The sequence below is a fragment of the Lolium perenne genome, chromosome 4 (genome assembly GCF_019359855.2).
Source record: "Lolium perenne isolate Kyuss_39 chromosome 4, Kyuss_2.0, whole genome shotgun sequence".
Lineage (NCBI taxonomy): Eukaryota > Viridiplantae > Streptophyta > Magnoliopsida > Poales > Poaceae > Lolium > Lolium perenne.
The window spans coordinates 228,465,081-228,536,683 of NC_067247.2; the positions used below are offsets into that span (position 1 = coordinate 228,465,081).

A 71,603-nucleotide genomic window follows, 5' to 3' on the forward strand; every position below is an offset into this window, starting at 1 on the left:
TCGCCACCACACCCTACTGGACATGCTAGAGCAAGCCCTGGTCGAGGAGGAGCTCGACAGCTGCCGGAACACGCGCGCCCAGTGGTGGCCACGCCATGCCGAGGACGTCGCGAGTGAGCGCCGCAGACGCGCCCTGGACACGCGCCGTCCCACGCAATCACGCAAGCCCTGGACCCCCTGTGAGCAGGTTGAGCACCACCGTGCCACAGCGGATGCACCAGACACGCTCGCCAAGCCAACCCGTGCCCGCCGTCGCCGGAGAAGGAAACCCTGACCCGCCGCAGACGCGCTCGACACGGAAGCAACGCGACCAATCCAGCCACCGCCCGACCGCGCTGTCTCCGCCAAACGCTTCGCCAGGAACCGCAGAATAGTGCCGCGCCCTTGCCTAGCTCGCTAGCTCGCCAGAACCGCCGCGCCATGGTCGACTTCCTCACTGCCCCGCAGCACCCTCGCGTCCCTATAAATAGAGCACTCCTCTGAGCAATCCAAGCACACCATCGCTTTCCCCTCTTCTCACTCGACCACCAGAGCCACTCCACTGCCTCGATTAGCCACCGCCGCCGCTCAATTGCTACACCACTGCCCGTGACCGCCGCCGAAGCTCGCCGTCGATTGGAGCTGCCCCAGGACAAGCCGACGGTACCAGGAGCTTCGCCGTCGTCGACATCGTCCCCGAGCACACTGCCCACCCTAGCTGGAGCCACGGTGAGCGCTCCGACCCCCTAGTACCACCGCGCCAGTGAGCTCCTCTCGCCGGCGACGACGATGAACGAGCGCCGTTGGATTAGATTCTAATCCAACGCCTCTGTTTAAAACATACCGCTTCGGTAGCGCTGAGTCGCTGACGCGCGGACCCCACCCTGTCAGCACGCTGTGCGTCTGTGGACCGTGGCTGGGCTGGACTGGGCCGTTTTAATTCAAATCTGGCCCAATTTCGTTTCCCGTCGGCCCTATTAATTCAAATGGCATTTAATCAGATCCAAATAATTTCAATACTGCCCAAACTTTGAAAATCCATAGATTCAAATTGGCTTAACCAAATTCAATGAATTTTATATGTTTGGAAATCTAGTAAAAAGATCTAAAGAATGCCACTAGTCCCATGTCAAGATTAGTTGTAGAATTACTCTGATAAAAAGAAGAAGACAGGGACTTTTCCCTATTCAAATAATTATTAAAAATCAACCAAAATAGATATTAAGTTAATTCCAACTCTAATAGCTCACAATTGACTTACACTAATTGTTTATGCAATAAAATGGTGTGGTCACTTTGCATGATCATGCCCTAGTTTAATTAATGGACAATATGGCTAGTTTATGTAGTTGATATTGTCCAAAACTATTAAGTAAATCATATGAAGTATTATACTTCATTTAAACCTTGTCTCAAATGAATTCATGTGATGTTTGGACCCCTGGCCAAACTCACTTATATGAATTACTTGGAGATTTAAATCATATGTAGCCTTATTAAATGGTATGAGGTGGTCTACCTCATTTAACTCATTTTCTCAAATGATAATGATGAATGTTTGACTTAGGTCAATATAAGTTCATATAGGATTGTTTGAGAAATTAAATCTTAAGAAGATTTCAATGAGAGGAAATTATTTCTCAAGAACCCTATGGAAACTATCATTTACATATTAAATAAAAAGAAGTAAATTCTCCTCAAGCAACACAACCCATGCACCCTAATTAGATTATTTGTGTGCATAGAATAGTTTGTGTGATTATATGTGATGTATGGAATAGCCATTGAATTAGTGAGTAATTATACTCGTATTCAAATTTAGATGCTAGCACCGGAGAGTACACGGAAGAAGAAGGTTGCTACCAGGAGGAGGAGGAGGAGAACTTTGAGAACTACCAAGGCAAGCTAATATTCTTGCAAAGTGCAAAGCCCTTTGGGGCAAGGCACCATAGTCTTATCTTTTCTTACCATAAGCCTATCCCAAGTTTATACATTACAAGTTTTTACTTGTTTTCTCAAGAGATTACTTGCATAGTTAACTTTGGTCAAAGAAAAGAGGTTTACTAGAGTAGTAAAGTTATACTTACTCAAGCAAAGCAAGATAGCACCCCTCATGATCTAGAGCTAGTGCTAATGAAATAAAACTTGACTACTCTAGATGAGAACAATGTGACTTGAACTGAATTTGAAACCTTCGAATGATGAAGCATTCCATTGAATGATTTTTGAAGGTGAATATGACCAAGAGAAGATGGTGATTTTTGATAAAAATGATATTGGTTTGGATTGGATACCTTTCCAATATTGAGTACCCCCACAATACCTGATTATGGGTAGGGCTTAACTGGAAGTTTATGTATTTTAGTATGGGTTCCCTCTGAACACACATCATAGGGGTTACGCTTGAGGCTGCCTCCGTTGTTGAGAAAAGATGTGAAATTGAGGTGAATTGTACGGCCAAGCCCTGTGCAGTTCCCAGGTTGATAGTTGGTCTTCACTGGGAGGCCAAGCTCATGGGGAGAGGTGCTCATACTAGGATTTATAAGTGAAAGGTTATGGTTGATGATCCGCGTACAATGTTACGATGATTCGGGGTAATCCCGACGGATGAAATCAAATGTTGTGGCACAAGTGTGCAACCTCTGCAGAGTGTCAATCTATTCGAATAGCCGCGTCCACGGTTACGGACGGTTGGAAAGGCCATACAGTTTCCGATGTCAAATATTTGAAATGTTGGGGAAATGACTTGTGAAGTGGTGAATTGAATTGAAATCACCACTTGAATGGTGGGAATGACACTAATGTTCCCACTTGAGTTAGTTAGCACTTGAACAAAACTTTTCTCAAATACTTGTGAACTAAAACTGGCTTTATGCAAATAAACTAGAGCTTAGCAAACCTTACTAGAATTGTCTAGCACTTACATTAGTATTAGTTTGCGAGTACTTGAAGTACTCACGGCTTTGTCCCTGGCTATTCAAATGGCCAGAGTATGAAGATGAACAAGGAGATGACCAGCAGGACGCCTACGACAACTAGGAGTCTGTCGACGTCAAGCGTTGGCCTGTGGACTAGAGAGTCCTTGTATCTTACGCTTCCGCTATGAACTTGTGTTTGTTCGTTGATCAATAGATCAACTATTCGTGTAATATGGATGATGTGATTCCACTTGTAATACCTTATGGTTTGTAATGTATGATGACTGTGATACTTAACTATTATGCCTCGCAACAACAATATTCCTGGGATTGCGATGTATGACATAATAGGCATTCGGACTTAAAAATCCGGGTGTTGACATCATCATAACATGTATGTGCATTGTCATGCCATCTTTATTTGTCAATTGCCCAACTGTAATTTGTTCACCCAACATGCTTATTCTTCTCGGAGAGACACCACTAGTGAACTGTGGACCCCGGTCCATTCTTTTACATCGAATACAATCTACTGCAATACTCGTTCTACTGTTCTCTGCAAACATCATCATCCACACTATACATCTAATCCTTTGTTACAGCAAGCCGGTGAGATTGACAACCTCACTGTCATGTTGGGGCAAAGTAATTTGGTTGTGTTGTGCAGGTTCCACGTTGGCGCCGGAATCCCTGGTGTTGCGCCGCACTACACTCCGCCGCCATCAACCTTCAACGTGCTTCTTGGCTCCTACTGGTTCGATAAACCTTGGTTTCTTACTGAGGAAAACTTGCCGCTGTACGCATCACACCTTCCTCTTGGGGTTCCCAACGGACGCGTGATGTACGCGTAACAAGCAATCAAGATTTCTGGTGCCGTTGCCGGGGATCTGAAGAAAAGTTACACCCCAGAGATTGCCAACTCCCACGGCAACAGCAAGATTTCTGGCGCCGTTGTCGGGGAGATCAAGACACGCTGCAAGGGGAGTCTCCACTTCCAATCTCTTTACTTTGTTTTTGTCTTGTTTTATTTTATTTACTACTTTGTTTGCTGCATTATATCAAAATACAAAAAAATTAGTTGCTAGCTTTACTTTATTTACTGTCTTGTTTGCAATCTCTATATTAAAAACACAAAAAATTTAGTTACTTGCATTTACTTTATCTAGTTTACTTTATTTACTATTGCTAAAATGGGTACTCCTGAAAATACTAAGTTGTGTGACTTCACAAACACAAATAATAATGATTTCTTATGCACACCTATTGCTCCACCTGCTACTACAGCAGAATTCTTTGAAATTAAACCTGCTTTACTGAATCTTGTTATGAGAGAGCAATTTTCTGGTGTTAGTTCTGATGATGCTGCTGCCCATCTTAATAATTTTGTTGAACTATGTGAAATGCAAAAGTATAAGGATGTAGATGGTGACATTATAAAATTAAAATTGTTTCCTTTCTCATTAAGAGGAAGAGCTAAAGATTGGTTGCTATCTCTGTCTAAGAATAGTATTGATTCATGGACTAAATGCAAGGATGCTTTTATTGGTAGATATTATCCTCCTGCTAAAATTATATCTTTTAGAAGTAGCATAATGAATTTTAAACAATTGGATAATGAGCATGTTGCCCAAGCATGGGAAAGAATGAAATCTTTGGTTAAAAATTGCCCAACCCATGGACTGACTACTTGGATGATCATCCAAACCTTTTATGCAGGACTGCATTTTTCTTCGCGGAACCTATTGGATTCAGCTGCTGGAGGTACTTTTATGTCCATCACTCTAGGCGACGCAACAAAGCTTCTTGATAATATGATGATTAATTACTCTGAATGGCACACGGAAAGAGCTCCACAAGGTAAGAAGGTAAATTCTGTCGAAGAAACCTCCTCCTTGAGTGATAAGATTGATGCTATTATGTCTACGCTTGTGAATGGTAGGACAAATGTTGATCCTAATAATGTTCCGTTAGCTTCATTGGTTTCTCAAGAAGAATATGTTGATGTGAACTTCATTAAAAATAATAATTTCAACAACAATGCTTATCGGAACAATTCTAGTAACAACTATAGGCCATATCCTTATAATAATGGTAACGGGTATGGTAATTCTTATGGGAATTCTTACAACAATAATAGGAATGTGCCCCCTGGACTTGAAGCCATGCTTAAATAATTTATTAGTACACAAACTGCTTTTAACAAATCTGTTGAAGAAAAGCTTGGGAAAATTGATATACTTGCTTCTAAAGTTGATAGTCTTGCTGCTGATGTTGATCTTTTGAAATCGAAAGTTATGCCTAATGAAAATAAAGATATTAAGTCATTTGCTACAGCAAAATCCATCCAAGTTAGAATTAATGAGAATATAAGATTGATGGCCGAATTGCGTGCTAGGTGGGAGAAAGAAGAAAATGCTAAAGATAACAATGTAGCTAAAGTTTGGACTATTACCACCACTAGTAATGCTAATGCTTCACATGTTGCTGCACCTCCTACTATCAATGGTAAAATAATTGGTGTTGGCAATGTTTCCACTTCTAATGCAAAGCGTGAAAAACTGCCTGAAACTGCTAAAACTGCTGAAACTGCCTGTGATAAAACTGCCGAAATTTTTTCTAATGTTGGGGACAATGATCCCATTGCTTTAGATCATAATGGTTTAGATTTTGATGATTTCCATATCTCTGAAGTCATAAACTTTTTACAAAAACTTGCTAAAAGTCCTAATGCTAGTTCTATAAATTTGGCCTTTACGAAACATATTACGAATGCTCTCATAAAAGCTAGAGAAGAGAAACTAAAACTTGAAACTTCTATTCCTAGGAAGCTAGAGGATGGTTGGGAGCCCATCATTAAGATCAAGGTCAATGACTTTGATTGTAATGCTTTATGTGATCTTGGTGCAAGTATTTCCGTTATGCCTAAGAAAATCTATAATATGCTTGACTTGCCACCATTGAAAAATTGTTATTTGGATGTTAATCTTGCTGATAATTCTACAAAGAAACCTTTGGGGAGGGTTGATAATGTTCGCATTATGGTTAACAATAACCTTGTCCCCGTTGATTTTGTTATCTTGGATATTGAGTGCAATGCACCTTGTCCCATTATTTTGGGAAGACCTTTTCTTCGAACTGTTGGTGCTATTATTGATATGAAGGAAGGTAATATTAAATATAAATTTCCTCTCAAGAAAGGTATGGAACACTTCCCTATAAAGAGAATGAAGTTACCTTTTGATTGTATCATTAGAACAAATTATGATGTTGATGCTTCGTCTCTTGATAATACTTGATACACACTTTCTGCGCCTAGCTGAAAGGCGTTAAAGAAAAGCGCTTATGGGAGACAACCCATGATTTTACTACAGCACTTTTTTTTATATTTGAGTCTTGGAAGTTGTTACTACTGTAGCAACCTCTCCTTATCTTAATTTTGTTGCATTGTTGTGCCAAGAAAAGTCTTTGATAGTAAGGTTCATACTAGATTTGGATTACTGCGCAGAAACAGATTTCTTGCTGTCATTAATTTGGGTTGAATTCTCTGTAGGTAACTCATAAAATTCTGCCAATTTACGTGAGTGATCCTCAGATATGTACGCAACTTTCATTCAATTTGAGCATTTTCATCTGAGCAAGTCTGGTGCCTCTTAAAAATTTGTCTTTACGTACTGTTCTGTTTTGACAGATTCTGCCTTTTATTTCACATTGCCTGTTTTGCTATGCTTGATGGATTTCTTTGTTCCATTAACTTTCAGTAGCTTTGTGCAATGTCCAAAAGTGTTAAGAATGATTATTTCACCTCTGAACATGTGAATTTTTATTATGCACTAACCCTCTAATGAGTTGTTTTGATTTTGGTGTGGAGGAAGTTTTCAAGGATCAAGAGAGGAGGATGATACAATATGATCAAGGAGAGTGAAAGCTCTAAGCTTGGGGATGCCCCGGTGGTTCATCCCTGAATATTTCAAGAAGACTCAAGCATCTAAGCTTGGGGATGCCCAAGGCATCCCCTTCTTCATCGACAACATTATCAGGTTCCTCTAGTGAAACTATATTTTTATTCCGTCACATCTTATGTGCTTTACTTGGAGCGTCTGTATGTTTTTGTTTTGTTTTGTTTGAATAAAGTTGGATCCTAGCATTCATTGTGTGGGAGAGAGGCACGCTCCGCTGTTGCATATGGACAAATATGTCCTAAGGCTTTACTCATAATGTCCATGGCGAAGGTTGAAACTGCTTCGTTAATTGTTATATGGTTGGAAACGGGAAATGCTACATGTGGTAATTGGTAGAATGTCTTGAATAATTTGATACTTGGCAATTGTTGTGCTCATAAGGATCATGTTTAAGCTCTTGCATCATGTACTTTGCACCTATTAATGAAGAAATACCGTAGAGCTTGTTGACATTTGGTTTGCATGATTGGTCTCTCTAAAGTCTAGATATTTTCTGGTGAGGGTTTGAACAACAAGGAAGACAGTGTAGAGTCTTATAATGCTTGCAATATGTTCTTATGTAAGTTTTGCTGTACCGGTTCATACTTGTCTTTGCTTCAAATAACCTTGCTAGCCTAAGCCTTGTATTGAGAGGGAATACTTCTCGTGCATCCAAATCCTTGAGCCAAATACTATGCCATTTGTGTCCACCATACCTACCTACTACATGGTATTTTCTGCCATTCCAAGTAAATACTTCGTGTGCTACCTTTAAACAATTCAAAATTTATTACCTCTTATTTGTGTCAATGTTTTATAGCCCATGAGGAAGTATGTGGTGTTTTATCTTTCAATCTTGTTGGGCAACTTTCACCAATGGACTAGTGGATTCATCCGCTTATCCAATAATTTTGCAAAAAGAGCCAGCAACGGGGTTCCCAGCCCCAAATTAATTAACTTTCATAATGTTGCAAATAGACACTCCTCCATGGTATGTGAAATGTTGGAAGGCACCCGAGGATTCGGTTAGCCATGGCTTGAGAAAGCAAAGGTGGGGAGGAGTGTCATCTAAATAAAACTAAAATAAATAGACACTCCTTCATGGTATGTGATTGTTGGAAGGCACCCGAGGATTCGGTTAGCCATGGCTTGTGAAAGCAAAGGTTGGAAGGAGTGTCACCCAAAAATAAAAATTTCATGGGAGCCGCTCTTTGAAAGTCTGTTTGGCAAAGGGGGTTAGAGTGCCCACTACCATTCATTGACAACAACAAACACCTCTCAAAACTTTACTTTTATGCTCTCTTTATGATTTCAAAACTTGAAAAGCTCTGGCACATGATTTTATCTCTGCTTCCCTCTGCGAAGGGCCATTCTTTTAGTTTTATGTTGAGTCAGTTTACCTACTTCTTTCTATCTTAGAAGCAAACACTTGTGTTAACTGTGCATTGATCCTTACATACTTGCTTATTTGCATTCATCATATTACTTTGTGTTGACAATTATCCATGAGATAAACATGTTGAAGTTGAAAGCAACTGCTGAAACTTATATCTTCCTTTGTGTTGCTTCAAAACTTTCTACTAAGAATCTATTGCTTTATGAGTTAACTCCTATGCAAGTCTTATTGATGCTTGTCTTGAAAGTACTATTCATGAAAAGTCTTTGCTATATGATTCAGTTGTTTAATCATTGTCTTTACCATTGCTTCGAATCACTTCATTCATTACATATGCTTACAATAGTATTGATCAAGATTATGATAGCATGTCACTTCAGAAATTATCTTTGTTATCGTTTACCTACTCGAGGGCGAGTAGGAACTAAGCTTGGGGATGCTTGATACGTCTCAAACGTATCTATAATTTCTTATGTTCCATGCTACTTTTATGATGATACTCACATGTTTTATACACACTTTATGTCATATTTATGCATTTTCCGGCACTAACCTATTGACAAGATGCCGAAGAGCCAGTTGCTATTTTCTGCTGTTTTTGGTTTCAGAAATCCTACAAAGGAAATATTCTCGGAATTGGATGAAATCAACGCCCAGGGTCTTATTTTTCCATGAAGCTTCCAGAAGACCGAAAGGGTTACGAAGTGGGGCGACGAGGCGCCGCCACACTAGGGTTGCGCGGCCTAAGGGGGCCCGCGCCGCCCTGTTGTGTGGGGCCCTCGCGCCGCCTCTAAACCTACCCTTCCGCCTACTTAAAGCCTTCGTCGCGAATACCCCAGTACCGAGAGCCACGACACGGAAAACCTTCCAGAGACGCCGCCGCCAATCCCATCTCGGGGGATTAAGGAGATCGCCTCCGGCACCCTTCCGGAGAGGGGAATCATCTCCCGGAGGACTCTTCATCGCCATGATCGCCTCCGGAGTGATGTGTGAGTAGTTCACCCCTGGACTATGGGTCCATAGTAGTAGCTAGATGGTTGTCTTCTCCTCATGTGCTATCATTGTTAGATCTTGTGAGCTGCCTAACATGATCAAGATCATCTATTTGTAATGCTACATGTTGTGTTTGTTGGGATCCGATGAATATGGAATACTATGTTATGTTGATTATCAATCTATCATATATGTATTGTTTAAGATCTTGCATGCTCTCCGTTGCTAGTAGAGGCTCTGGCCAAGTTGATACTTGTAACTCCAAGAGGGAGTATTTATGCTCGATAGTGGGTTCATGCCTCCATTTAATCTGTTGCCACTAGGGATAAAACATTAATGCTTTGTCTAAGGATATTTGTGTTGATTACATTACGCACCATACTTAATGCAATTGTCTGTTGTTTGCAACTTAATACTGGAAGGGGTGCGGATGCTAACCTGAAGGTGGACTTTTTAGGCATAGATGCATGCTGGATAGCGGTCTATGTACTTTGTCGTAATGCCCAATTGAATTTCACACTACTCATCATGATATGTATGTGCATTGTCATGCCCTCTTTATTTGTCAATTGCCCAACTGTAATTTGTTCACCCAACATGCTATTTCTTATTGGAGAGACACCACTAGTGAACTGTGGACCCCGGTCCATTCTTTTACATCGAATGCAATCTACTGCAATACTTGTTCTTTACTGTTCTTCGCATACAAACATCATTTCCACACCATACATTTAATCCTTTGTTACAGCAAGCCGGTGAGATTGACAACCTCACTGTTAAGTTGGGGCAAAGTATTTGGATTGTGTTGTGCAGGTTCCTCGTTGGCGCCGGAATCCCTGGTGTTGCGCCGCACTACACTCCGCCACCATCAACCTTCACGTGCTTCTTGACTCCTACTGGTTCGATAACCTTGGTTTCTTACTGAGGGAAAACTTGCCGCTGCACGCATCACACCTTCCTCTTGGGGTTCCCAACGGGCGTGTGCTTTATGCATCATCACCTCTCTCTTTGAAAAGCTAGTTTTAAGGATCATGCTGACCTGTCTGCGAGATTCTGGAAACACTTCGGTTGGTATGTAATTGTCTCCTCCTGCTGGTATGCATGGCTCTGGTATGTATGGTTCTGGCGGATAACTGTAAGATCCCACTCTTATTTCCATCGTATGAACTCTTGTCGTGGCTTCAGCCCTAAGGTCGTCGCAGAACTGCCGAATTTCAAGGAACCGCCGACAATTCCTGAGCAAATGACTGGATTTTTCATGGCCATCCTTTGGGTCGATATAAGAGTGCAGATAACACGGTGCTTCAAGTTGCTCCGTGGCCGATAGGTAAGGTGTGCGGAGGCGTTTCTTGTTCGACTGCGTGCTATGGCATCCTCTTTCGTATTGTCGGGGGCGAGTCGTGATTTGCTCTTCTTCTTCACGACGTGAGTCCCTTCGTCTTTTCCTTTGCTCCTCTATGGCACCGAAGCTGCCTCGGCTGCCCTCTCCCGCACTCCTGGATAGGACTGTCGAGATCGCCGCTGGCGTGATATCTTCTGGAACCGAAGTCCTTGGACTCGATGCGTTCGAACTAGGGAGGCGAAGAAACCCTCTGGAATCGATGATGAAGTGAACACCACCGAAAGTAGTTTCCGTGTTGCCGCGTGATTCTGCAGGGATCAGATGCGATGCCTCGGTGTGCGGTACGAACTCGAAGGACCCACAGTGAACTGAATCTTTAGGATCTGGCGGCGTTGGCGACTCGAGCACGAACGCCGCAGATGTGATTGGTACTGCCGATGACCTGCCTTGTGCCGACAGTCTTCCCACAGACGGCGTCAATTTGTCGAGGGTACTCCTCGGCAATGCCCTCCGATTGGGGCTTAGGGTTGATGGAATCCTGTAGGCTGACACGAGACATCGGTTAACAGACAAGCGGGGAGAGCGATTTACCCAGGTTCGGGGCCCTCGATGAGGTAAAACCCTTACGTCCTGCCTGTTTGATCTTGATTATGAAAATATCGGGTTACAATGGGGTGCCAAAGGTTTCGGCTGTGATCTCGTCGAGAGGCTAAGTGCTACGGCGACCTACCTCTAGACTTATGGTGGCTAAAGTTGTTAAGATTGATTGTGTCCCTCGGCAGCCCCTCTCCTGGCCTTTAAATAGGATGCCAGGTCTCAAGAGATCTGTCCGGGTTCGACTAGGTTTACAAAAGACCTAGCTCTAAACTTTCCTTGTTCGGCCCCTCTCTGTCTTGTTCTTCAAGGAATCTTCTTCAGCACCGTCCTAGTGGCCCGCCTTGCCATCAGGTATCTTCATGGGCCTCCAGTTGGGCCGCATAGGATAGGGCAATGTCAGTTACCCGAAGGGTAATGCCCACGTCAATGAACGAGAGAACTTGATCCAAAAACTCGATATGTCCTTTATGTCGATAGACACAAGAGGTCACATCATCCCAAAACACTGGAAGCAGGATATATGGCGACACATGCTTTCATATTAGCGTCCAAACCACCTGCAGGAGATCACAGGGAAGCATTGTATAACATGGCTATGGCAGGAGTTGGAATCATGGGAATAGCAATAGCAGGATCAAGTACACCGCAACCCAAGAGCGATCCAAGATAAAATAGTCCTCGAGCCACTACGACGGTGCTAGATCCTCCACGAGAAGGTGACACGAGAAATACAGTGACGCAAGCACGAGTCGATAGAGCACGACAGGAGAGGGACCGTGAAAATAGAAGAGAGCGTCGGTACTCATCGGAAGTTAGCGATGAAGACATGTGTGGACTCTCTTGCTTTACCCGACGGGTTCCCAAAACTCGGGTTCCCTCTGGTTTTAAGTTACCTGATAATTATAAAAAGTTCGATGGATTGCAAGATCTAGAGGACTAGTTAGTCGACTACCTGGAAACAATGAAGTTGATGGGCGGAACTAGAGCAACAGCCATGCAAAGCATCCAAGTTCACCTAAGTGGAGCCGCAAGATCTTGGATGAAGAAATTACCAGGAGGATCCATCGACAGCTGGGAGACTTTTGAGGACTTGTTCGTGAGAAACTTCCGTTCCACGTGCAAAAAGTCTGGATCAATAGAGCAACTAAGGGCCTGCAAGCAGAAGTATGATGAGTTGATGAGGATGTATATCCAGTGATGGAGCATCATAAAAAACTCAGCAGAAACCGTATCCGATGAAAGAGCAATCGATGCATTTGTTGCAGAGATCCGAAGAAGAGATCTAATCGAGGATTTGGGTAGATCCAACCCGAGGACAATAGCAGACCTCATGGAGATAGCAAATCGTTGGGCGGGTGGCGAAGATGTTGTCCAAAACAAACATCAGAGGTCACCCGAAGAGGATCGCAACAGAAACAACAATCAAAATAGGCGACGATATCGCCACTTCTTAGATAATGACAGTCCCGGCCAAGTGGTGGCTGGCTTCCGAGGAAATAGTGGGGGGAAATCATCGAGATGATTATCAGAGAGGCAACGACCGGCGCAATGGTCATAGAGATGCGTCAAGCTCCAGTAGGCAAAATAATCGACCAAGGTTTCCAAGGCCATACAATATATCACCCGAAGATCTTCTGAACGGGCCATGTCAGATGCATTTTTACCTCGGTAGTGAAGGAAAAATACAGTCAGACCATCTTCAGAAGGACTTCCGAACTTTCCAAGCTTTACATAGGTATGCGGAGAACGCCAACACACAAGCGACAAACATGGGGTATGTACATGGGCCAAGGAGTGAAATCCACCTGCCACCACCACCCGCAATTACCAATGCAAATCAACATCAGTTGCAATTGGTGGAACCTCAAGGCAACAATGGCGAGTTCATTGACACAACGGGAGCAGTGTCAATAATTCAGAAAGACAGACCCTCGAATATGGCTCAGAAGATAATCTCACGACAGGTGTATATGGCAGAAAAGTCGCCTCCGCCAACCATTGAGTATCTCAATTGGTCGGGACAAGCGATAGGGTTCACCCAGGAGGATCACCCACTGCAGGTTCCTCGACCAAGGCAGTCAGCCATGATTCTACCAACAGTGATCACGGGATTTGATATCTCTCGCATATTTGTAGACGGGGGTAGCAGTTTAAACCTCATATACGCGGATACACTGCGGAAGATGAACATTTCCTTGGCGAACTTGACACCAACAGACACGCATTTCCACGGCATCACACCTGAGAAGCCAAGTTATCCTTTGGGGAAGATCTTACTTGATGTACAATTCGGGACAAGAGAGAACTTCAGGAAGGAGAAGTTGGAATTCGAAGTCATCGATTTTTGGTCTCAGTATCATGCGATACTAGGAAGACCCGCATACGCCAGATTCATGGCAGTGCTGCACTACACATATTTGCTATGGAGAATCCCCGGACCTAACGGCCCAGTAATAGTCAAAGGAAGTTTCACCATGGTGGACAAATGCGACAAGGATTTTCATAAGATGTCTGAAACCTTCGGGATGCAAGCTGAGTATGAAGCGTCTAGGTTGACAACCAACTATGACGTGCTACCTGACGGAGCATACTTTTGATACCTCCAAAAATTCCAAGGAAGTGCAGATTCACTTGACAGATCCCAAGAAGACGACAGCCATCGCAACAAACATGGATAGCGCATAGGAAAGTGCGCTCGTCGAGTTCCTCTGTGAGCGCTGGGAAATCTTCGCATGGTGTCCAGCTGACATGCCATGAGTACCTAGGGACCTTGTCGAGCACCCTCTCAATATAGATCCAAGAGCCAGACCGATTCGACAACCTTTGCGCGTTTTTCCGAGCAAAACCATAAAGCTATGCTATCTGAGATCCGTCGACTTAAAAAAGCGGGTTTCATCAAGGAACTACACACCGAGGCCACGTGGGTCGCCAACCCAGTGCTGGTCCCGAAGAAAAACAATGAGGTCCTTCGCATGTGCGTCGACTTCACGTGTCTCAATAAATTAACATTGTCCAAATGATCACTTTCCCCTCCCGAGGATCGATCAAACTATCGACTCCACAACGGGGGGCGAACGTCTTTCCTTCCTGGACGCGTATTCTGGTTACAATCAGATCCGCTTAAAAGAAGAAGATGAAGTCAAAACAGCTTTCATAACACCTTATGGCGTGTTTTGCTACAGGAAAATGTCCTTCGGGTTGAAAAACGCGGGAGCCACGTATCAAAGGATGATGCAGAAATGTCTCGCCACGTAGATTGGCAAGAACGTTCAAGTATACATTGACGATGTCGTTATCACAACAAAGACAAGGTCATCCCTCATCGATGACCTGCGAGAAACCTTCGACAACCTAGACAAGTTTCGCCTCAAGTTGAACCCGATGAAATGTTCCTTTGGAGTTTCTGCGGGAGAACTCCTCGGGTACTTGGTGTCAGCCAGAGGAATCGAGGCCAACCCAGAAAAAATACAAGCCATCGTGACGATGAGGAAACCAACTAAGCTTAAGGAATTACGGCAGCTAACTGGGGGAGTCGCAACATTAAGCAGATTCATCGCAAGGTTGGAAGAAAAAGCGCTGCCTTTCTACGCGCTCATCAAGCAAGGAGAAAAGTTCGAGTGGAACGAAGAAGCAGACAAAGCCTTTGAGCATCTCAAGTGCACAATTTAGACTCCACCAGTATTGGTGGCTCCAAAGGACAAAGAACCTCTCCTATTATACATCGCGGCCACACCTCATGTGGTCAGCACAGTCCTCGTGGTAGAATGAGAAGAAGAAGGGAAGATTCACGGTGTGCAGCGACCAATATATTTCCTTAGTGAAGTCTTATCACCATCCAATCAGCGCTACCCGCAGTATCAGAAGCTGGCTTACGGAGTTTTCATGTCAGCCCGAAAGCTAAGGCACTATTTTTCGGCACACCCGATAATAGTGATCAATGAGGCCCCTCTCTCAAATATACTGAACAACCCAGAAGCTACAGGACGTGTCTCCCTTTGGGGAATCAAGCTTTCCCCTCGGGACATCACATATGAAAAAATAAAGGCGATCAAGTCGCAAATTCTGCCTGACTTTGTCGCACAAAAATAGAAAAGGTCGACTTACGAGCTAACAACACTAGCATCGGCAAAAGGGTCGAAGGCACCTTCTTTCTCCGGGGAAGATTCTTCGGCAACTGTTTCAGCAAGTTTGTATGCGCCGGAATCTTCGACATCATCTCTCTTCCTCTTGTGCCCATCAGGAGAAGTAGCAAGAGGAGGAGAGATGGAATGACCAGACTCGGAATGTTGTTCTGACCTTGTTTCTTTTTCAGAGGAACCCGCGGATTTTTTAGATTCTGCGGCTTCACTCTCAGGAAGAGAGGATTCTTGTGAATTGTCGGTAACAATGATTCGACCATCCACCTCTCCACCTTCAGGTTGGGGAAAGAGAAGATAGAATTTGGTGACCCTACAGAGCGCAAAACAAGGAGAAGACAAGAAAGTGAGCACACAAGGAAGTCGAAAAAATAATGAACTCAACCCGAAAGAAAACACTTACTTTGGGAAGAGCGTGGCTAGCACTGTATGGCTCCACGCGACAAGATGAAGGGACTTCATGTTTTTTTGCTCAAGGAGTTAAACGTCGGACGAGCCTCTCCAAGTCCTTCACAGAAAGATCCTTGGACAAACGGGCGACATCCTTCACTCCTGAGTACATCCAAAGAGGGTTTTTGCGAGCCTGCAGTGGTTGCACCCGAATTCTAAGAAAGTACACGATTATTTGCACACCCGAGAGTTCTTCTCTGTAAGTGTTTTGAAGTTGATGGATGCGGGTCATCAGGGCTTCAGTGGACGCTTTTTCTTCGGCAGTGGCCTCTGTGTCCCAGGATCTGCGCCTCTGAATTTCCTCGGCATGCTCAAACGGTGCAATGCCATATTCCTGGGAGAGGGCGGACTCGTCTTGGATGTACAACCATTTCTTGCGCCAACCTTGGACAGAGTCGGGGAGTCGAAGTAATCAACGTCAGGACGGACGCAGATACAAATGCCACCTACATTGCAGACGATGTTCCTAGAATTGTTGGGCCGGAGATAGAAGGTACGTTTCCACAGGCCCCAATGAGGATGGATGCCGAGGAAACATTCGAAAAGGGTGATAAAGATAGAAATGTGGAGCGGGGAGTTCGCGGTCAGCTGGTGTAGCTGAATCCCATAGATAAACAGAAGGCCACGAAGAAACTCGTGGACTGGAACGGCAAGGCCGCGAATGAGAAAGTCGACAAATGTTACCCGGAATCCGATTGGAGGATGAGGGAAGCTTTCATCCCCGGGCATCTTTAGGGCCTCCTTCTTCAGTAGACCCATCTTCTTCAGCGTTTTCTGGTCTTGGGCGGAGATCTTCGACCGCTCCCAGCCCAAAATCTTGACTTTCTCCAAAGGATCGTCGGTCCCCGCAGCCTTGTTCTTGCATTGCTTCACGCGGGGAGCCATGGGGATGGCTCTGGTGGAAGAACAGGAGGAAAAAGAGCAAGTATGCGAGGAGCTCGAGGGATGGAAATGGCGGAGAGAGAGAGAGCATATTTGCAGCGCAACGAAGGGGATGAATGAGGACGATACGGTGAACTTATAAAGGCAAGATGATTCGCCAAGCCGTTGGATGAGACGGGGAAGTGTTTCTAGCCCTACGCGTGTCCGAAGGGTAAAAAGGTCTTATCATTCTGAAATTACTGGACGGAAGTTACTCCGCGCGTGCCTGAAATTACGGAGGACGTTTGTCCCCCACTTTTGCGACGTGTCGATGGCATAGAGCTTTGGACCCACAACACAGTGAGGTGATAGGAGCCATGGCTTTCCAAGATGGGTATCGTGGCTATCGTTAGCAGCGACGTCATTCGAGAAAACTTTGAGTGGTTTCATTAAAAGATAGCGACAACAAATCTTCGAGTCCTCCAACATAGAAACTTCGGGAGCCTATGATCAAATGCAATCATCTATTCATATGATCGGGGGATACTCTTATCACAAGCATTGTATATAATTCTGATAAGAGGATAAGGTAAAAGACAAAATATAAGGTTGGTCAAAATAGCAAAAGATGAGCCTACAGCCAAATGCAAACACTCGACTGTAGCCTCGGAGGCTACTCCCATCGGGAGCGCTGGTCGTGCACCCGATGAAATATGAGGAAAAATAAGAGGATGACAATACAAAAAAATAGAAGTGCATAAGAGGAATTATCGTCGTATATCTTCGAGTTACACATAACTCGTCATGTACTCCCATCGGGAGATCAAGATATTATCATTAACAACTCGGGAAAATTTGCAATTCCAGCAGCCGATAAAGGCACTCGAAAATATTTTCTCAGAGCGCGTCCGCCGCGGTAAAAACTCTGGATGCCATAATATTTTACGAAGGTAAGTCCCCAGGATCCGTCCTGTGTGGCGTGGTATCACACCCGAATGCGCTCTACTACTTTTTCCGTATCAAAAGGTACGAAGAAAAATCCTAGCGGACGCGTTAGGTACTCGATAAAACATATCTGGGATCCGATTCACGATAAGTTCTTAAGCGGCGCGTGTCGAATTACGCTAGTATCCCGAGTTCAAGTCCAAAGATTTGAGCTTGAAGTAGGTTTATGCGGGTTTGCCACAAGAGCAGTTAACTGGTACCTGATCCGTCAGATGAACCAACCCCATCTACCAGCATCCATGTACAAAATAAGCGTTAAACATGAATATTCGACTCATTAGTATGTAAAGACATGATTTGATTCTACATTGGAGATTTTGCCCGATTCTACGATTCAAACAAAATCTCGGGAACTACTGACATAGGCATCCCGAATGGGCCTGCCGAATAAGGTACCCGAGGATATTTGGAGGCCTACGACCCAAAGCTTTCAAGGCCCAGAAGCCAGTAAAATTCAACAAGGAAGATAGAGTTATTTTAGGGATTGAGAGTCATGTAATTGTACGTGAAGGACTTGGATAGTCTCCCGGAGTTTGTAACGTGTACGATACGAAAGCCTCGGCTCTACCTCCTATATAAAAGAGAGCCGAGGGAGAAAGAAAGGATCGAATCCATTGTCAATATACACCCTAGTTTTCATAGTTGAGCACCTTTTCGGCTGAACCTTCGAGATCTACTTGCCCTCTACTTTTCGCGAAACCCAAGTCTATAATCTGTAGGCATTGACAAATTAAACCCTTGCCACCAGTTTTCCTGCTCCATTGCAGGGCTAGATGTAGCCCCTCCTCGCATGCCTTGGCTTCTGCTTCAAAGGCATCAGAGCACCCTAGAAGGTGACTACAAGCACAACATATGACCTTTCCTTTCTCAATCACGAAGTACCATCCCGGTACCGGCAACACCATTCTCCGACTGATACGATCCATCAATATTCAGTTTCAGCCAACCCTGGGAGGGTTTTTTCCAAAATTTATCAGGCGGTGCTTTAGGCTTGTCAAGTACAACATTAGGCTCCCCAACCAGTAAGGTATTCTTTCCTTTTAGTAATTGGTCAGTAGTCATAAACTTTAGGCTGTTAATCATGTTGACATATACTGAAAGAAAACGCTTGGACCCTTCAACAATGGGGAGAGGTTTAGCATGAGTCACCTAATTGCGACAATACCATGCTCGCCCTGTGACCAATAAGAAATTCTCAACCATTTGAGGTGGCATCGAAATTAGCATCAACTGCATCCATTGTGACAGGTTGACCTGAATATCTAGATCCGATGGAAGGAGCCATAACTTCCGCATCGTTGCCCACAAAGAGTATGCATGCGTACATCGGAACAACGCATGCGATATATCTTCTTGCTCCGGTCCACATATATTACACAACCATGTAACTTTCATACCTCTGTTACGCGTATTGCCTTTAGTAGCCAGTGCATTCTGTCCAACCTTCCAAGCAAACATTTTCACTTTAGGCGGCACCCCAGCCTTCCATAAATGAGACTAGCATGAAATAACACCATCAGCTTGAACACTAGAGGCTGGAAAGGCACACTGCTCTTCGAGATCATTTAGGGATAATTTATACACACTTCGAACAAAGAATATACCAGATTTCTCTCGTTGCCAAGCGATGATATCATCAGTAATCCGGTTGGACACTTTAATCCCCAAAATAAGCTCAGCATCCACTAGACGAAAGGCCTGTCGAATAAGGTTCACTTTCCAATTGTGTTGATCATCCAACAATTCATAAACCCCACAGACACAATTGTTTCCCCTTGGAGTAAGGATCTTCATGTATGATTGCCGCGGAATCCAATTGTCCCGCCAAACCCTTTTATTGGCAACACTACATACACGATAGATGATGCCCTTCTTTAACAACTCGATCCCATATGAAATAGAAGACCAAGTAGCCGAAGGATTTCCAGAGCAAACCGTGTCAAGGAGATCACCACGGGGATAATATTTCGCCTTTAACACTCGTGCACAAAAACTGTCTGGGTGAGCGATCAGCCTCCATGCCTGCCGTGCTAGAAGAGCTTGGTTAAATACTCGCATATCGCGGAAACCCAGCCCACCTTGGGATTTAGAACGAACAAGTTTGGCCAACTAGTCCAATGTGTTTTCCTTTTCCCTCTTTCAGAGCCCCACCAATAGTTACGGATCAACTTTGTTAAATCATCACAAACCGACATCGGTAGTTCAAAGATACCCATAACATACACTAGGATTGCTTGGGCAATAGCTTTAATAAGAACTTCTCGTGAACTTTGAGCAAAGAGGCCATCACCCCACAAAATCAAATGTTTGCTCACTTTTTTTTTGCGAAACACAGTATAATCAAAGACGCTCATACAAACACACACACTCACCCCTATGAACGCACACCCTACCTCTATGAGCACCTCCAAGAGACTGCGTCGAAGAACTGATCCGACGGGTCTTGAGGTTGACGAAGTCACCACATGCGCCTCGCTGTCGATGGGAACGTCGCCTCCCACTGAAGAATATTCGAGACACCAAAGTGTCAAATCTTGAACTCTGGTGAACTGGAGGTGCCACTGCCCTCCTAACCATCCAACCATGTTTGCTCACTCTCGACTATAAGTTTTGGAAACGTCCTTTGTTCATACGCCCATCGTGCGTGGGTAATCCAAGGTATTTCGGTTCAAAATCTGGTTGTACCACATTGAGAACCGATCGGACCCTCTCCTAATTTTCTTGTGGGCATGCATTGCTGAATAAAATAGAGCACTTCGTGGGATTTATCATCTACCCGTACTTCACTCAAAAACACATATAACATGCTTGGACTATAACTTAATGGTGCACATAAAAAATGCACAAATCATGTCGTTGTTTTAATGGCAGATGTTTGACCGGTATGCCACGGTGTCGTTAGAATTGTATTTCTGCAATTTGCACCAGATACTCTCTCTCCTGACTATTTTATGTTGTGCATTATTTTACGTGTAAGTTAAACTGTGCAAACTTTGATAAAAAAATATAGATGATAATATAAAGATCTACCATGTCAAATACATATAATATGAAAATATATTTCATAACAATTCTAATAATATTATTATTTTATTGTATATGTTTATATTTTTATCAATATAGATGATTAAATTTTACGAAGTTTAATTTTGACCAAAATTTATATGCATATATTTTAAGCAGGAGGGAGGAGGGAGGAGGGAATATGCATGTAGATATTTTGACTCTCGACTGAAATATCTTTTTGTTGACTTGCGGCTGCCTCTGCTTAATGGTAGGCTTTGGCGTGGTAGCCGCCCAGTTCCCAGTCAGGCACAGCTTCAGCTTTCTTCGACCAATGCCATGCCGCCATTTCTTCCTCCTCTTCCAACCCCATGCGCGCCCAACTCGACCTCCCGCCCCGCCCGCGGCCTACTCCACGCTATTCCTCACCGGAACCTGAAGCTGCCACCGGGCCGACGCGGCGGCCGAATCACCATCTCGTCCTCGTCGTCCACCTTGTCTGCCGCCCAAGACCTCATCGCCGACGCCCCCACGCCGCGCGCGTTCTCCGCGCTATTCAAGGCCGCCTCATCCGCCACATCCCCGTCCCCCTCCCTGGGCGTGCAGCTTCACGCGCAGGCCGTGGTGCGTGGCTTCCTGGGCGACGGGGATAACAGTAACACCATCCTCTCAACCGCTATCCTCAACTTCTACGCCTCATGCCGGGAGCCCGACCTCGCGCGGCAGGTGTTCGACGCAATGGCACGCACGAACGCCGTTACCTGGAACGCGCTCATCAAGGGATATGCGCAGGCGGGTCGACGGGAGGAGGCGCTGGAACTCTTCCGTGACATGAGGAGACAGGGCCATGTCGCTCCCGACAAGTACACATTCCCAGCGTTGCTGTCCGGCATTGGCAGGGAGCGCGGTGGCGGATGCATGCAAGAGCTCGGGGGATCCATGCACGCGCAAGTCATCAAATCTGGGCTGCACAAAGATCCGTTTGTGGGTGCTTCACTCGTTTCTATGTACGCGGCTATAGGGGCGCTGGAAGATGTGAAGGTCGTCTTCGATGATGTGGATACTCTGGACCCAGTCGTCTGGTCTTCTATGATCTCTGCCTACGTCAACTGCAAGGAGGAACAAGGTGCTCTCCTAACATTCTACAAGATGCTGTGCCGAGATATTAAGCCGAGACAGTTTGTGTACTCTAGCCTGTTTGCCATATGTGGGAGTATGTCGTTGCTGGAGATGGGCAGGCAAGTTCATGCCCACAGCCTGAAGAACATCGCTGACAAGGATGCTGCCATGACAAATGCACTTTTAACCATGTACTCAGATTGCGGATGCATTGATGATGCATGGAGAGTCTTCAGTTCAAACGACGTTGTGGATGTAGTATCCTACAGTTCGATGATTTTGGCTCTTGGGCAGCATGGACACCCGAAAGAAGCATTTGAGCTGTTCAGGCAGATGGAGTTTTCTGGTCTGGTACCTGATGAGGTCACCTTACTGAATCTTCTTTCTGCTTTCAATCATGCTGGTCTTGTTCATGAAGGCTTACATATCTTTGATTCCATGTTGGATATACAAGGCATAAAACCAACGTATCAACACTATGCCTGTGTAATTGACATGCTGGCTCGATCAGGAGAAATTGGGGAAGCCATCAAAACAATTAATGAAATGCCGTTTGAAGCCGGAACACCGTTATGGAGGATTGTTCTTGGTGCTTGTAGCAAACACCGTGATATTGCCACTGGCATCAAGATTGCAGAAATGCTGTTTGAGATGGAACCTTATGAAGCCGCAAATTATATACTACTTGGTAATATCTACACAAGATTAGGAAGGTGGACAGAAGCAGAAAAGGTTAGAAGTGTGATGGACAAGAGAGGTATAGGTAGCTATGATGCATTTAGCTGGATTGAAATGGGCAAAAAGACACATAGATTTGGTGTTGCTGACCGTTCACACCCTATCTCTGAGGAGATATATAGGAATTTGGATAGGTTGATAGGCAGTATCAAGGCTGCAGGTTATGTGCCTGATATCAGTTTTGCTGCACACAACTTAGAAAAAGACGGAAGAGAAGAGTCACTACATTATCATTGTGAAAAACTGGCCTTTGCTTTTGGGGATTTAGCTTCTCCTTCTGGCAACACTCTCCGCATCATGAAGAACCTTCGGGCTTGTGGTGATTGCCATTCCGCATACAAATACTTCTCCCTCATCACAGGAAGAAAAATAATACTGAGAGACAATCACAGGTTTCATCATTTCAACAATGGGGCTTGTTCATGTGGTGACTATTGGTGATGGATCAATTAAAAAATCTTTTATTCTCCGCTCATGCATCCTAACATTGATATAATCATCTAGCATTGCGTAGCACACAATGGAAGTTTAGTATGCCTTGATGTTTCATTCTACAGATTACTCAAAATCCCCTCAATAATTCAGACTCTAACACCTCATTTCTGGATTTAACCAGTCCTACAATGTTGATTTGACATGGGCCAGAGGCTGTTACAACCTTGGGACCTTCTTAATCCTGTCACTGGACACCTCAATCATTTAAACAATCTTTCCAGAGTCCAAACGTTGCGCCTGCAAGGTCTTGAATTTCAGGACTTTTGGGCCAGATACAATGCTGAGTTTCTTGTACTAATGGTTTCACCTAAACTTAAAGACTTTGACGAAAGGTGGATAATTTGATCATACTTTTTTGTTTTGCGAAAACCTGTTCATACGTTAATACTATGTATCACGACCTCATTTTAAATGATCATGTCACATGAAACTGTGGCCGTGCGTTTACTACTCCAAAATAAACACAAGGACGTGCACTATTTGTCTCATTCAGACCCACCAAAAATCTTTTGGTAAGACTTATGGTGATGCGTTTCAGCTTCCAGTTGCTTTTTTTTTTAATAAGCTTGGTGGTGTCCTAGAGAAATTGGTGTATTTAATGCCCATTTTTATCTCTGGGGATGCATTTTGACAATATTGATAAAAATTTCACGGGCCCTCTTTGTTTTCGTCAAGAGAAAAAGATAAGATTCTTCACAATGTAAATTGGAACCTACCGTGTTTTTACTCTTCTGGATTTATCTTGTTTACTTTTACTCTGATATTAAATTTTGGGTTTCTTCAGCCAGTTAAAAATCAATAAGCTGGTGCACATTACTCATCAATAATGACCTTTCAGTTTCCATCCTATAGATGCTCGTGTAGGTGTTATCTTCAAACTTCCATTTGTGCACCCTGGAAGGAAATTTCACTGGCATTTTCAGAAGTAGAGCTAGTGCTATTATTGAATGTGTAAAGTTACATGCAATTAAAGAGATGTTGCCTGAATTTGATCTAAGTTGACAAGCCTAAGATGATTTTGTCCGTTTCACATGGTGCGGACAGCGGAATGGATCCACAGAGATAAAATACTTCTATTAGTTTTCTTTGCTTGCATTTTTTGTACTGCTGTTTTGTTACTTGCAGAAGAACAAAACAATGTCAAGTGTCCAAGGCTGTCAATCAGACTTGAACGGCAGAAGTCAGGTAATAATGTCATTACAGACATTTAAAAATCTGCCTCACTGTTTTACCCTGTTATATGTATTGTAATAAACATGCACTTAGGATGTTTTATAAATGATACGCATTGAAGAAGAATCCACAAACTGTAAATTATACTCGTTCAAGTACATTATACCACTATTTTTTCTCAATATGCTGGTCCAAATATCTAGGGCAAGTGAACTAGGATCCTGTAACTTTCTGTAAGTGTAAGAGCATCTGCTCTAGTTCTGAAAGGTAATTTCTTATTAGTATGAAGTTGTATTACTTATACCCAGCATCCACATGTCATACAGTTTTCTTTTATGCAGAAATGTGCAACAAAATACATGTCTGTTGGCATCAAGGAAAGTTGCCTTGTCATATTCTGAACACTGAAAACAACCTTCTCGAACAGTGATCAAACCCGTTAGGAGATCACTATGATGAAGTTTTCAGAGACCATCTTCAGCGAAGATATAACTTCTATATACAAAATGTAACAATTGGTTAATGGTCCTGGATGCTAGTTTGCACCACATTTTCAGCAGAAGCATACACATGATTACAAGAATATCAATCAGCAGCATGAACTGCAATTAACTGCATGACGATCTGCCAAGAAAATTATGCACATGTCAATCAGCAGCAGAAATCATCTTGAAGTACCTTTCTAGCATTATATCCCTGGGCAGGTCGGTGGGATAACCCTTGTCAACTTCAAGTCCTTGCTCCTCTGCTATCTGCTCCACCAGCCATTGAACCTGATCGGTACCAACATGATCTGGATCCAATAAGCATGCAATCTCCGTGCAATTGTCCCCATGGAAAAGGGCAAGTGCTTGCACTGTCGGGAAACCTCCACTCCGTCCGGTCACCCTTCGGGTAATCCTCCTCACGGTTGGGATATCCTTACACAGTATTGGCACATTATAGCTCTCAATAAAAGGTTTAGCTCCGACCATCGTGGCACCTCTTTCACGAGAAACATGAACTGGGCCCACATCTGGCTTCATTGGCAGAGTATCAGGGAGCACCGGACCTGCCCATTGGATGCCCTTGTGATTTGGCCTGTAGTAGCCGAGCTCACGTCGTACTGCACTAACACTCTTGCCACTGTGGTGTGCTGCCGCATACAGGAACACCGGGACTGCGTAGAGAATAAGGAAGGAAGATAATTATAATGTTTATACAGCATAGCATTTTATCTGCAAGATATAGAAAACCTTGTGGTAGTTAACAGACCTTGCAAGCCATTGCCAATGTCAGAGGCCACCAGCTTAGCCAGCTGAGCAGCATCCTCCATTGTAGCTGCTTGACTCAAGGGGTGGAATGATAAGTCATCAACGACACCAATCCTTGGATGAGTTCCGCAGTGCACTTCAAGATTTATGGCTGAAAATGCAGTCTCAATCATTGCCAACAATACTTTCCTGATTGGGCTAAATACAGCTTCACCAGTTGAGCTGCTGCTGATGATATAGGAGACGAGCGTGTAGCGGACACGGTTGTAGTACTCATCCTCGAACTTGCTGAGTAAAACCACCTCAGGGTCTTTCTGGCCAATGCGACTGATTGCATCAACAACCATGGCATTTTGGCTTTCAGAGATGTAGAGCTTGCAGCAGATAACCTTTGAGTGCATCATGCTGAGCTTTGCCTTTACCTTTGCCTTTGGAGCAGATGGACAAAAGATAGGAATTCAGGTGGTGACAAATCGTATTTTGCAAGTTTTTTCCTCTGAAACACCTTACATAATCGGTCCAGAGACATCAGAAATCAGTTAGTTTTAGCTGATTTCTCGTGGAGCCCCAAAAATAGCAGGTCTTGTGGTTCTTTCGCATTTTGTTTAATGTGCAAATACTGTGCTCACAGTCCAGTATAAGTTAGAATTTGCTCCTTATTTGGAGACTTGGAGTACTTATGGTGCCTGAGCCGGATGATTTGTAGAACTGGGGTCGGAGGTGATTTCGTGCTATTAGTAGTATCAAGAAGGAAACCCCTATGATAATATCAGCAAATTTCATTTTGATGTACTACCATCATAGGAATAGAAAGTTCAATAACTAGGTTTTCCGCGTCCTGCCTGTTGTACCTTCTACCTGAATTCTTAATCTTGGTTCAAATCGTCAGGAGCTGGAGGGACTGGGTGTCTGGGTATCAGATCATACCTGGTCGGGGAGCTTGCTCTCCATGCCTGTTCAGCAGCTTCAGCTCCCTTCCTCTTCCTTCCTTCCTCTGCGTGCGTGCGTTTCTCTTGCCTGTGGGTGTGGGGAATGGAGTGGTAAGAGCAAACCCTTCTTATGGTTGTATGTATCAAAAGAAAAAAAAAATTGCTTGCAAGAAACCTTTTTGTTCTTGTCTTGTTCGTTTCCGAGTAAGTCCCAACCATGAAAGGTTGCAGCATGTGCCCTGCAGCCTTTATGACTCAGCAGTCCCCTTCATAGTGCTGAGAGCTTACATAGTTATCTTTGGTTCCACAGCAGCATGCCACCGGCCTACGGAAACATTATTCTTAAGCACATAGTAATACGTTATTTGCCTCCTAAACCACGCCGCCCATTGAATCACCTAGTTCATTATTCATAAATCCTGTCTCGTGCTACTCTTTGGTTGGACCTTATTTATTGTTTTGGGATAATGAAATCTTGTCCCTTACCCCCTTCTAGTTCTAGTGGCCAGTGTAATGTCATTGTCCACCTTGAAGCGCACGGTTTCGTCGAAAACCGTCATCTATCTATTTTGCCAAAATTAAATGTCTTGTGAGGATCCACCTTGTGACGTTTATGTCGACTCATCACTGCTTTTATGCATTAGCAATTAATTCCCTGAAGACGTGTAACTGAAACTAGTTGGGTCTGAATGTGCCTGCCTGACCATCCTGCATTATCTTGAGATTGGGAGTGATCGGACCCTTTGTTGTTGAACAATGAACAGCTTCACTGATGGTCGATTTGCTTGTCTCTTGCAGGTTTGAGGTTGCATTTTGTCTATCAATTTGGTAACCCAAGATATTTCCTCCGGGGGGCTTGTGACGGGGAACGGAACAAAATTGTGACCAGTATCGATGGTGAACGGAACAAGGGCGTATCAAACAATCAATGGAATGGGTACACTGCGCACGCACTGTTATCCGTTCCGTGCCCTCTGGATAGGGCCAACAGTTCAGCTAGTGGCTGTGCGAGTGTACGTGGCGATCACGTGAATGTCAGGAAAGCATCTGTGATCTGAAATGAGCAGTCGTTTTCCACGTTGATGTGTACTATAGTCATCTGCGCTGCCACTGCAGCACGAGGCGCTAGAGCTTTTTTTTTTTGTTGTTGTTGTGCGGTGTCTTGAGCTTGTTGACGCTGATTGGATTCCGGTAGCTTGAAATCAGTTATGTGGACTGAGCGACATAAACTCAGTCAGATTGCTGTAGCACATAAATAAAATGATTGGGCGTAAATCACTTCAATTCAAATCACTTTTCACCTTGTGTCGCTGACGTGGAGAGATTAAGTTTCTCTCCCCTTGTGTTGTTTCTAAAACAAAGGTTCGAGAACCCAGCCTTAAATTTATGAACATCCAACACTGTACTCCATCCGTACAGAAATGTACGACGTTTTAGCTATCTTATAGGTTTCACTCACTTATATTTATATCTAGTCTAATTTTAGTGTGTATGTTTATTTTATTTAGTTTGTATCTAGTCGACTTCAAAAGTATCTATGACATCCTATTCTACCAGAAAAAAGAAGTATATATATCATCTTACATTGGTGCACGGAAGAAGTAAAAGGCCAATGTAGGGGATACCAGCTTAGGATTGCAAACTCACAAAATGAGAGAAAATAACACCCAAACTAAGGACAGTGATTATTACGCGCATTTGACAAAATGAAGATAAAACTGGTTGTCCAAAGCATGAGTTCTTCATAGTGCCCCCGTCAACTAGCAAACAAAGGTGTCGGATCAGGCTTCAACCGTTATGGCAGCACCAAAATGGCTGCGGGCCTGCTACGATGTATAACTAAGATCATCTCCATCGACGCGTCCTAAATAGGCGACATCAGGTGTGCCGACAACGCGCTATGGGGGGGGGGGGGGGGGGGCGACACCTGCTCTCTAATTTGGAGAGAGGTTGCATACACCGACGATCCCGATAAGAAACCCTTAAAAACCAAATCAATTTTTTTACTGAGATAGAAATATTGCATATGATTCATTTTGAGATAAAAATATCGCACATGCTTCATTTTTGAGATAGAAATATTATATAGGCTTTATTTTACATAGTTGCAAAATGTGAAATATCAATGAAACCTATACTAGAGACTGGTGATGGCCTTTATCTTTTTCGCTGCGAAGAAAGAACACCCACTCACAAAAACTAGAGGGTTATGGTTCGCACCTTTATCACTCAGATGAAGAACATCCAAAAACCTACCCTAGTGACTTCAACTGGCAATCGTCATCTTTGCTATAAAGAAAGAACATCTAGAAACATAAACTACACCCTTATGCTCATCGCCATTGTCCTCGTCGGTTGTTATCGTGGTAGTGCCTACGACAGGATGTGTCGTCAAACATCTTCACCCTGAGCTCGTCGTCATCTTCCCATTTGAAGTTCACTAAGCAGCCGACCTGGAGGTTGTGGGCACGGCCAAACTTCTCCTAGCTAGTGTGGAGGAATATGTGGCCTTCCACGTCGAACAACACCTCAACAGAAGCCACGGCTGGCTTCCCGCAAGTGCACGCTAGCTAGCTCCCAGCCGGCGAGATAATGCGTGAACTTCTCCAGGATTCTTTTTGAACCCAAAGGGTCCTTCATGATGAGGACGATAGACTCGAAGAACTCGTGGAAGCAATCCAGCGACAACAAGCGTTCAGGGGATGGGGATCTTGCACCCGGCCTCTGCCTCGGCGGCCATAACTCGTAGAAGTAGAACCAGCCATATGGAGCGCTTGGGGAAATGGCTAATGTGGAGGATGAAAGGAAAGATGTGTGGTAACAAGGCAGTTGTGCAATACGAATTTGACTCCCATGTGTTTGAACAATGGGGGCGGCCGCTTAAGGCTTCTCAGGCCATTAGAAGATTTTGTGTTGTGGTTACTGGTTAGGATTGGAGATTTCACGCAAGAGAGGGAAATTACGGATTTAAGAGAGAATTAGGGACTTTGCTCCTCTCCTTTCACCATTGTGGTAGGCTGGTAGCTCAGGGAAAACACTCATATAAGAGTGGCTGCAGTGGTAAACTCAATGAGTTGTGCTTTGTTTATAGTGACTCTTTTGATCTTACCAGAAATTAAGGTACCTGTCCCTCGTTAATGCCAAGCAAGACTAAATCTGAGGTTTGCAATTTCACAATTAGAGCTTCCGGTACAGTAGTCTGTGAATATCATGTCTCATCCTGACTTACGTGTGGATAAAGAACAATTCTGGCAACCAAATTCAGATAGTAAGTGAGTCGGTCAATAAATCGTCTGTTCAGCAAGTTTGAATTCATTGGCTTCTGCTTTCTTTTGGGGAACATTAAAGTTTGGATTACGTTGCACAAAGCAATTTGGAGAAAAAACCTCATACAATGAAATCCCACAGATTCAACGTTTTATGATGGATGCATATGGCGGGATAAAATTAGCAAGACACCAATCAATGAACTGGTATAAAACAGAGCATTTGCAGTGTCCACAAACATTAAGTTACACTGCCTTAAGATTATTCATGGTGGCTGAGTAGTGCAGCTCATCAAAACTTTGCCCACCTTAAAATATGCATCTCAGTTGCCACAGTTTATCCTCAACGACATACTTAAAGCAGAAAACAACATACAGTTGCGGTGTGAAATTAAACCCTGATGATGCACGTCAATGGGCTGGTGCTGGGGCTGGTGCCACCTGCAATAGAATAAGATGAGTTTGGCAAAATTCGAATTGATACACAAAATGGTAAGCATGTCATTACTGTCAAAAAAAGCATCACATTTGTTATATCAAAGGTGGCTAATTTTTGATCTCAACTCTGTGCTTTCCCCACCTAATAAAATAAGCATCACCTTTTTGTACCAATTCAGGTTGATAGGGAATACGGGTATATACTATCAATAGCTAGCAATTGGGTATGTGGAATGCATGCATTTGTAATATCACACCAAATATATTTAACTAAGTTGTGAAAGTAGAAAGTATACATACAGTACACATCAACATGGTAAGTAACATGCATTGATACAAAAACGCATACAGCATATAGGCAAAGGAAAGTATGAGAGTTACTGAGAGGGGAGTAAGCGCAATTATTTAAAACTTGTGAAGAATTTAAAAGGGTCCAACTTAATTCAGGAGCCGTTGTAAAAAAAATAGATGAATGGCTCATATTGATTGGTTCCAAACAACTCATCCTCAGGTTTACATTTCTATTTGAATATTCAGCAGCACTTATCTCGCATGTATCAAATAATTATCACTGGATTTTCATATGAATGATGGTATGTTTCCTATAGCCTGAAATAGGTACACGATGCTTAGTATCAAAGCCTTTGATACGTTCAAAGCAGCATGACCATGCATGCTAATAAATTAAGGCAGGTAGTTAACATCTGCCCACCATGCTACTGACTTTGTGAATTACAATGCATCTGGAATTTACTATTTAGCCCTTGAGAATATAACACGCCACGTGATTGCATTCTACCATGTATGGCCAACTACCAAAATAATTCTTAAAATTTTCTTGTGCTGTGAAGAACTATGAACAAAAAGATTGTACATGGTTTAGTAGAAATAAATACCTCAGTTTTGACTTCCTTCTTCCCACCACCAAATGCCTTCAGTCCACCATAGACGATGCACCCCCACATTGCAAGACTGGCAAGCACAAACTGAACAAGGAACAACATAATAAATAAGAATTTTACATGAATTAACATGAAGAACAACGCAAAGCAAGCTATTGAAAGTTCCATGTTAGCAACTATCAGAACAGACTAATTGAAAGCCGTGTATTATGTACATTCAAGACTTTTCAAACGAAGTGCATCCAGAAAGAGATTGCATGGCAGAGAAACATAAATGCAAAGCAGACACTGCAAATAAGAGCACTGATTCAACAGCATGGTAAATGATTATATGCACAGAGAAATATACCTCCTCAAAAGGTAAATAGATGAGAAAAGGGGATGGAAAATGAGCGGTCTATTGAATTGCACAAAAAAGTCAAATTATACAGCAAGGACGACAAATGACAACAAAGGTTTTGGTCGGCTTTTGGTTAAAGGGTAACTAAAAGGCCTAACCTGTAGATCTTTAATTACTAACAAGATGCAGGTTAGATTAGATAATGACATTCCAACCTACTGTACACTCAGGATGATACTTTTAAAGTGATATAGAGATTTTTTGAATTTTGTGATGAATAACATAAATCTCCAGAATGTAGTCAGATAGTGCATATGAACATTTCACCGTTGTGTTGCATGGTGTTTTCCTGTAACAAATCACAGCCACATCTAATACTTGATCCCAGCGGACAAGTGCGAGAGCTGCAAGCGAACTTGTTTGGTGACCACAAGAGATAGACATCTACCTGCCTAACCTAAAAGTTCTTGGTACCCACAACCAGCGATTGCAGTTTCTGTACAGCAGATCTTGACTGTTAGTTTCTCTTAAGCCAACCAATAAATGTCATGACAACTTTGACTCTAGTGATTCCTCAGAACAGTGATATATTACACTAGAGGGGTGGATAAGTACTCAAGAAAAAGAAACACATGAACTACCTACAAAGTTACGGTACCAAAGAGAACTATTAATTAATATCTATTGTATGTTAAAATGATAGATAAAATAGACCCCTCTTTCCTCTCTGGAGTTTGATTTTATGATCTTATTGAATTGCATACATCATAAAACATGAAAAGAACGTAAGAGATAATCTCTGCACGAACTGGAACATACAAGCAAGCCTAATTTAACAGCCACGTAACTAGGCTATCTCAAGAAAATAACATACACTAATAAAATGCATCACTACACTTGCTATATCCCAAGGGCTAATGAAGCAGAAAGCCGTCCTAAAATGAACATATAGAACTCAATACTGCTTACTGCAATGTGGATGAAAAGAATCTGAAGGGAAAACTCACGTGCTCTTCCTTCCAGTTCCCCGGGTTCATGGGCTCTTGCCACATGTTGACCTTGGTGGAGCCGTGGTGATCTGTTAAAGCACACAAGACGGAATCAGTCAGAAAAGTAAGAGATCAAGCACAACGGCGCGCCGCCAAAACTAAGTAGGGAAATGGGCTCTGATTTCTGGGGTCTGCGCGCACCGGGATATCCTTGGTAACTATGGAGACATCGACCCTAGGCGACCTAAATCCCGCTCAAGGAAAATGAATTGTACAACCGAATCGCGGTCAACAACCGGCTCGATCAACGAACTAATCAGCGGATCCAAACAATCGGTGCGTACGATTCTCAGATCTGGGAAGGGGAGGAGAAGGCGCGAGTACGCATCCAGGCATACCTGCGGCGCCAGCGAGACGGCGCCTGGAGATGAGGCGGGCGAGGGGGGAGGAAGACGAGGAGGAGGACGCCGCCGCCGCGAGCAGACGAGATGCCATGGCTTCGATTCGTTTGGATTCACCTACTTGGGCGCTGGGTGGAGACTGGAGAGGGCTATTCTGACGCCTTCTAGTTCTAGGGTCCCGGATTTTACGTGGCCTGAGCTGGGCTGGGCTGGGCCAAGGGTCTCCAAAGGGTCCGTGGACCGAGGACAAAAAATGCTTTGGAGCTCAACTGACTTTTTTTTTCTAGTTATTGAAAAAATTTAGTACTCCCTCTGTCTAAGAATAGTTGTTTCCACTTTAGATATGGACGTATCTCTAACTAAAATAAATCTTGAGACATCTAGTTTTAGATGAGGGAGTATGATGAACTAACCTTGCTAAAGTTGAAGGTGCGAGGAAGGAAGTGAAGTTAGTGCACTCGGGTGCACGTGCACACCATTATTTTTGCATAGGCCACATACAATCCATTTTTTTTGTGAAAACATACATAACTAAATATCAACATAACATGTACATGCAAAATTTTATTTCAATTTAAAAAAATTCAAATAGCATTTCTTCCAATATTAGAGAAAATAGGTGCACGTGCACCTAGGTTCATTCTGATATTGAATAATAGTAGCAAAATGAACTATTCCTACGGATGAATTGTCCTAGTTAGTCTTGAGACTATAAAATATCTTTTACTCTTCAGATTGCCACTTTGTTGTGTCCTTATTTTTTAGCATAGACGTGAGATCGTATGGTACTACGATACATATTGGGATACGAATAAGATACTACTTGATCAAGATACCATCATGACACGTATCGGTTGGCCGCTATAGTATCATAAGTGGGCGTACGCGATAGTGATAACCTTCTAGCGTTCCAAAATCCACAACGGTGTCTTGTTTAGAATCTTAGAGCATCTCTAGCATAGCCCATATATCTCGGAACCAAAAACATTGAGTTCGGTCTCCCGAACTGTTGAGTTTAGATGGATTTTGTCACGGCGCACATCAGAAACCGAACTCGCGAACTGAAAAAGTGAAAATCAAACTTCGCGGGAAAATCAAACTCTCGATTGAACCTAGTTTGCTCCGATCAAGATTAATTCGTTCATAATTTACATTAATTTAGCCAAAATACATGATAGTTCGACCTACATTCGCTAATTAGAGACCTAAAACGACTAGATTAGGCCCCGGATTGTCACCGGGGCGCTTTCCGTTGGTGGCGGAGGGTTTTTCCTCACCGGCGAATCCTACGCGACGATGAGCTCCACCACCTTGAAGGCCGCCGCCTCCGAGATGCTCCTGCAGGCTACAGGCGACCCTGTTGTCGTCGTTGCCGCGCGGGGGTAGCGCCGACCGCGGCGGGCTGCACGAGCCGGTGGGGGGAACCTCGGCTTCTCCTTCTTCGGCCGCCTCCTCGCGTGCTTGCCGGCACGCGATAGCATGCGGCCACTTCCGGCGCGCCTGCTTCCATGCATCGTTGGAGCGCGCCTGCCTCGCACAGTCCGCCTCCGCCCGTACACCCGGCGGACGCCGTGGTTCCTTTCCACCGTCGATTCAGCCCCCTCCCCTACCTAGGCGTCTTAACCGCCCCAATGCGGATGGAGGGGTGGTGGTGGAAGCGGCGGAGCGGCGTCAGAAGCGGCAGAACGGCTCGCCGGAGAGGAGGCACGCGGCGGCGGCGGGAGTGAAAGCGGCGGAGGGGAGTAGGGTTTAGAAACCGAACTCCCCTCCGCGGCCCCTTTTAATACGGGGCGGCCGCGCAGTTTCTCGGGGGCCATTATACTAGCCAGGCCGTGAGTTCGGGCTCCATTCTGGCCCATCTCCGAACCGAACCCGTATTATCGCCGGAGTTTTTTAATTTCCGCCTCTTTTACGAGCTATGCTAGAGATGCTCTTATGATGGCCCTTCTATGGGTACTTCAGATGCTCCAATGTCTCTTTTTATTGCCGCGTCTTCCTCCTTGCCTTTTCAATCTATTTTCATCGCAGGCACTGCTCGTAGGATAGGTATATTTCGACTTTTTTTTTCAAACTGATGGTCTAACCCTCGTCCTTACTAGCTACTTCGGTACAATGCGTGTGCATTGTGTTACTTTAGATGCCCCAATGTTCCCGTGGGGGACCTGGAGGGAAACCCTAGCCACCGTAGGTGGCCTCCTTCCCTTGCTGCCGCAGGGGGGAGACGCTCGACAAAGCCCGTGCAGCGTCGGCGACACCATTTCCCCCTCTCACGTGAGACGCACAATGCAAACTATGTATGACTTGTTGTGGTGAGGGCGACTCGACAATGGTGAGCAGCGTAGATGCGCGTGGGCAGCAAGGTGGCTAGAGGCCAAAAAGGCGGCACGTTCACCACGCTGGTTGCTGGGGAAGTGGGTTCCCTCCGACGGCCATGGCGGCCCTCCATCCCCATCAAGGGTGGTGAGGCCAAATCGGCAGCGGCGCATGGGCGGCTTGGTGGCGAGGAGCCGCAGAGGCAGCATCGTGGTGCAATGGAGGCGCAGCCAAGCGTTGGCTATTGGGCGCTTCTGGCAGCCACATGGTGATGCTCCATCTCCTGGCCTTGGATTTGGCTGGTTCAAGGCAATGGCGCAGTGGGCAACATGGGGCTTGAGGCGGCAAAAGTGGACCTATACGATGATGATTGGAGAAGCTGCGGTGGTGCAATGATTGTGACTTCTGTGTGTTATACCAAGGTCCAATGGGTGGGGGATTTGGTGTGCGGCACTCCGATCGAAAGTCCTACACGACTTTTGTTGGTGCCCACGGCAGCGCTACCTCGGGGCGTCATCAAGGAGTCTATCTCCCTCACCATTGGGATGTTGCCCCCGGCGAAAATCAAGATCTGGCAAGCTGGATTGGCAATGGTGGCATCCTCGGCATCGCTTCATTGCTGGAAGCATCGCTGTAGGTGATAGATGGGGCCTTTGACGGGATTAGCCAAGTCCTACCACTCACTTGCTAACTCAATAGGCGGAAAGGGTGGAAGGGGCCAGGTAGGGAATCTTCAAGGAGCGCTTCCTTCTTCAAGGTGACCATCTTTGGCCGAGACACGGATATGAGGCTCTTGCAGGGCAACACAAGTCCTTTTTGTTTCATGGTTGTATCTAGAGTGCTGGCAAACCTTTAAGTTAGTGTTGTTGCATGGAGTTTGTTGCGACAACCGAGTCGTGTACGATGTTGGGCCGTCAGCCTCCTCTTCTATTTGAACTCGATTTTTCCTAGACTTTTGGGCGCAAATTGTAACTTTGAAAGGTAATATCCAAATTTGTGGGTCTAGGTACACTCCAACTAATCTAACAGAAGGGGTACACACCAGCTCATTCATTTGAAATGTGTATGAGGGTAACATCAGGTTGCAACGCAATGGTCCTATCATGCAATGTATGCTTGTATCTTGGAACCAGATTGCAGCTTACATAACATGCATCTTTATCTGTATATATCAACAAAGAGAACCGTCACATTAACATAATAACTGAAACATCACCTTTAAGAATAGACAGCATCCAACTGCTACCGATTTTACCACAAATATAAGAACACAAAATACCAACTGGCATCACTGTAATTCTTTACCGCATAATAATAATTATTATAATCCAACCGAAAACCAGTTTGGAAAGCCACCTAGAACCTAGAACCTAGACCAATACATAGGATCAACGTTAGAATGGCACAGCATAATTGTAGATCATTACCTTTTGCAAACCTGATATCATTACAAAATTGCAAGTACTAAACAAAACAACCCTTATAAACATCAAGCGAAGCTGTTCTTGGATACTGTTGCTAGCCATCCACAATAGAAACAAAAACACCTGACACTAAGACGTGCCATAACGTAATTTTTTTAACACACTTTTTTTGGTACTAATCAGAAATGTACTACATCTACACGGCCATTTTACCGGAATGGATTCACATAGAACCAGGCAGCTGAACTTTCAGCTCCTTCACACCCAGTCATTGATGCTTCTACCATAGAGACCAAACCAGTATATTTTAGAGTAATGCATATTCTATTGTCAGAGCAGCAAAGCATTGATGCATAACAACATAATTATTTAGCTGACATTCTATGCACTGAGATGGCGAAAGTCATGGTGTAGCCAAATTTGGGTCCAAAAGATTACATCCATCACAAGGAACTTTATTCAAAGAGGAACACAATATCTCTAGCTCATCAAGTTCCTTAACACTGTGGAGAATATATGTTACACTGGCCAGGCAGGGACAGCTAAAACACCAAAGCAGTGACGTCACCTGCAGGTGGAGAAGTTATCATTCCGACTTGAAATCAACTTTTTGGATCTGGAGATACACAGTTAAATATATCCAAGGGAGAACTACATCCCTATATATATATAAAAGAAGTAGAGCACAAATAATGGAAATAAAATTGTATTCTCAAACTGCAACTTACCTAGTACATGTTGATACTGAAGATTGACTTCAAATTGAAAGGCTTGCAAAAAGGAGTTCAAGCTCCTCATCCTGGGACGTTGTCCTCTGCAAAGCAAAAGGTAAATGGGTAAAGAGAACTGAGCAATGCAAACACATCTAAATGTTTAAAGTGATTTTTTCACATAAAGTCAATGATAAGTTTTAAGAGATAGTGAGATACCGTGCAAAATAACAGATACAACCAGCCCTACAGACGACTCTACTACAACACCATCAAGTCCCCCAAGTGGACCGATGACTCGAGCTAGAGCCAAAGCTCTCCAACATGAAGTGAACTCGCTCCTTTCTACTTGTCATTTCAACACACCTTTGGATGATATGCTACTTCATTCCGATATGCTATGTGTGATCAGGTACCAGCCACAAAGACTTCACCCATTGGGCCAAGGCACCAACACCAAGGAAAGGAAAAGGTGAGCTGAAAGCTCCAGGGTCACCAGGGACGGTACAACCGCCCGCCGATCAAGCCTCGCATGGAAAAGCTACAAGATCGGTACTACCGGTGCCCCAACACCGGTACTACTGCTCGCCCTCCAGGACCGGTACTACTGACCCACTACCGGCTTACTACCATACGGGGCCCCAGAGCTCTCCGTCACCCGCCAAACAAAGACCGGTACTGGACCAGGTACTACCGCCACCTGGGCTGGCACTACTGCCAGTGACGTAGCTTTTGGTCTTTGACCCGTGTAACCTTATCCATAAGGTACCCCTTCGCCCCTAGTAGTATAAATAACCCCTTGTGGCTCAGATATGAGATTAGACTGAAATTGAGATCAGACTTGAGCATGTGCTCTCTTCCTCCTATGTGGAGTAGATCCCTAGTGGATACCAAGGCCTCTTATTAGATCCAAATCTATTGAGTTGTACAAAACCTCTCTAAGTGCTTGATCTTTCCCTTGTAAGGAAGTGCTTGGTCTCTCCCTTGAACGGATTCTACCTGGTTGCTACTCTCTCCTTGCAACTGATTCTATCAAGTCCTTAGCCTTACTAATCTCTCGCGTGGGACTCTACCAAACGTTGTCATCCTCGTGATTCTATTGGGTTGGTGGATTCAGGCCAACGAGAGCTAATCGGATTGTATCTTGTGCATGTGTTCGTCTTCCACCGTGTGTACTTACAATCCGTGAAGATTGGGCCATCCTTTAGAGGTTGGACCTCAATACCTCATAAGTAACAGCCACAATGGAGCTCTGAAAATGGTGTTTTCTGGAAAAGCTTCTTCTTTGCCTAAGTCTGAGCATAAACGAGACTTCTTCAAAAAGAGCCTTACCTAACAAGAGTCTAGTACAATCTCTCAAGGAGATGCTGTCCAAACCGATCTTCGATGGTATCCTAATATGACATAATCAAATCTTTTAAGGAAATCTTATCCATAACTTCGACAACCGTAACTAATTCCTTCCTTGGATTCCTGCCACAGTTAGCAGCTTGATGCCTGGACTCAAGGCACGGCATGTCAGCACACCCCTTGACGCTAGCAGCCACATGTGCCTAGTCCGCTTCTCCTTCCTGGATTTGGTTTAACTTTTGAGATTTGGTATCACCTTTGAGATTTGTATGTTTTCCCCAGAAACGTTTCTATCGCCTAAACCCTTGAATAAAGCTTGCTTTTGGTCAAAACTCAAAACTTAGGATCCAAAGACTCTACTATTAATGTTCAATGCCGGAGACGTCAAGAGAGGGTCATGATAACTTGACATGTAAGTGACCAGAAATGTAATGAATTTATTGACCATTTGCCCTGTTACACCCCCGAGGGGTTCAGAACATATTTTTTAGAGGCCAAGTATCTGGGACAAAATTGTTACTTTGACACCTTTAAGGAACATAGTACAATACTACAATCACACTACGTTTTGACAATCATTAACAGATATGGAAGACTTGTATAGGTGTTTGTCTTGATGAGCAATATGGGGTATGAGAAACATGCATATGTGTATGTCTTGACAAGCATCATTGTATATAAGAAACTTTCATAGGTGTGCGTATTGAATATTTGATAAATATTATTAATATAGCTGTATAGGTGTATGGCCAAAAACGTGTGTATTTTTGTTGGGACCCGTCCTTATGAAGCAATAACTCCAAAAACCTGTAGTATATGCTTTCATAGATTATACCTCCCCCGTCCCATAATACTATAAGATGCCATTACAACCAATATACTCAGATATTGGTTGCAATAACATCTTATAATATGGGACGGATGGAGTATTAGAAACTTTAAAAAGATAGACTCTCAGCAATCAGCAATGTTGCTTATCTCCCATTTTTTGTGATAAAAATGCAAAACGAAGATGCATATACTGGAATACACACGAAGCTCTAACTTGCACCTCGACTAGGCTCATGAGATGTAAACTTTGCAGGACGATTGATGACAACGACAGGGAATTTCTCATCACCCAAAAGGCAGAAATATGTAAACCTCACCTTTATAGAAATCAGATGGCGAAGTTTGCTCAGCACCTTCATGCGGTGAATCGCGTAGGAACTATTGGCTGGTAGCTTGTTAACCCTGACCATCTCGGCATCAATAGCAGCTCCCCTATCCCCTTGCAGCGACTCACCCTGCTTGCTAGCAAAAGAATAAGAAAACTTAGCTTTTAATCACTGCGTCACAGAACAGTCCGATTAACCGAAAAATTAGATGCACACAGAAACAAGGATCCGGAAATTAAAGGTCCGCAAGGCGCCATATAAGGTTTAATTTGACATGCGGGGAAGTCTCTCGCTCCAAGAAACCAATTCAAGAACGCAGCCACCGTGGGCAAGGAGATGGGTCAAGAGTCGAGAGAATATAAAGAAGAAACATACCGAGGTAGACGGGGTGGTGATGGTAGGGGAGAAGGGCGTCGCGCTACCTCCTCCGTCCATGATTCGATGCCTGAGGTATCGTGGTTTGGGAGATGCAAGAGGAGGGGAAAGACGGGAAGAAGAAAGACTAGAGTCCAGACAGCCGCCTCTGGAAAGATCACGGCGCAGGGGGGGAAAAGCACGAGCAGGCCGGCAGGGTATCTGCTGGGCTTCTCTTCTAGTGTTCGGCCCAAGAGACTTAGGTGAGTTTTTTTCCCTTTTTTTTCCGGTCACGTGCAACTTGGCCCGGCAGTTACCGTGTGAGTGAAAACATTACTTGGATCAGCTTTGGTACTCTTTTTAGATGCCAGGGATTTCGCTTGCGTTTAGTTGGAGAAACGAGAGGCAATAGGATTGGTAGGTTGTATGCTGAGGAGGGGTGTGCTTAACCAATCATAATTGCAACCTGCCTAACCATTTATCAATTCGAGATAAGATCTACATGAAAAAAGATTCACCTTGATGTTGTGATTCCATTCACAGGATTGGTTCGTCGTTTCGTCGAGTGTTTCAAACTCGGTCCCGTGTTCCTATTTGAGTCATTTTTAGACGAGTTTTGTCAACTTTTCGCATACGGTCGGCCATTTCAAAATTTCTTCGAGGAATAGCTTCACCTCACAATTTTGCAAAACTTTCATGTTCAAAATTTCCGGTTTGACCTTCGTAAACGAGTAAATCTATAACTTCGTACAATGTACTATGAAGATGTAGATGTACTCGTATACGAATGCCATAATGAAAAACTATAAACACAAAAGTCGGGCGCAACAGTGAGATGAAGCTACTTCTCGAAGAAATTTTGAAACACGCGAATAAATGTGTTAATTTTGAATAATTCAGCCAAAAAGCATAAAAGGGAACACAAAATTGTCATTCAAATACTCGAAGAAACCAAAAATCTCTCATGGGAATTGATTGGTAACATCAATACGCACAACATATTTCAAACCGACCCACCGTTTTGTGCATTGGGGAGGATTAAAATGATTTAGAATAGTGGCAAGGTTACCTACACATGCTCGTATGTCTCCAGCCACGAAGGGCCCACTTCCGCGCTCGCCAACGCCTAGCCGCGGAGAAACGGCCAAACTTGGCGTTCTTCTTGGACCAACTTTTACCTGCATCTAGGCTGCTTTGAAAATCGTGATATGCAGGAAATCTTTTTCGTTGTGGCATACTAAATATCCGGTTTTTGGCCCAAGTGATGCGAGAAATGGTTTTGTGAGCAACCAATCACATCCTATTTTTATCAAGAAATCTCGTGTTCCATTGAATTCAAAGAGTTGAAGTACAACACACGCAACCTCACTCTGTAACATACCACAGAGATAACTCACCCAGAAATTTTACACAAAAGACACCGAAAGAAAAAATGCAAAAAAAACCTTCGAAGATCTTCTGTGCACAACCCACACCCATCATCTCCCATCTCCACTGTCGCTGGGGAGATTGTAACATCCCAAAAATTTCAATCAATGAGAATGGTGGTTTCCGAAATTTAAATTTAGCACCTAACAAAAACTTTAAATATTGCATATAGTGCTACGCATAGTGTGTGTGCATTTGTGTGATCTTGCCATGATGAATGCTTGCAACTCCTACTAATATACTAAAACCCTACCTTGATCCTTTGTGATCACAAAGAAATGCAAAAACCAAAAGAAAAGAATAAAATTAGAAAATCACAAAAACCTCACATATGGTTTATGCCATTTTTGTAAATTTAGAACCTAGACCATTTTGGCTTGCACCATTAGTTGGAAATGGTTACTAAACACTTATAAACACTTTTTGGATCAAAGAAACTCAAATCAAAATGAAAATAAAATGAAATTGCAACTCACATGCACTAATGGTCACATGTGACATTTATAACCTGATGCCTACTTTGAGCCATTTTATTAAGAGATTTCTAAACCAAACCTGGCCAACTCTTTGCACCTCATCCAAGACCACTTGAAGATGAACAACTTTGGTATTGACCACTTGGACCAGATCATCACCTATTGCTCAAAATAAAATGCAAAGTTGCTTCATACTCACAGATTTAAGATCTTACCCATTTTGGTTTTTCACAAATCCACTCTCCTTGACCAACCAACACCACCACTACATCACATTATTTATATGAATCACTCCCATAAAATTTGGTGCCAAAATTCAAAACTCAAGTTCATGTGGGCATTGTGTCGAGCACTTGATGTGCATAAGCTGGATGAATTGAAACATGCTAAAATCCATTGGATAATCACCTCAACCCTCAATCCTATGTCATCACTAACACCCTCTAGCACCCAGGAGACAAAGCCTATCACTTGTACCACGGTACCTTCACGATGGTGACCAGAACATGGCCATGCCGAGGTGAGCACGGCATGACCATGCCATCCTCCTCTCCCTTCACCTCAACCTTGCATCAGCATGTCCTTCACTTTCCCCTGGTGCTGCTGATCACGGTGGACACGATCCCGAGCCAAACAGAAGTCGACAAGCCCCAGCACACGCGGAGCCCAGACACGCCCTGGCGCGCCATGCCACGCCAGAGCGCGCACGGCGAGCGCCACAGACGCGTACTGGCACGACGTCGTCCGGCCAACTCCGTTGACCCCTTCACTCTCTCTCTGCGCCAGAAGGACCCCCGTGACGTCAGCAACGCCATGGACACGCCCATTTGCCCGCAGGAACCCTGTACGCGACGCCATGGCCGACGCCATCCGCCACGGTGTTATCACCAGATTTTAACCAAATCAGAAGTGGGCCGTGATTGAGATAGGCTCAGAGAATATGCATGGAAATTATTCATGAATCGGCCTTGTATAAAGAGTCTGGGACAAATTGCCCGTGTATCTGTAAAATATAGTAGGATACGTGTCGGTTAGGATAAAAAAGATAGAGTTTAGCTCGTACACGGTTAGATTTATTCCCAAGTTAGAAAGTCTACAGACTATAAATATGTATCTAGGGTTATTGAGAAAGGAGGACGATCACGTTCACAACAAACAAATCTAGGCGCATCGCCACCCCTTGTTTCGAGGGTTTCTTCCGAGTAAGCGCTATGCTGCCTAGATCGCATCTTGCGATCTAGGCAGTATCTTGTTTATTCGTTGTTCATGTGTTGCTCGTACTGAAGCCTTTTTTATGGCGAGCAACACCGTTATCATGGATATGTCAGGGTTAGCATCGGTACTTTCTTGATGTATTTGATTAGTCATGCTACCCCTAGATATCTAGCCACCCTTGTACCGATCTTAGGTGCAAGGGTGGCACCTTGCTTAGTCATTGTTTAGTAGATTCGATCCGTTACGATTGCTCCTTGTTCTTCAAGGATTAGTTTGATATCTACATAGTTAGGCCTTGCAAACGAGTTGAAGGATCCAGTAGCACGTAAGGTATAGTTTGCTAGTCCTAGAGAAGATGTTCCGGGAATCAACTCCACGTTGGTTTTTAGGCCTTGTCTAGGGCTGGTTTATTATCATCTTTCGTGTCTGCCAGGCTCAATTACGTGTAGGACGTTCCGGTTATGTGGTGAAAACCCTAGATCGTCGTAGATCGTTTTAACCTAATATTGATCAAGCAGGACCACCATGTTATCGTAGATCTCATACGAATCATGGGTGGATCGGCTCCTTGAGACGATTCACAGGACAACCTGAGAGCCGATCGAGGCTCGTATTTAATGTTTACGTGTATGCCATCCAGGAAACTAGTCAAAGCAATCCATCACCTTCCTGACCAGGTATAGGTCAGGTGGCACGCCCTTGCACCAGCATCGGACGTGCGTGCCGGAGCATTGCGGGCCGTCGCCCGAGGGACCAGGGCCCACCAGCAGTCCTGGGAGCCTCCCGGCTCTTCGTGTTGCCCGTCGCTACTCGCCGGTGGGTTTTGGTGGTCAACACATTCTGGCACGCCCGGTGGGACATTCTTCTACAACAACTGCGTCAACATCTGCATCAGAGATGGCGGAAGACCCAGTCGCGTACGAAGATCTGTCTGAGGAGTACAAGAAGAAGTATGACGAGATCAAAGCTCTCTTCGAAGCCGACCTCATCGGCTCTTTCCAGAGGACCCGCTCACACGGCATTAGGTGGAAAGGGTTCTCAGCTGAAGGCGCTCTCGATGGAGTGGATCTGTCTACTCCTTCAGAAGAACGCACCAGGTCTCTACGTCAGGAGATTAATCACATGGTAGCTCATTCGCTACACCGCCATTCTGAGAGCCTGGTGAACGCTTTAGAGCGCGTCGCGCTTCGCGTGGTCCAGGAAATCATGAAGCATCAGTATTCTCCGTCAGGATCTACCCTAGGGACTCACCAAGGAGAGATACCGTTCCAGACCAGACCACAGCTGCCGTTCGCACTAGCAGCACCAGAACAACCGTCTAAGGAGATCCCGCACGGATACATGTGCACATATGTGCCAGACTGCAATAACTGGGCGCGCACGAACCAGGTTGCAACAGCAGGGGTTTCTGGAGCAGCAGGAGGAGTTTCTGGACCGGATCCCGAGAAGCAGGCGTGGCTAGCTGAATATGCCACTGCCACGAATCAGCAAAGCTCAACTCCTGCAGCCAGCACCGTGGATCAGATCAGTGCAATCTTGAGAGACCAGTTCGGCATGGTGCCGAAGAGGAGGTCAATCAGCTATTCCAAGCCGTACCCCAACGAGTATGATTTGATCCCACTACCACCCAAATATCGGCTCCCTGAATTCTCCAAGTTTAGCGGACCAGAAGGCTCTAGTTCAGTCGAGCATGTGAGCCGATATTTGGCGCAGTTGGGCATGATCTCAGCATCAGACCCATTACGTGTGAGGTTTTTCGCGCAATCTCTCACAGGATCGGCTTTCGGGTGGTACACCTCGTTGCCACCAGATTCAATCCGGACTTGGAAGCAGATGGAAGAGCAGTTCCACATGCAATATCACTCAGAAGCTTCCGAGGCTGGCATTGCCGATCTGGCACAAGTACGACAGAAGCGCGGAGAAACGGTATCGGAATACATTCAGCGCTTCCGGACCGTCAGGAACCGATGCTATTCGGCTCGTATGAATGAAAAAGAAGCGGTCGATCTGGCAGTGGTGGGTCTCGCGTCGCCGATCAAGGATGTGGCTTCCCAAGCAGAGTACACTTCATTGGCGCATATGGTTCAGAAACTATCACTATATGAACAGCGCCACCCGGAGTTGTACCAGGACAAGTTCAAGCGCTCGGTAACCCTGGTTGAGACAGAAAAAGATGAAGACTCTGCAGGAGATCAGGAGGTAGCCGTGGCTGAGTGGACTCGGGGGGCAAACCCCGTGTCCTGCAAATGGGTTAATCCCCAAGGTCCTGCAAAAGGGTTTGACTTCGACGTAAGCAAAGCTGAGCAGATTTTCGACCTCTTACTCAAGGAGAAGCAGCTGAAGTTACCCGAAGGACATAAAATCCCTACGGCACAAGAGTTGAACGGAAGGCCATACTGCAAGTGGCATAACTCGTTCACCCATACCACCAGCGACTGCAAAGTGTTGCGTCAGCAGATCCAAATGGCGATAGAACAAGGCCGTCTAATTTTCAGCCAGTACGCCATGAAAGTGGACACGCATCCTTTCCCTGCCGTTAACATGGTGGAGTGCACTTACCCCGGGAGGTGCCAGCCAGGTTTCTCATTCAGCATCAACCTGGTAGGACCTGTGTACCACTCTAGTAAGGACAAAGACAAGAGCAATCGCTCTCGTGACAAGGAAAAGGAGGAGGCCAATCCACGCGATCGGCCCGGATGTGCTGACAGACGGTACGTCACAGAGGAGCAAGTGAGGAATGTGCGATACCAGCGACCTCTCTCCGAGCATCTCCTCAACAAATATGAGCGTCAGTACGACCAACGCCGGCGATGCGACATCGACGACGAAGGAGATCATCGGTCTAGTATGGATAACAAGAAATATCGTCGGCATGATCGAGACGACGAAAGGTATGAGCGCCGTGCCAAGGAAAAGTCAAGAGAGCAGGACGACGTGGACAGACACTGGGATTGTCCTTTCTTCAAGCATTGCTGGGACTCAGGAATGAGCCGATTGCCTACAATCGGCAACTGCCCAGAGTGTAGACAGAAGAAGAGGGACACATGAGACATGTCAGTGTTCAAGCGTCTAGGGCCTCTCCCATCTCGGAACAAGCAAGCTGAGTCCTCTCGGGTGGAAGATCTCGAGGAGTTAGAAGATGAAGATGAAGAAGAAGAAGATAGATACCACCGGCCAAGGTGGTGCCCTGATGGACTCAGTCATTCTCAAAAGCGTAGGGTTCAGTGACTACGTAGCGTGGAGGAAGCCGAGAGACGATACCTACACGCGTTAAGGAAAGCGCGGCCTGATCTGGCCGCGAAAATTCAGCAAACTCTGGACGAGGAGGGTCGCCCACAGAAGAAAGAGTGGCGCCCCAAACAAAAGAAAGCCGATGATAAGACATCGGCTGGCACGAACATGGTGTTCATTCTTCCCCCGGAGTTTTGTGCTCCAAGAACAGAAGAGGCACCTGTAGCACAGCTCGACTGCGGTCCACGGCCAGTTATCTTTGAGAAACCACGAGAAAGGAGCTACAGGCATCTGAAGGCCCTGTACTTAAGAGGTTATATCAACGGGCAGCCTGTCAACAAGATGCTGGTCGACACGGGAGCGGCAGTTAATATAATGCCATACTCCATGCTACGGCGCTTGGGACGCTCTAGCGCAGATCTGATCAAAACCAACGTCACTTTGAACGACTTCAACGGCCAAGCATCAGAAGCGCAAGGCGTTCTGAACGTGGATTTAACTGTAGGCCGAAAGACCATCCCTACGTCATTCTTCATCGTTGACAGCAAAAGCACCTACGCTGTCCTGCTAGGGAGAGATTGGATCCACGCTAACTGCTGCATTCCATCCACGATGCATCAGTGCTTGATACAATGGGATGGAGATGAAGTGGAGATCGTCCATGCAGATGATTCAGCCGAAATCTCAACAGCTGGCATGAAAATTTGGGAAGCGGAAGACCAAGGGCCGCTCTCCGGAATCAGTTTGGACGGCTGTGAGTGCATCGAGGTGACAAAAAACGGGGTGAGGCTGGTCTTATCCACCGGCCTGACAGTATAACAAGAGCAAAGGCAAACGACATACGTGGCAAGGCCGATCCCTGTGATCGGCCCCAAAAAATAAAAAGTGACCATCTCGTCTCAAGCATGTCACATAGTCACAGTAAAGCACGAACAAGATGTAAACCTTTATTGAGCAATACAATCAAATTGGGGGCCGATTCCAGCAATCGGCCCATACTATCCTCGCCATACATTTTACCTGTGTTTAACATCGATCTAGCAGGCGACGGAAAGCTAGGGTATGGGTTTACATCGGCTGACGAGCTAGAAGAGGTTGACATTGGTCCTGGGGATAAGCCATGACCAACTTTTATCAGCAAAAAGCTAGATCCACATCTCAGGAGCCAGATGATAGCTCTGTTAAAAGAATACCCAGATTTCTTTGCATGGGATTACACAGAGATGCCTGGGTTAGACAGGAGCATCATTGAGCATCGGCTCCCTCTCAAGAAGGGATTTCGGCCGTTCCAGCAACGTGCACGCCAGATGAAGGCCGATATCCTAGAAGAAGTCAAGAAAGAGGTTGAGAAAATGTTGACCGCCGGGTTCATCAGGCCGTGCAGGTACGCTGAATGGATTTCCAATATAGTGCCTGTGCAGAAGAAGGATGGCCGATGGCGCGTTGCCATAGATTTTCGAGATCTCAATAGAGCCACTCCAAAGGATGAATATCCCATACCGGTAGCAGAGACATTGGTCAATGCAGCTGCTGGTCATAAGGTCTTAAGTTTTATGGATGGCAACACCGGTTACAATCAGATTTTCATGGCTCCAGAAGATATACACAAGACTGCATTCAGAGTACCAGGTTCAGTGGGCTTGTTTGAATATGTAGTCATGACTTTTGGACTGAAGAATGCCGGTGCAACGTACCAAAGAGCCATGAATTACATCTTTCATGATCTGATCGGCAAATTGGTGGAAATTTACATCGATGACGTGGTGGTCAAGTCTGTCTCCGTAGAAGGACACCAGGAGGATTTGCGACGCATCCTGAACCGAACCAGAAAATTCGGGCTAAGAATGAATCCAAAGAAGTGTGCTTTTGGGGTGACGGCCGGTCAGTTCTTGGGTTTCTTGGTTCATGAACGTGGAATCGAGATCGGCCTGAAAAGCCAGGAGGCAGTGTGCACCATGCAACCACCTACCACGAAGAAGGAACTCCAATGCCTCATCGGCAAAATCAACTTCGTCCGAAGATTCATCTCCAATCTGTCAGGACGAATTGAGCCGTTTATGGGATTGGTGAAAATTAAATCTGACGACGAGTTTCACTGGGGGGCAGAGCAGCAGCAAGCGTTTGACGAGATTAAGGAGTATCTATCGACACCGCCTGTGCTGGTTCCGCCTCAGCAAGACAGACCATTCTACATTTACTTATCGGTGGCTGACACTTCCATCACGTCAGTGGTGGTGCAACTTTATGATGGTCTGGAATAGGTGGTTTTCTACCTCAGCAGAAGGATGTTGGATGCAGAGACGAGGTATCCTGATATCGAGAAGTTGTGCCTCTGCCTGTTTTTCACCTGCACCAAGCTTCGTCACATCTTTCTGACGGCAGAAATCATCATCATATGCAAATCAGACGTCGTCAAACATATGTTGTCGGCTCCTGTTTTAAAAGGCCGACTTGGTAAATGGATGTTTGCATTATCGGAGTTTGATCTCCGGTATCAGCCTGCGAAAGCAGTCAAGGGACAAGCGTTGGCCGATCTCATTGCTGAATGAATCAATACTGACATAGCAGCACTGTCTGTACATTCATGGGCTATGTTCTTCGATGGATCGGCTTGTGACGATGGTTGCGGCATCGGCACTCTACTCGTGTCGCCTCGGGGGGCAACATATTCCTTCTCCATCAGGTTATCTACCCCTTGCACCAACAATGTCGCTGAGTATGAGTCAATACGCAAGGGAATGGAGTTGCTTTTGGAAGCCGGGGCCGAAGCGGTGGAACTTTTTGGAGACTCTAAGTTGGTGATTTCCCAGCTCACGGAGGAATACAAGTGCGAGAGTGAGTCACTCTTCCCATTATGGATGGAATGCCGTGAGCTGATGGCACAATTTCGGTACATCAACTTCAATTGGGTCCCAAGATCTCAAAATACCGAGGCCAACGATCTCGCACAGATGGCGTCAGGCTACAAGGACATACCAGACGGGTCAGAAGTTCAGGTGCAGTTCCTAGAACAGGATGACTGGAGAGCCGATATCTTCAATTACTTGAAGGATCCGGCTCGGGGGGCACCTAAACGGATAAGGTACAAGGCCATGAAATATGTCCTTATAGGAGATGACATGTTCTTCAGGACGTTGGAAGGGTTACTGCTCAAATGCCTGGGACCAACCGAGTCTAATCGGCTCTTACACGAGGTGCATGAAGGCGCATGTGGAACTCACCAATCGGCTCATAAGATAAAGTGGCTGATCAGGCGATCAGGGTTTTAATGGCCCACCATGCTTGAGGACTGCTTTAGGTACTATAAAGGGTGTCAAGCGTGTCAGATGTTTGGGAAAATTCAGATGGTGCCCGCATCAGCAATGAACCCCATCATCAAGCCTTGGCCATTTCGAGGTTGGGGCATGGATATGATCGGAAAAATCCATCCTGCATCGAGCAAAGGCCACGAGTGGGTTTTGGCCATTACAGGCTACTTCACTAAATGGGTGGAGGCCGTCCCTATGAAGAAGGTGAAATCGGAAGATGTTATCAATTTTGTGAAAGAACATGTCATTCATAGATTCGGGATTCCCCAGACTATCACGACCGATGGAGGATCGGTCTTCGTTTCTAAAGAGTTCAGAAAGTTCTGCGATGACATGGGGATTAAGCTGATCCGATCGTCTCCATACTATGCTCAAGCAAACGGGCAAGCTGAAGCTTCCAACCAGAGCCTTATCAAGCTGATTAAGAGGAAAGTTGACGAGAACCCTAGGCGTTGGCATGAGGTATTGTCGGAAGCTTTGTGGGCCTATCGCATGTCATGCCACGGAGCTACAAAAACTTTGCCATACCAGCTGGTCTATGGGCAGGAAGCCGTATTGCCTTGGGAAATTACGGCTGGATCGAGACGTGTTACGTTTCAGAATGATCTAACAGCTGAAGAATATGCAGCCCTGATGAGTGATACTATTGAGGATTCAACGGAACTCAGACTTTGGTCGTTGGAGAAGATTAAAGAGAACAAAGCCAAGGTAGCCCGCGCATACAATAAGAAGGTGAGACCAAAGGAGTTTCAGGTTGGCGATCTAGTATGGGAAGCTGTGTTGCCATTGGGGACTAAGGATAAAGAATATGGTAAATGGTCTCCTAATTGGCACGGTCCGTACAAAGTCGACCAGGTTTTGAAGGGTAATGCATACATGCTCGAGCAGCTGGACGGTGTTAAATTCCCAGTAGCCGTCAATGGTCAACACCTCAAGAAATATTTCCCAAGCATGTGGGATGACGGACAGTGAAATATGGGGGCCGATGCATAAAATCGGCCAGTAAAAGAAAATTCGGCCAGTAAAATTTTTTTTATATACAAATCACAGCCGATGCACAGACATCGACTTTAGAAATATGGATACCAATACAGCCGATGCACAGACATCGACTTCAGAATAAAAAAAGCCGATGCATAGCCATCGACTCTAGAGGAACAAGTTCAATTGAGAAGTTAACAGATTATTTTCAGGCCAGAGACCATGGCATTGGGACGATTCTCCCATTGGATTCGCTGAGGAGTTGAATTTGTGCGTTTGAGATCTAAGGTTTGCGTGGACGCGAATCGGACCTGTTTGGACGACAATTTGGGGGATCTGATTTTATTCTCTCAAACGAAGGTTGCAGATTACCGTATAAATAGGCAACTGATTTGGCCTTAATCGCATTTCATGGTAAAGGACGAGGCGCTGCCATCGGCTCTTTGCGCGTTGACTTAGTTGGACAATCGGCAAAATTGAGGTGAAGCAAAATCAACATAGGAACATTTTCTTCATTAATAGAAGGGATTTCTTACAGAGAAAGAGCGGATTGCTCGAGGGAGGAAGAACAAAAGAAAGGTCTATTGACCAATCTGCTACTACTACTAGTCCTACCCCATGGGCCGTCGCTGCCCTCGTCGTCGCCATTGGAGCTGCCGTCGGCACTGCTGCCGGCGGGCTCCTCGTCGCTGCTCCCATAACCCTCAATGGGAGCTTCCTCCTCGTCATCGTCGTCGTCGTCATCATCCGATCCGGCGCGGAAGCGCTTCGCCGGCGGGTAGTCCTCGAGGGAGTCGTTGTCCTCCTCTTCTTCCTCCTCGTCGGAGGAAGTGAAGTCGTCCCAGGAGAACGAGTCATCCTCACTCTCCGCCTCCAGCTCCCCATCGGCGAGGAATTGGAGGTCATCGTCTCCGCTGGTCAAGGACTTGTCGTCCTCAGACCAGACGGAGGAGTCGTGGTCCTCCTGGTCCCATTCCTCTGGGGCGCGGTGGTTGTGCGCCGCCGTCAAATCCCACTCCGGCGTGGGCTCGCGGGAGGAGGAAGATGAGGAAGAGGAGGACTGGGAAGAAAGACCCGACAAGGCGGAGGAGGAGGAAGAGGAAGACATTGCTACAGAGGAAGGGGTTTTTTTGGTGCCGATGGCTAGTACAGAGCAAGGGGATGAAGAGGCGAACTGTTCGGCACGGTTAAATAAAGGGGATATAGTGGAGATTTAATGCCACAGCAGTTTCCGAGGACGTGGTGCCAAAAAAACTGTCAAATCTTGCAGAGAAGTTGAGAAGGCAAGACATCATGATGAAGGATACTGCGACGGTTCTGCTCTGCCACGACATGACCCGACGAAGAAGAAAAAAAACATAGAGTGGTTTTGGAATTATCATTACCAAAACCAGGGGGGCATGTGTTATCACCAGATTTTAACCAAATCAGAAGTGGGCCGTGATTGAGATAGGCTCAGAGAATATGCATGGAAATTATTCATGAATCGGCCTTGTATAAAGAGTCTGGGCCAAATTGCCCGTGTATCTGTAAAATATAGTAGGATACGTGTCGGTTAGGATAAAAAGATAGAGTTTAGCTCGTACACGGTTAGATTTATTCCCAAGTTAGAAAGTCTACGGACTATAAATATGTATCTAGGGTTATTGAGAAAGGAGGACGATCACGTTCACAACAAACAAATCTAGGCGCATCGCCACCCCTTGTTTCGAGGGTTTCTTCCGGGTAAGCGCTATGCTGCCTAGATCGCATCTTGCGATCTAGGCAGTTTCTTGTTTATTCGTTGTTCATGTGTTGCTCGTACTGAAGCATTTTTGATGGCGAGCAACACCGTTATCATGGATATGTTAGGGTTAGCATCGGTACTTTCTTGATGTATTTGATTAGTCATGCTACCCCTAGATATCTAGCCACCCTTGTACCGATCTTAGGTGCAAGGGTGGCACCTTGCTTAGTCATTGTTTAGTAGATTCGATCCGTTACGATTGCTCCTAGTTCTTCAAGGATTAGTTTGATATCTACATAGTTAGGCCTTGCAAACGAGTTGAAGGATCCAGTAGCACGTAAGGTATAGTTTGCTAGTCCTAGAGAATATGTTCCGGGAATCAACTCCACGTTGGTTTTTAGGCCTTGTCTAGGGCTGGTTTATTATCATCTTTCGTGTCTGCCAGGCTCAATTACGTGTAGGACGTTCCGGTTATGTGGTGAAAACCCTAGATCGTCGTAGATCGTTTTAACCTAATATTGATCAAGCAGGACCACCATGTTATCGTAGATCTCATACGAATCATGGGTGGATCGGCTCCTTGAGCCGATTCACAGGACAACCTGAGAGCCGATCGAGGCTCGTATTTAACGTTTACGTGTATGCCATCCAGGAAACTAGTCAAAGCAATCCATCACCTTCCTGACCAGGTATAGGTCAGGTGGCACGCCCTTGCACCAGCATCGGACGTGCGTGCCAGAGCATTGCGGGCCGTCGCCCGAGGGACCAGGGCCCACCAGCAGTCCTGGGAGCCTCCCGGCTCTTCGTGTTGCCCGTCGCTACTCGCCGGTGGGTTTTGGTGGTCAACACACAGGCACGAGGACGCGAGGACGATGACGAGCACCACAGACCCTCGTTTTCACCGCAATCACGCCTGGCGTGACCGCCATGACATCGCCCACTCGCGAGCATCAGCGCCAGTCCACCAGCTCCCCTGTAGACGCGTCGTCGACGATGACCTGCCCCGCTCCTCTCAGCCTCCCTCCGCAGCTATAAAAGGAGGCCCTCCCGCGACGGATTTCACGCACCACTCCTCCCCTCTCATCTCACTGAGCCTCCTCGACCTCTTTCCCCTCTCCAATCCTCACCGTAGCCATCCAATTGATCGCCGGAGCCCACGGCGGTGCTGAGAAGGGCGCCGTCGATTTCGGCCACCATTGGAGTCACCGTCAGCACCAGCCGCCTCGCCGTCGTCCGCAATATCGTCCTGCATCAACGCCGTCAATTCTTGGAGCCCAGGATCGCCACCGACCCCCTACCTCCGCCGTGCCAGCACCCGCTTCGCGCCGACGACGACGACGCTCCACCGTCAGATCATCGTCTAATCCAATGCCTCACACACAGCGTACCGTTTCGGTGAGTAACCCCCGCTGATGTGTGGCCCCCACCTGTCAGGCAGCCCACGCGTGCTGGACGCGTGGTGGGCTGGCCTTTGCACCTTTTAAATGATTTGGGCCCAGTTAGTTTTCCCGCCGGCCCGTTTAATTCAAATCCAATTTTCTGTTTAATTCAAAATTGCTCACAGATGCCATTTTCAAATTTGAATAGTTTCAAATCTACTAGGCCAAATTTGATGAATTTGGTATTGTTGGAAAGCTTATGAAAATCTCTTTCTAACCCCATTGGTATCAACTTCAAATTCGTTGTAGAATTAATGTGACAAAAATAACAAGGCAGGGACTTGTGTAACTTCAAACAATTTTAAAAAATCAACCCTAAGTGATTTTGAGTTTATTCCAACTCTCATAAATCACATTTCACATACTCTACAAGTTTATGCAAAAACATCACCTAGTTGTTTGTATGATCATGGACTAGAGCAAAATAGTGGCTATGTGGCCATTTCTAGTCCATTTAAAGTCATCTAAAATGATTTCTCAAATAGTATGAGAGGTTCCCTCTCATTTAAATTATGGTCCTAAGCAATTCAAAGTGATGTGTTGACTTAGTCTATATCATCTCATATTGGATTACTTAGAGACATTAAATTGTTGTTAAAGTAAGAATTAAAGGGTATGAGGTTAGTACCTCATTTAAATCATTTTTCCACAAATGATAGATATGAAGTGTTGCCCTTGAGCAACATGAATTCATACCTTATTATTATTTGAGGAAATTAAATTGTAAAAAAAATTCAATGAGAGGAAATTATTTCTCTCTTACAAGTTTTCTTAACACACAAGCCAAACCCCCTTTTTGTGATTAGGGTTATGATGAATGAATAGCTTGTGTGAACCATGTGTGTGCTAGTATAGCCTTAAGACTTGTGTGGTGATTGTATACCTCGTATTCGATTTTAGACGCTAGTACCGAGGAGTACCAAGAGGAGGAGGAGGTCTACTTCCAAGGAGAAGAAGACCACTTTGATCAATACACCAACCAAGGCAAGCTAATATTCTTGCAAAGTGCAAAGCTCTACAAGAGCAAGGCATTACCCCAATTTACTTTATGCTCAATGGTCCTATCCCAAGTTTTTTACTTTACAAGCTTTATTGAAATTGATTTACCAAAGTTACTTTTGATTCATGATTCACTTGGTTAGTATTGGATTGGTACAAGAGCATCAAAGTTAGCCTAGAAGCAATGCAAACTACTTAGCACCCCTCATACTTAGTTGCTAGTGCTAAATTAAAAATGACTACTCTAGATGGGAACATGTGATTTGAAATGACTTTGAAAACCTTGGAATGATGAGTTATTCCATTGAAAGATTTTGAAGGTGAATGTGACTTGAATTGAATTGGTGAACTTAATAAAAACTGATGATTGGGTTGGATGCGATACCATTCCAATTCTTGAGTACCCCCACAATACCTGATTATGGATAGGGCTTAACTGGAAGTTTATGTATCTTAGTATGAGTTCCCTCTAAACAAACGTCATAGAGGTCATGCCGAGGCTGCCTCCGTTAAAAGTGAAATGATGTGAATGTACGACCCAAGCCCTCTGCAATTCCCGGGATAACAGTTGGCTATCACCAGGAGGCCAAGCTCATGGGGAGAGGTGCCTATACTAGGGTGTGTAAGTGAAAGGTTAACAGTTGATGATCCGCGTACTGAGTTACGATTATTCAAGGTTATCCTTGACGGATGCAATCAAATGTTGTGGCACAAGTGTGCAACCTCTGCAGAGTGTAAACCTATTCGAATAGCCGCGTCCGCGGTCATGGACAGTTGGAAAGGCCATATTGTTCCGTCATCAGAAATTTCCCTCAAATATGAAGTGTGAATTGAATTTGAAAGGTGACTTTGAATTGAATCACAACAGAGTTGTGGGAATGACACTAATGTTCCCACTTGAGTCAGTTAGCATATGAGGAGTCTTTTACTAAAGTGTTTATAAACTAAAATTGGCTTTATGCAAATAACCATAGAGCTTAGAACGCCATCAATAGAACTCTTAGTCCTTACACTAGTATTAGTTTGCGAGTACTTGAAAGTACTCACGGCTGTGTCCCTGGCTATTCAAATGGCCAGACTATGAAGCTGAACAGCAATATGAAGATGATGGCCAGCAGGACGTCTACGACAACTAGGAGCTTCTCTTGACGTCAAGCGTTGCCTGTGGAATAGATAGTCCACTACTACTTCGCTTCCGCTACGTATTGTGTAATGATCAATAGATCAAGTGTTGTAATGAGACTGGATCATGTGATCCTTTTTATGTAATGACTATGTTGGTATTGTAATGAATGATGACTCTATGATATTCAACTGTTATGTCTCGCAAAAACAATCTTCCTGGGATTGCGATGTATGGCATAATAGGCATCTGGACTTAAAAATCTGGGTGTTGACAGAGATAAAGGAACGAAACCACGTCCCAAGATCTGGAGGAGCGCCATCGAAGACCAGCTCCTTTGTGAACCTCAAATGGAACTCGCCGCAAACGACGAGCACTTCTCCTCTGTGGAACATCGGTCGGGCAAGAAACCCGCACCCATCACCAGATCTCAGCCTAGCCACCCCCTGAGAAAATCGAGGAAGGAGGAGCAAGATGCCACCCAGCAACCACTTCCCGAGCTCCGGATTCGCCGTCTTCTGGTCAACGCCGCGAAACGCCGATCACCTCCTATACAAAGCTCCCCGCCTGCCTCGGAGACGCTGGAGGAAGCCTCGTCGGGGAAGGAGCAGAGCGAGGATCACAAAATCCTAGAGCGGCGCCACCGCCGCCGCCACAGCAACACCACCTAAGGAACAAAAGTGTGCACTCAAAACCTCAAGAGAGATATGAGCACCGCACCACCGGGCAGCCTTGTCCATGGCCGACCAAAACCTAAGAAAGAAGACTAGCCCTAGTCTACTCCTATACAGAGCCACGCGACGGATCCGCCGACCCCTACATCCCCAGAGAGCACGAGGCCCCCATAGGAGAGGAGTCATCAGAGCCACAGTCGGTAGCTCGTTCGCCTCTCTGTTCGCCCTTTTCCTGGAAAAAGAAATGTGCAGAGTGAAAACGGTTCACGTAACAAAGGTGCGAACAGAACACAGTAACCACTAACCAATCACATCTTTAGGACCAAATAGAACTGCATACCCATTTCGTATGACGGAAACAACGTTGGCATGCGCTACATAGCAGCGCCCCGTGCATGCGCTACTGATGTCTATGCATGCTTCTATTCTTGTAGACAGTGTTGGGCCTCCAAGTGCAGAGATTTGTAGAACAACGACAAGTTTCCCTTAAGTGGATCACCCAAAGTTTATCGAACTCAGGAGGTAGAGGTCAAAGATATCCCTCTCAAGGAACCCTGCAATTACGATGCAAGAAGTCTCTTATGTCCCCAACACACGCAATACACTTGTCAGATGTATAGGTTCACTAGTTCAGCGAAGAGATAGTAAAATGCAGGTGATATGGATGAATATGAGTGGTAATAACAATCTAAAATAAATATGGCAGCAAGTAAACATGCAGTAAAACAGTAAATAAACGGTGATTTGATGTTTGGAAACAAGGCCTAGGGATCATACTTTCACTAGTGGTCACTCTCAACAATGATATCATAAAGGAATATAAATATAAGCATTTCACTATGCTACTCTGAACTACTCTCCGGTTGGATAACGAACACTAATTCACCGTGTAGGCATGCAAAAGTAAACCTTAAAGATATATTCCCAAGTACTAATGAACACCCCGCGCTGCACATTGAGCATTCATAGGAGGTACTAACACACCACATTTTCATAGAGACATCCAACTCAAATCATAATTCAGTGAACAAGTATTCTGTGAAATATAGCCTAAGAGACCCACACGGTGCACACACTCCACCTTTACACACGTGGGACAAGGAGTCTCCGGAGATCACATAAGTAAAATCCACTTGAATAGCATAACGACATCTAGATTACAAAGCTCATGGTCACATAAAGATCACACCAAGGGAGAGAGATAAACCACATAGCTACCTGTAGATCCCTCAGCCCCGGGGGAGAACTACTCACTCCTCATCGTAGAAGTCAGCAACGGCGATGGATATGGCGGTGGAGTCGATGGAGATGGCTCCGGGGGCAATTCCCCGCCCCAGCAGGATGCCGAAACAGAGACTTCTGTCCCCCGAATCTTGTCTGCGACGACGGTGGAGCTACGGAAGTTTTCATGGTCAGAGGCTGGTATATTTAGGTTTTTTGTGTCAGGAGCTTTATATAGGCGGAAGGGCGAGGTCGGTGGAGGCCTGGTGGCCCCAAACCACCCCTAGGCGCGGGCTAGGGAGATGCCGCCCCTAGGGTAGGTCTGGCCACCCTGTGGCCCTCCTCCGCCTCTTCTCTGGACTCCGTCTTTGCTCCGGGAAAATTAGGAACTTTGGCTTTTGTTTCGTCTAATTCCGAGAATATTTCCTGTACAACTTTTCTGAAATACAAAAATAGCAGAAAACAGGGAACTTACACTGTGGCATCTTGTCAATAAGTTTGTTCCGAAAAATGCATAAAAGTGCCACGAAGTGTAAACAAAACATACAGCAATTGGTGTAAAACAAGCATGGAGCATCAAAAATTATAGATACGTTTGAGACATATCAAGCATCCATAAGCTTAACTCCTGCTCGACAAAAATAATTTTTGAGGTGACATGAAGCCAACACAATCTTGATCAAGCATTGTAAAGCATTGTAAGGTGGGATCAAATTACTCTAAACATAGGCATGATAGATATAATTCAACAGAACTTAGCAACTATGTTATAACATTTAGAGTAACACAAACAAAGGATCATTAATAATAGTGCATTGAAAGTAACTGTTTGTTTATGAGCATAGAGAAAACATAGCAAAGTGGTACTCAACATGTCCTTTATGAAATAGCAAAACATAAATACTAGGACACCTTTAAAGTTCACTGGGTGACTAGATACAAGTAATTTAAGAACAAGCAATAGCACAATCATGAATCAATCAATAATAATTTTGGGACTATGCACATTGCATTAAGAATGACGACTACGTGATACGTCTCCAACATATCTATAATTTCTGATGTTCCATGCTTATATTATACCAATTTCTACATGTTTTATATACACTTTATATCATTTTATGCATTTTCCGGCACTAACCTATTAACAAGATGCCGAAGCGCCAGTTCCTGTTTTCTGCCGTTTTTGGTTTCAGAAATTCTACACAGGAAATATTCTCGGAATTGGACCCCACGAAGACAGAAGTCAATATTTTGCTGAGACGGACCCAAAGAGCCAGAGAAGGGCCAGAGGGGGGCCAAGGGCCCCCCACACCATGCCATGGCACGGGCCCACCCCTGGCCGCGCCACCATGTGGTGTGGGCACCCTGGGGCCCCTCCGAGGCCGCCCTTCCGCCTATATATTCTCCCAGAAGTAAAAACCCTAAGGCTCTAGGCCTTCCTCCACGAAAAGTTACGTAGCCGCCGCCATCGCGAAGCCAAGTTCAGGGGACAGCTCTATTCCGGCACGCCGTCGGGACGGGGAATTGCCCCCTGAGTCATCTCCATCGACACCACCGCCATCTTCATCGCCGTTGCTGTCTCCCATGAGGAGGAGGGAGTAGTTCTCCCCTGAGGCTGAGGGCTCTACCGGTAGCTATGTGGTTCATCTCTCTCTCCCATGGTGTGATCTTTATGTGATCATGAGCTTTGTAATCTAGTTGAATATGTAGATGTTACTCTTGTCTATTATGCACTCTAGAGGTTACTTTAATATGAACTCCAGAGTCACTCTCCACGGTGTGATGGTGACAGTGTGCGCATCGTGTGTGATTCCTTTATGACGTTGTGGAGCTTGTTTACTCCGTCTTGAGGTGTACTTTTGCAGCCCTACAGAATGAATGGTGTTTGTTATCCAACAAGAGAGTGTTTGACAATAGCATTTATTTATTCAATTATGTGATCATTGTTGAGAGTGTCCACTAGTGAAAGTATGATCCCTAGGCCTTATTTCTAAGCATTGAAACACTGTTTCCAACAAGTTCTGCTACATGTTCGCTTGCTGCCATTTTTATTTCAGATTGCAATTACTACTTATAATCATCCATATTACTTGTATTTCACTATCTCTTCGCCGAACTAGTGCACCTATACATATGACAAGTGTATTAGGTGTGTTGGGGACACAAGAGACTTCTTGTATCTTAATTGCAGGGTTGCTTGAGAGGGATATCTTTGACCTCTACCTCCCTGAGTTCGATAAACCTTGGGTGATTCACTTAAGGGAAACTTGCTGCTGTTCTGCAAACCTCTGCTCTTGGAGGCCCAACACTTTCTACAGGAATAGAAGCGTGCGTAGACATCAAGCTATTTTCTGGCGCCGTTGCCGGGGAGGTAAGGTAAAAGGTATTCACATCCTTGGGTGTGGGTGCTCGAAGTTATTTCCTTTAGATTCTGCAATTGCATCTTTTTGTTTCTTGTTTTTATTTTTCACTAGTTAGGCATAATGGAAAACAACAAAAAATTTAGTGAGCTTTTTAATCTTTTTCCTGAGTTAAGACATGAATTGTTTGATGCGAAAATTAAAAAAACCTATGGAACCTTATTTGCATGCTAGTAGCAATGTTATTAGTATGAACGCAATTACTGCTAATGTTATGGAAAAGTCTAAGCTTGGGGAAGCTAGTTTTTATGATCTTTTTAGCTTCCCAGCTTTAGGGGAGAAAATTTGCTCTGATAATACTTTATCTCCCATATGCGATAACTCTAATGATGCTTGTGATATTTTAAATCCACCTACTGAAAGTATTCCTTTCAAGATACCTACGAAAATTGTTAAACTTGCTATGAACAATTGCTATTTTGGAGATGGGACTGTCCATCCTAGTGATCATTTACTCTTTATACATGAATTATGCGAGTTGTTCGAGAGTGCAGGTATTTCAAAGGACCAAGTTAAGAGGAAGCTATTCTCTATATCTCTGAAGGGCAGAGCTGCGGAATGGTATAAGATGCTGAAGAATGGTCGATCCATTGGTTGGGAGGAAATTGTACCTCTCTTTTATTCTAAATTTTATCCTCCTCATGAAGTGCATGTTGATAGGAATTACATTTATAACTTTTATCCTCGTGATGGAGAGAGTATTTCCCAAGCATGGGGGAGATTGAAGTCACTAATGCTCAAATGTCCCATTCATGAGCTCCCCCGTAATGTTATTATTAATAATTTTTACGCAAGGCTTTCAGGACACCACAAGGACTATCTAGATGCCTGTTTGGAGGGATCTTTCACAAGCAAGGAGGTTGAAGCTAAGTGGAATCTTCTCGAAGAAATTCAAAGGAATACTAAAAATTGGGATAATGACAAAGGTAAAGAATCAGGTATAAACTACGAGTATGATTGCATTAAGTCTTTCGCTCAAACTGCTGATTTTGAAGAGCTTAGTGCTAAATATGGTCTTGATCCTCAAATTATGGTCGATTGCTATAGAGCCTTTGCTTCTCATATTAATGTTCCTAAAGAAAATTGGTACATGTATCATGAACCTTTTAAAGACATCAGCATGAAGGATGAAACTGTTATTAATGATTGCAATGAACATGCTCAAACTTCTGAAAATGCTATTTCCTATAAGCATGTTAATTTTTATGGAGTTCATATACCTTGTGAAAAGAATAAAATTGAAGAAGAATATTGTATCCATCACAGGAATGAAAAAACTAGAAAGTGGTCTAGGGCTCTAGATGATCTTGGTGAAAAAGTTTGTGCCCTCTATCCTTTTATTTTTGAACTTTGCCATAGAGAGGGTCATTTTAATTTTCAATGCTCCTCCAATGATAATTCAAACCTCATGAGTGCTGAAAATTTGTATTGTGATGATGAAATCACTCCTAATCAGCATGATGAACTTACATTATTTTTGGAGTGTGAAGAGTTATTGAGAAAAACTTATTTGGTGGATATGAGTGCTCTTGATATTAATAGTGTCCTGCATGGGTGTCTTTCTTATTGGATTGATAATTGCCACACAAATACTTGCATACAAAATATTATAGAGGATGACACTTTGCCAAAATATGATAGGACCGCTGTGTGTTTTGAACTTATTAATGAAAAGGAGGAATCCTCCCAAGTTTCTTCTATTGTTTCTGGAAATAAATCAGGTTATGTGGAGAAGCTTCCTTTCAAGCCTATTCCTCCTAAAGGAGTGTACGAGGAGAAGGAGACGAAGAGGAGGAAGAAGAAGAAGAATAAGAAGAAGAGGGGGAATAAAAAGAGAGAGGTAACGGCATATCCCCGCGTGTATGAGATAACGATAGGTAACCGTAAGTATGTTGCTCCTAATGATTATTATGATAATGAATCTGAGTACAATGATCTTCCTATGCCCTTTACCTATATTAATGATCATGATTTCGAAGAGCACACTACTTTTGATACTGAAAATCTCTTTGGTACCGATTATGAAAGTAATGATGTTAGCACTATCCATGTTCCCTCAAACGATGATATTGAAAGCTCTAAGCATGGGGATGTTGTGCTTGAAGATCCTATATTTGAGACCTTTACTTTTAAGTGAAAATGATGATATTATATCTTCGGGCTTAGATAATCGTTATAGAGATGGCTATGACACAGGTTATAATTATTCTTATGAAACTTGTCATAGTTATGATGGGATTGCCAAAAACCATCCCCTTAGTATGCAACTTGTTTACCATGTTCAAATTATTGATAAAGATCCTCCTCCAATTACTATTAATGAGAAGAGTTTTTCTTATGCCAAAAATAATGATACTTTTATGCATATGAACCATGATAAGAATGTTTTAAGTGATGGTTATATTGTGGATTTCATCAATGATTCTACTGAAAGTTATTATGAGAGAGGGAAACATGGTTATATGCATCTTAATAATATTAAGTCTCCTCTCCTTGTGTTGAAATTTTTGAAGTTACACTTGTTTGGTCTTCCTATGCTACTCACTTTGTTCTTCATTGACTTGTTTTTTTTTACAAGGCTCCTATGCATAGGAAGAGTTTTAGATTTAAACATATTTTATGTATGCTTCTTGATGCTCTCTTTTCAACTCTCATCTTTGTGTGAGCATCATAAAAATCACTATGCCTAGCTAAAAGGCGTTAAAGAAAAGCGCTTATGGGAGACAACCCATCGTTTTTATTTTCTGTTATTTTTTCTTTTCTTTTTGTTTTGAGTCAAGGTGCTTGTTACTTCTGTAGCAATACCTTTGTATCTTTATTTTATTGCATTGTTGTGCCAAGTAAAGTCTTTGATAGAAAGTTGATACTAGATTTGGATTTCTGCGTAGAAACAGATTTTTAGCTGTCACGGTTTTGAGCTTTTCTCTCTGTAGAAAAATCTAAAAATCTTGAAAAAAATTCATGAGTAATCCTCATATATGTAAGCAACTTTTATTAAACTGGAGCTTTTCCATCTGAGCATGTTAAGTGCCTCGAAAAAATTCTTCTTTACGGACTGTTCTGTTTTGACAGATTCTGCCTTTTATTTCGCATTGCCTCTTTTACTGTGTTTGAGTGGGTTTCTTTGCTCCATTAAATTTCAGTAACCTTGGGTAATGTCCAGAAGTGTTGGGAATGATTGTGTCCTTGCTGAACATATGAATTTTTGATTATGCACTAACCCTCTAATGAGATTGCTTTGAGTTTGGTGTGAAGGAAGTTTTCAAGGATCAAGAGAGGAGGATGGTATAATATGATCAAGAAGAGTGAAAAGTCTAAGCTTGGGGATGCCCCCGTGGTTCATCCCTGCAAATTTCTAGAAGACTCAAGCGTCTAAGATTGGGGATGCCCAAGGCATCCCCTTCTTCATCAACAACTTATCAGGTCACCTCTAGTGAAACTATATTTTAATTCTGTCACATCTTAATTATGTGCTTTACTTGGAGCGTCTGTGTGCTTTTATTTTCGTTTTGTTATCTTAGTTCTCTGAATAAATCGGATCCTATCATGCTTGTGTGGGAGAGAGACACGCTCCGCTTTTTTATTTGAACACTTGTGTTCTTCGTTTTACTTTTAATGTTCATGGCAAAAGCTGAAAGTCGCTGCACTTATTGTTATTTGGTAGGAAACAGAAAATGCTTCATGTGGTAGTTGGTATATTGTCTTGAATAATTTGATAGTTGGCAATTGTTTTGAGCTCTCAAGTAGATCATGTTTAAGCTCTTGCATCATGTAGTTTAAACCTATTAGTGGAGAAATACCTTAGAGCTTGTTGAAATTTGGTTTGCATGATTGGTCTCTCTAAGGTCTAGATATTTTCTGGTAAAAGTGTTTGAGTGGAAGACAGTGTAGAGTCTTATAATGCTTGCAATATGTTTTTATGTAAGTCTTGCTGTACCGGTTTATACTTGTGTTTGTTTCAAACAACCTTGCTAGCCAAAGCCTTGTACTGAGAGGGAATGCTTCTCGTGCATCCAAAACCTTGAGCCAAAACCTATGCCATTTGTGTCCACCATAACTACCTACTATGTGGTATTTTTCTGCCATTCCAAGTAAATACTTCATGTGCTACCTTTAAACAATTCAAAACTTTATTACTCCTTATTCGTGTCAATGTTTTATAGCTCATGAGGAAGTATGTGGTGTTTTATCTTTCAATCTTGTTGGGCGGACTTTGAGCAATTGACTAGTGGCATCATCCGCATATCCAATAATTTTGCAAAAAGAGCTGGCAACGGGGTGCCTAGCCCCAATTAATTAACTTTCATTAATAATTCTCTTCACATGTTTTGCCCTGATTTATTAGTAAGCAACTTAATTTTGCAATAGACACTCCTCCATGGTATGTGAAATGTTGGAAGGCACCCGAGTATTCGGTTAGCCATGGCTTGTGAAAGAAAAAGGTTGGGAGGAGTGTCATCTATAAATAAAACTAAAATACATGTGTAAACAAAAGAGAAGAGGGATGATCTACCTTGCTGGTAGAGATAACGTCCTTCATGGGAGCCGCTCTTTGAAAGTCTGTTTGACAAGGGGGTTAGAGTGCCCACTACCATTCGTTGACAACAACAAACACCTCTCAAAACTTTACTTTTATGCTCTCTTCATGATTTCAAAACTTGAAAAGCTCTAGCACATGATTTAATCCCTGCTTCCCTCTGCGAAGGGTCCTTTCTTTTACTTTACATTGAGTCAGTTTACCTACTTCTTTCTATCTTAGAAGAAAACACTTGTGTCAACTGAGTGCATTGATTCTTACATGCTTGCTTATTGCACTCATCATATTACTTTGTGTTGACAATTATCCATGAGATATACATGTTGAAAGTTGAAAGCAATTGCTGAAAATTAAATCTTCCTTTGTGTTGTTTCAAAACCTTATATTAAGAATCTATTGCTTTATGAGTTAATTCTTATGCAAGACTTTTTAATGCTTGTCTTGAAAGTACTATTCATGAAAAGTTTTTGCTATATGATTCAGTTGTTTAGTCATTATCATTTTGTTAGTAAACTATAGACCATTGCTTTGAGTCACTTCATTCATCTCATATGCTTTACAATAGTATTGATCAAGATTATGTTGGTAGCATGCCACTTTAGAAATTATTCTTTTTATCGTTTACCTACTCGAGGGCGAGTAGGAACTAAGCTTGGGGATGCTTGATACATCTCCAACGTATCTATAATTTCTGATGTTCCATGCTTATATTATACCAATTGCTACATGTTTTATATACACTTTATATAATTTTTATGCATTTTCCGGCACTAACCTATTAACAAGATGCCGAAGCGCCAGTTCCTGTTTTCTGCTGTTTTTGGTTTCAGAAATTCTACACAGGAAATATTCTTGGAATTGGACCCCACGAAGACAGAAGTCAATATTTTGCCGAGATGGACCCAGAGAGCCAGAGAAGGGCCAGAGGGGGCCAAGGGGCCCCCACACCATGCCATGGCGCGGGCCCACCCCTGGCCGCGCCACCATGTGGTGTGGGCACCCTGGGGCCCCTCCGAGGCCGTCCTTCCGCCTATATATTCTCCCAGAAGTAAAAACCCTAAGGCTCTCAGCCTTCCTCCACGAAAAGTTACGAAGCCAAGTTCGAGGGACAGAAATCTCTGTTCCGGCACGCCACCGGGACGGGGAATTGCCCCCGGAGTCATCTCCATCGACACCACCGCCATCTTCATCGCCGTTGCTGTCTCCCATGATGAGGAGGGAGTAGTTCTCCCCTGAGGCTGAGGGCTCTACCGGTAGCTATGTGGTTCATCTCTCTCTCCCATGGTGTGATCTTTATGTGATCATGAGCTTTGTAATCTAGTTGAATATGTAGATGTTACTCTTGTCTATTATGCACTCTAGAGGTTACTTTAATATGAACTCCGGAGTCACTCTCCACAGTGTGATGGTGACAGTGTGCGCATCGTGTGTGATTCCTTTATGACGTTGTGGAGCTTGTTTACTCCGGCTTGAGGTGTGCTTTTGCAGCCCTACACAATGAATGGTGTTTGTTATCCAACAAGAGAGTGTTTGAGAGTAGCATTTATTTATTCAACTATGTGATCATTGTTGAGAGTGTCCACTAGTGAAAGTATGATCCCTAGGCCATATTTCTTAGCATTGAAACACCGTTTCCACAAGTCTGCTACATGTTCGCTTGCTGCCATTTTTATTTCAGATTGCAATTACTACTTATAATCATCCATATTACTTGTATTTCACTATCTCTTCGCCAAACTAGAGCACCTATACATCTGACAAGTGTATTAGGTGTGTTGGGGACACAAGAGACTTCTTGTATCTTAATTGCAGGGTTGCTTGAGAGGGATATCTTTGACCTCTACCTCCCTGAGTTCGATAAACCTTGGGTGATTCACTTAAGGGAAACTTGCTGCTGTTCTACAAACCTCTGCTCTTGGAGGCCCAACACTGTCTACAGGAATAGAAGCGTGCGTAGACATCACTACGCTCTCTTAATTGGTGCATAAAGTAGAAGATGAAGACTCAACATAAAAGTAAAAGAGAGACTCTGTGCAGAGTAAGCAAGATAAACAAGTTTTATAATCCTTCCAAAAATTATGGTACTTATTGGTTTTGAGCTCTCATTGCCCCTATCATAAGCATCTTGAATGGTTAAAGTTAATGTGAATAAAAAATGAGCTATATAATTTCAAATCACAAGTTGAAAATGTCATGCCTCTTGAATGCGAGTACCTAAACCTCATGCTACTCAACTTAGGTCCCAAATAAATTCTTGTCATTGTAAGTATACATGTACCATTGAGAACCTCCAAAGGGTTACCTCTTGCCCGATGATATGGATGTACTCTTGTAGGAGCAATCCCATGCCAAAATGACAAGACAAACAGACAGTGAGCATCTCAACAATTTTTTATTTGTTATGGGTATAGCTTTTTATTGCAAATGCTTCATAGAATGCTCACTATGGCTTAGCTGTAAATTTCCACCATGAATGATGCATGGCTTAGATTAGCGGCCCAGACGTTTCACTAACTCTTATAAAAACTCCATGGACTTACAAGTTTCCATTTTATTTCGCACCGCTAGGCATCCATAAACAAAAGAACATAACATCAACTAAATATAAGTGCAATATCAAAAGTGTTCCCCATGAAAGTATGGTTCTACTAACTCCCAACTCGCAATTTGCAAACATATAAACTTCATAAGATAGACACAATGATCAAGTTTATTAAGTGCAAGAAAGTAAATGTGCCATCAAGTTTGTGAGAGCTTTACTGACTAATTTTCTCATGCCAAAATTTAATTTGGAAGATAAATAAAACCTGATTAATTACTTGGAATAGCAATAATGTTACTAGGTAGATATGGTGGACACAATTGGAAAACTCCGTTTCATGGTGGTTGGATGCAAGAGTAGAGATCATACTCAACACATGCAAAAACTAGCAAAAGACTGGGAGCGACCAACTAAGAGAGCAATAACAGCCATAATCATGCATATCGACAAAACATTATCAATCAAAGCATAAAATGATATTAAAAATAAAAAATTAAATGATCATAGATGCGTTAGTTGACTGGTTATAGTCATAACATGGTATAAGCATGCGCCAAGTCAATCCAATAAAGCATCAAAGAAGAATACCACAATATTATGCTTTTATGATGGAAACAACACATGATTCTTTCAATGACACATTATGCACTCTCAGCCATTTGAGACAAGTCATGATACAACAATAAATACTAAGCATATGACAATAATAACATCCAACATGATATGCCAAAGTCTAGACAAGCTTCCTTTTGCATCACTATAGTCATGAAATGTTTTACTCATATCCAACACCAATCAACTTATTTGAAATAACTCTCAGAGATGAAATACATTATGGACCAGAGAGCTAATCATACACAAATAAAGAATATTAATGAGCTCTGAACAAAATTCAAGTGAAAGAACAAGAGCTAAACGCAGTACTAGAAAACTAGACCACTCGCATAACAATAAGAGTGAAAACTAGAGCGTTATATGCAATTAAAATAGAGCGTGTATCTCTACAAAATAAAAGTGCCGGGGTCCAATGATACGTCTCCGACATATCGATAATTTCTTATGTTCCATGCCACATTATTGATGTTATCTACATGTTTTATGCACACTTTATGTCATATTCGTGCATTTTCTGGAACTAACCTATTAACAAGATGCCGAAGTGCCGATTCTTTGTTTTCTGCTGTTTTTGGTTTCAGAAATCCTAGTAAGGAAATATTCTCGGAATTGGACGAAATCAACGCCCAGGGGCCTATTTTGCCACGAAGCTTCCAGAAGTCCGAAGACGAAACGAAGTGGTGCCACAGGGTGCCCAAACCCTAGGGCAGCGTGGCCCCCCCTTGGCCGCGCCGGCCTATGGTGTGGGGCCCCTGTGCCCCCTCCTGACTTGCCCTTCCGCCTACTTAAAGCCTCCGTGACGAAACCCCCAGTACCGAGAGCCACGATACGGAAAACCTTCCAGAGACGCCGCCAACGCCGATCCCATCTCGGGGGATCCAGGAGATCGCCTCCGGCACCCTGCCGGAGAGGGGAATCATCTCCCGGAGGACTCTACGCCGCCATGGTCGCCTCCGGAGTGATGAGTGAGTAGTCTACCCCTGGACTATGGGTCCATAGCAGTAGCTAGATGGTTGTCTTCTCCCCATTGTGCTATCATTGTCGGATCTTGTGAGCTGCCTAACATGATCAAGATCATCTATCTGTAATTCTATATGTTGCGTTTGTTGGGATCCGATGAATAGAGAATACTTGTTATGTTGATTATCAAAGTTATATCTATGTGTTGTTTATGATCTTGCATGCTCTCCGTTACTAGTAGATGCTCTGGCCAAGTAGATGCTTGTAACTCCAAGAGGGAGTATTTATGCTCGATAGTGGGTTCATGCCTGCATTGACACCGGGACAAGGACAGAAAGTTCTAAGGTTGTGTTGTGCTGTTGCCACTAGGGATAAAACATTGATGCTATGTCTAAGGATGTAGTTGTTGATTACATTACGCACCATACTTAATGCAATTGTCTGTTGCTTTGCAACTTAATACCGGAGGGGTTCGGATGATAACCCGAAGGTGGACTTTTAGGCATAGATGCGCTTGGATGGCGGTCTATGTACTTTGTCGTAATGCCCAATTAAATCTCACTATACTCATCATGATATGTATGTGCATGGTCATGCTCTCTTTATTTGTCAATTGCCCAACTGTAATTTGTTCACCCAACATGCTGTTTGTCTTATGGGAGAGACACCTCTAGTGAACTGTGGACCCCGGTCCAATTCTCTTTACTGAAATTCAATCTACTGCAATACTTGTTCTATTGTTTTCTGCAAACAATCATCTTCCACACAATACGGTTAATCCTTTGTTACAGCAAGCCGGTGAGATTGACAACCTCACTGTTTCGTTGGGGCAAAGTACTTTGGTTGTGTTGTGCAGGTTCCACGTTAGCGCCGGAATCCCTGGTGTTGCGCCGCACTACATCCCGCCGCCATCAACCTTCAACGTGCTTCTTGGCTCCTACTGGTTCGATAAACCTTGGTTTCTTACTGAGGGAAACTTGCTGCTGTACGCATCACACCTTCCACTTGGGGTTCCCAACGAGCGTGTGCTTTACGCGTCATCAAGCTAAATTTCTGGCGCCGTTGTCAGAGATCAAGACACGCTGCAAGGGGAGTCTCCACTTCTCAATCTCTTTACTTTGTTTTTGTCTTGCTTAGTTTTATTTACTACTTTGTTTGCTGCACTAAATCAAAATACAAAAAAAATTTAGTTGATAGTTTTACTTTATTAGCTATCTTGTTTGCTATATCAAAAACACAAAAAAAATTAGTTACTTGCATTTACTTTATCTAGTTTGCTTTATTTACTACTACTAAAATGAGTAATCCTGAAGTTGAAGTTCGTACATTTAAGCAACGAGGGGGAGAATGTTTAAGAGATGCTTGGTATAGAATTAGTAATGCCCATAATAGGTGCACTAAGAAACACTCCACCACTATTTTACTCAGGAATTTTTATGTTGGTATCTCTAGCTGGAATAGGTATGTTCTTGATTGTCTCGCAGGAGGTAACTTCTTAAGTACTCCTGCATTAGAAGCTAGCTGCATTATTGAGAGTCTATTTGGAATACCCCCTGTTGATAAAGTTAAAACTGAAATCTCTCTTGAAGATGTTATGAAAAAATTGGAAACCATAGAGAAATTTTTTCCAAGTATTGAAGCTGAATTGGAAATGTTACTTGATAAAACTGATGAACTTGATAAATCCTTAGGAGGAATTGATGAAAGAATTAGTGTCCTAGGAACTTGTGTTGTCCATGATGATCAAATCAATAGGATTGATGAACTTGAAAAGGCTATGGGAACCTTGGGTTCAACATTTTCTTCTCTTAAATATAAGGAGAAATCTTATGTGGGTAAGGAGCAAAAGTTTATGTATGTCTCTAAAGTGCCTAAACCAAAGAAGTATTATTATAGGCCTAAAATTGACAAAGCCCTTAGCACCACTGCGGATGGGGGAGCTCATAATAACGATACACCACTCTCCGATAATACTTGATACACACTTTCTGCGCCTAACTGAAAGGCGTTAAAGAAAAGCGCTTATGGGAGACAACCCATGTTTTTACCTACAGTACTTTGTTTTTATTTTGTGTCTTGGAAGTTGTTTACTACTGTAGCAACCTCTCCTTATCTTAGTTTTGTGTTTTGTTGTGCCAAGTAAAGCCGTTGATAGAAAAGTAAGTACTAGATTTGGATTACTGCGCAGTTCCAGATTTCTTTGCTGTCACGAATCTGGGTCCACCTCCCTGTAGGTAGCTCAGAAAATTAAGCCAATTTACGTGCATGATCCTCAGATATGTACGCAACTTTCATTCAATTTGAGCATTTTCATTTGAGCAAGCCTGGTGCCATTTTAAAATTCGTCAATACGAACTGTTCTGTTGACAGATTCTGCCTTTTATTTCGCATTGCCTCTTTTGCTATGATGGATGAATTTCTTTGATCCACTAATGTCCAGTAGCATTATGCAATGTCCAGAAGTGTTAAGAATGATTGTGTCACCTCTGAATATGTTAATTTTTATTGTGCACTAACCCTCTAATAAGTTGTTTCGAGTTTGGTGTGGAGGAAGTTTTCAAGGATCAAGAGAGGAGTATGATGCAACATGATCAAGGAGAGTGAAAGCTCTAAGCTTGGGGATGCCCCGGTGGTTCACCCCTGCATATTCTAAGAAGACTCAAGCGTCTAAGCTTGGGGATGCCCAAGGCATCCCCTTCTTCATCGACAACATTATCAGGTTCCTCCCCTGAAACT

The 71,603-nt window shown here is 43.9% G+C and overlaps 4 protein-coding genes across 7 annotated transcripts; 1 reads left to right on the forward strand and 3 right to left on the reverse strand.

Annotated features, from left to right (window-relative positions):
* The first annotated feature begins 20,957 nt into the window (after positions 1–20,957).
* Positions 20,958–22,916, forward strand: LOC127323309 (putative pentatricopeptide repeat-containing protein At5g52630). Its single transcript, XM_051351474.1, has one exon. It carries the CDS (start codon positions 20,958–20,960, stop codon positions 22,914–22,916), a length of 1,959 nt encoding a protein of 652 aa, XP_051207434.1.
* A 1,703-nt stretch (positions 22,917–24,619) lies between these two features.
* LOC127323290 (formiminotransferase cyclodeaminase-like protein) lies at positions 24,620–26,578 on the reverse strand. Of its 3 annotated transcripts, XM_051351443.2 has the most exons (4): positions 26,501–26,578; positions 26,324–26,413; positions 25,398–25,824; positions 24,620–25,302 (listed from the first exon to the last, which is right to left on the reverse strand). In XM_051351443.2, the coding sequence occupies exons 2-4, from the start codon at positions 26,345–26,347 to the stop codon at positions 24,791–24,793; spliced, it is 963 nt and encodes a 320-aa protein (XP_051207403.1). In that variant the 5' UTR covers positions 26,348–26,413; positions 26,501–26,578; the 3' UTR covers positions 24,620–24,790. The 3 variants fall into 3 exon arrangements, with proteins under 3 accessions (XP_051207403.1, XP_051207404.1, XP_051207402.1); XM_051351444.2 differs by lacking the exon at positions 26,501–26,578 and having other exon boundaries at positions 25,398–25,818; positions 26,324–26,477; XM_051351442.1 differs by lacking the exon at positions 26,501–26,578 and having other exon boundaries at positions 26,324–26,477.
* A 3,194-nt stretch (positions 26,579–29,772) lies between these two features.
* Positions 29,773–32,820, reverse strand: LOC127323235 (uncharacterized). The gene is made up of 4 exons (XM_051351402.2): positions 32,659–32,820; positions 32,279–32,349; positions 30,926–31,015; positions 29,773–30,032 (listed from the first exon to the last, which is right to left on the reverse strand). Exons 1-4 carry the CDS (start codon positions 32,753–32,755, stop codon positions 30,003–30,005), a joined length of 288 nt encoding a protein of 95 aa, XP_051207362.1. The 5' UTR covers positions 32,756–32,820; the 3' UTR covers positions 29,773–30,002.
* Positions 32,821–36,686: 3,866 nt separating this feature from the next.
* LOC127323241 (uncharacterized) lies at positions 36,687–40,161 on the reverse strand. Of its 2 annotated transcripts, none has more exons than XM_051351406.2 (4): positions 39,991–40,161; positions 39,607–39,747; positions 37,127–37,212; positions 36,687–36,966 (listed from the first exon to the last, which is right to left on the reverse strand). In XM_051351406.2, exons 1-3 carry the CDS (start codon positions 40,048–40,050, stop codon positions 37,156–37,158), a joined length of 258 nt encoding a protein of 85 aa, XP_051207366.1. In that variant the 5' UTR covers positions 40,051–40,161; the 3' UTR covers positions 36,687–36,966; positions 37,127–37,155. The 2 variants fall into 2 exon arrangements, with proteins under 2 accessions (XP_051207366.1, XP_051207367.1); XM_051351407.2 differs by having other exon boundaries at positions 39,607–39,744; positions 39,991–40,156.
* Between the last annotated feature and the right edge of the window lie 31,442 nt (positions 40,162–71,603).

What these genes read in the sequence shown, in the direction of transcription:
- LOC127323235 (XM_051351402.2), bottom strand. Translation starts at nt 32,755, where the DNA reads ATGGCATCTCGTCTGCTCGCGGCGGCGGCGTCCTCCTCCTCGTCTTCC. An exon ending in GGAACTGGAAGGAAGAGCAC is followed by an intron (nt 31,016 to 32,278) that starts GTGAGTTTTCCC and finishes TTCCTTGTTCAG; the next exon opens with TTTGTGCTTGCCAGTCTTGC. An exon ending in AGAAGGAAGTCAAAACTGAG is followed by an intron (nt 30,033 to 30,925) that starts GTATTTATTTCT and finishes ATTCTATTGCAG; the next exon opens with GTGGCACCAGCCCCAGCACC.
- LOC127323309 (XM_051351474.1), top strand. Translation starts at nt 20,958, where the DNA reads ATGCCGCCATTTCTTCCTCCTCTTCCAACCCCATGCGCGCCCAACTCG.
- LOC127323290 (XM_051351443.2), bottom strand. Translation starts at nt 26,347, where the DNA reads ATGGAGAGCAAGCTCCCCGACCAG. An exon ending in AGAGCAAGCTCCCCGACCAG is followed by an intron (nt 25,825 to 26,323) that starts GTATGATCTGAT and finishes TCTGCTCCAAAG; the next exon opens with GCAAAGGTAAAGGCAAAGCT. An exon ending in CATTGGCAATGGCTTGCAAG is followed by an intron (nt 25,303 to 25,397) that starts GTCTGTTAACTA and finishes TTCTCTACGCAG; the next exon opens with TCCCGGTGTTCCTGTATGCG.
- LOC127323241 (XM_051351406.2), bottom strand. Translation starts at nt 40,050, where the DNA reads ATGGACGGAGGAGGTAGCGCGACGCCCTTCTCCCCTACCATCACCACC. An exon ending in TCACCACCCCGTCTACCTCG is followed by an intron (nt 39,748 to 39,990) that starts GTATGTTTCTTC and finishes TTTGCTAGCAAG; the next exon opens with CAGGGTGAGTCGCTGCAAGG. An exon ending in GCCATCTGATTTCTATAAAG is followed by an intron (nt 37,213 to 39,606) that starts GTGAGGTTTACA and finishes TTTGCTTTGCAG; the next exon opens with AGGACAACGTCCCAGGATGA.